The sequence below is a fragment of the Lygodium microphyllum genome, chromosome 28 (genome assembly GCF_053477565.2).
Source record: "Lygodium microphyllum isolate KBCC chromosome 28, Lygodium_microphyllum_v1.1.10, whole genome shotgun sequence".
NCBI lineage: Eukaryota > Viridiplantae > Streptophyta > Polypodiopsida > Schizaeales > Lygodiaceae > Lygodium > Lygodium microphyllum.
This window is the reverse complement of record NC_141162.1, coordinates 101,002,354-101,074,442: the sequence shown is the minus strand read 5'-3', so window position 1 is coordinate 101,074,442 and position 72,089 is coordinate 101,002,354. Positions and strand designations below refer to the sequence as shown.

Sequence of the window (72,089 nt, the reverse complement as noted above, 5' to 3'; positions counted from 1 at the left end):
TTCAATCTTTCCTCCTCTGATGACATCACTTTCATGTAATTTTATGACAAACAATAGTGTACCATTACATTCCTCAGTAGACATATTATAGTACATTACCATCACAGTTAGTACCTTGTATGGATCTAGATAATAATTGTTTCATCTCATATGCATTTTTAGTCCCAACCTTTAGTGTTACATGCCTTGAACATGCATGGAATCTCCTATCAGCTCCAAAACCTTTTCATTAAGTTACCGTCAAGCCTGTATTAACTTTGAAGGTCTAGGAAGATGCATGATTCTATTTCTATTCAGCACACGACCATACACAACCTTCACATCCTTGAATATTTTTTAGTAAGTCGATGTACTAATATTAGCCCTATCACAAATGGATTATATATCCACAATTGTTTCATACATCTTTCAATGTGGAGTCATTCACCTTATTCTTCATAGCCTTGAACTTTGGATTGCTCAAAGCGTTTTCCAATGCACTTCCCTTTAGCAATCTTCTAATAGATGTTCCAATCTCACCCTTACCTAGGTTTTCATTCTGAGCTTACTTGCATGCTTTAATATGGTGCTTCCACTTACCGATATTCACAATTAACTCATTAATTGGCCTTTTCTTTCATTTGCACTCTTGCACTAGCTTGCTATTGATCTTAAGTTTGTTCAATTGTGTCTTTGCCTCCTCATATGAGATACCAATGTCATGCATATTGTCCTACATTGTGACAATCTTCTTATTTTGTTTAATTATAGTCTCATTTAGTTGTGCCACTTGCCATATGAGCTATTATATATAAAGTTAATGTGCAACAATCACATCATGAGGTTGCTTGGCAAGTTGTAAATACTTTGAATGCCTAATCATTACGCCACTTACCGTAACCAAGCAAACAACCCATTATTACCCTCATACGTAGTTCAGAAAATTGTACTTCTTAAGAGAGTTGAAGGTTTATTGGTTAGGGGAACAATTAGTGGGTAGATTCCCCCATCAACCCACAAGTCCACACACTTCAATCCCATATACCTATAACTTTGTAGAACCTAAGGGTTATCACTTGTGCATTGGGTCCTTTTAAAAATGGGGCATATTCAATCTCTACCTCAATATGTAGTTTCTTCTTTCCTTTATTCATTTTACTTATTGCTTGTGCCCCAATTGCAGGTATATGAATTGATTACACATAAATGCTATAATGAGCATATGAGGTTTAGTGTTAAGAGAGTTATACTAGAGAGAAGACAAATAACACACTTATATGTTAATAGGAATAGGGAAATTATGTTTACAATAATAAACTAGAGAGGTACAAGTAGAGACTGTGAGATAGACACATAATGACGTTAATGGAAATAGTTCGTTTGATGTCTTTATGGAGATAGGTTGGAGGGAATGCATAAATATATTAATAGAAATGGAAAGCCAAGCTTGGTTGTCCCAGGAGATAGAATAGAGATACATAGAGAGACACACAAAGATATCAAGGGGAAGGAGGCTTAGTGCAGTGAGGAAGGATGAATAGACAAACATAGATAGATTTCATACAATGGTTATGGATGAGTGATTGTGAGCAAGAGAGGTGTAAGTAGTTCTCTATGTTAATGAAGGTTACATAATTAGAGAGAAGAGGTCATTGTGGAGCCATGACAAAGTAAAGAAATGGGAGAAAATGGATCGAAGAATAAGGGTATCTAAGAGTTCTCATATTTCTAAAATTTCAAATTTACCTCCAAAAAATAAAAAAATTGACCAACATGTTTGTTTCTGGACCAAAAGCTAGAATATTAAAAATCCCCAAATTATCTTAAAAGAAACTTTCAAATTTTAATATTTTTTTCATTTTTGATTGAAATATCAATTACTTTATATCTACTAATCATGAAAACCAAGCACCACACTCTCGTGACTAACTCCTTTTTTATATAAAATTTGATTGAAAAAGGGTTCTTGAATGAGGAGAGAAAAGGAATTTGATAAAATCCCTTGTGGATAATATAAAAAATTTAAAACAAGATTGTAAAAGTGGAGAAAGAATAGGATTATTGTACTATTCTTCTCTCCTCTTTTCCTTGTTTTAAGGAGGAGATGGGGAAAACTAAAATGCCCGTTTTCTCTAATGCTTTAGCTTTTAGATTCACTTACATAGCAGTGCATTCTTACCCTTGGGCAAAGGGACTAGCTCTTAGTTAGCTTTTTTTAAAATAAAGAATCAATCTCTGAGTATATAGCCCTTTGCTACTTATGACAAATATTCCTAATCATAGCCAATGATTCTTTTTTCAAAGACCTCTCCTTGAAAATTAGATCATTATTTGGCAAAAATATCCTAAACTTGAGAGGTACCTTATCACATATTATTATATACTTTTATATGGATATATGTGGATATTCGCACCAAAACTTTCAATATTAGGATATCATTACGATTGGGAGCTCGAAAATGACTCAGGCTTTTTGCTTGCTTCATCTACAAATCTGTGTATTGTTAGCCTAAAAAGTAAAAACTTACCTAAAAGAAAAACAATGGTGATAGTATCAGCATTAAAAGAATACTAATTGTAAACCCTAACCATGACATAATCTAGAGGCACAATGTATCTATTTGGTAGCAAGAACCCTAATGGATTTGTGTAAAATTGGCTCAATAGGAGCCGCAAGTTGTCCCAGCTATCTAACCTATAAGACATGAGGCTATCCACCATCCACTGGCACTCCCACCTCAATATGTGTTGGATGTACAAGACCTACATCATGTTGAACATGTCATACATTATACTCATGTATTTCTTAGACTTAAGATCAAGCTTACTCCGCTTGTCTGTAGGTATATGCATAAATGCCTCATAGTCAAAGATACACAAATGATTCTATCTAGGTCTCTTGCCATGCCATAACTCTTCTAGTATCTTACTACCCAATGGTTTACTAGGAGACATGTTGATCAAATGCATGGTTATCTTCACACCTTCAACCCAAAATCCATTAGTGAGACTAGCATTATAGAAGATACTACATACCATTTTTAAATAATCCTACTTATCTTCTCAGCCACATCATTTTAATCAAGATTTTTAGGACCTACAAGCTCTCTTTTGATACCACAACTTGCACAAAAGTTTGTAAAGGTGTGAGAAGTATATTCACTACCATTATTTGTTTTTAGCACTTAATATTTTTTTTCTAACTAATTCTCTACAAATGACAAGAACTTTTGAAGTGCATCTAGCACGCCACTCTTCTTACAAAAGGGATAAGCTCAAACATCCTTCGTGATATCATCTATAAATGTGATAAAATATGAGACTCCACCCAATGACACTATAGGCATAAGCCTACACAAATCACTAGTATTATTATGAACTAAATCCAAGCATTATAATCTACTAGCACCATTACTTCTCTTATGTGACGATAAACTTTGTTTGTCAAAAAGACAATGCTCACAAAAACCAAGATCAAAAAAGTGTAAAATACAAAAGATAATTCAAACAGCATAAAGCTTTCATTTGAGTAACTAACATGTGCTCCAAATGGCAATGCTATAAAGAAATTAAAGGAATTAATTGTTCAATGGGAGCTAAAACATGGTCCAAAACATGGATACAAAGAATCAGATCTATGCCCTTTGGCAATACGAGAGATTCTTTGCAAATTTTCCATGCATGATCTCCAAAGATCACCCTATAATCACATTATCAAATTGTCTTATACTAATCAATATCTTAGTCGAGTCCCAAACATGCCGTATATTCCATAAGACCGAGATGAATATATCCTCATTTTCCAACATCATAAGTAATGAACCACTCTCTATGCAGAATGACATGGAATGATGGTCTAGAATCCAATAGCTAATTCTATGACATTGCATTATCCATGGCAACTAAGAATGCACCACCAAAAGATAATACATACAAAAAGTCTCCATCATCATCTTTGCCTTATACTTCTCTTCCTTCATACCATCATATCTTCATTTTTCTTTTTCCAATTTTATTTATTGTTCCACTTATAGCAATCTTCTTTATATGTTTCTTCTTATTACAAAAGAAGTATTAACACTTAGGTAATGTAACTACCAAGAATGGCCTTCACTACAATCATAAAAGATAATATTTTGCAATGTCAATTGGCTAAAAGTAGCATCAAACTCATTAAGTTGACTAGATATCAAAACCCCCTCCTCCATACATAGATCAATGAGCTTTTTCAACCCAATAAACCAATGAGGTTTCACCCTTCCATATAGATCATCCAACTTTTCCCCATACATCATATGTACTTGTTGTTGGGGTTAAAGGTGCCTCTACCTAGCTGCCCATGTATTACTACACCGATAGTACCCATGCCTCCACACCCCAGGCCATGGGCATTCATCACTGTCACTTCATTCTTTATTCTTTCAATAACATTTGAATAAAGGGAAGGCTAATCACACATTGTGACTGTTGGAGTTTTCACATTGTGTGTGTCTCTCTCTCTTGCTCTTGCTCCTTCCACCATAGCTCTTGCTCCCACTCATGCTTCCACTTCAGGGCTCATCTCCCTTCAACTGGTATCAAAGCCTTCTTCTTTGCGAGCTCTCTTGGCACACTCTCAGCTTCCATTCAAGTACTTACAACAGTCATCTCTTTGTTGGCAGTCATAGCCACACCATTCGAGCTTCCTATAGATTGCATTCTTCTTCGGCACTCTTTGAGACTTCTCAGCAAGTTGGAGCAGTCCCCCCATACCCCCACCGTACTGGTGAAGCATCACATTGTGTGAAACAAGCCCTTTTTTAGTAACAGCTCACATTTTTCATCTCCTATAGCATATCTTCTTCATTGGGCAGCTATACAAGCACTTATACATTTGGTTTTGATTTCTTGGCATTGATCCTTCCACTCTTGGTATTTGATTTGAGTGCTAAGCTTTAGTTTTGGATTGTTATAATAGACCACAAACTATCATAAAATAGGGTAGCACTTATCTTTGATGTCTACACTCATTTCCATTGGTTGGATGATGCCCGGTTGATGCTTATATATTCGGGGATGCTATGTCATTGCTGGAGTTGATTTTGGAATGATTTAACCACTTCATTTACTCTGTTTTGATTGAGGTTTACTGGTTGGAAATATAGGGCAATACTCTATTTGATGCTTCTATAGTCATCTTTGTTGGTCTTATGATGCTCGGTTATGCTCGGGTGATGTCTACATGTATGGGAATGCTATGCCCATGTTATTGATTAGATTTTGAGCAGATTTTGGTACTAAAATTGGTTGGTGTAACAATGTATTCACTATTGTATTGACATTGGTCTACAGTGGCATACTTTGTGAGAGTCATTATGTCTATGGTCTATGCTTGATCCTTTGGTACATGCTTTGACGCATATGTAAAAAATGCATGCTTCTTACATCGTATATGTTTGATTTCCACTTGGAGCTTCAATTGGGCTTTCATTGGCATACTTTGGAGCTCTTGAATGCTTATTTGGGTTGTTAGAGATTTGACATTGACTGTTACACGATATACTAGATGTTGTAGGTGTTTCTTGACCAATCCCTTGCTTTAGATGCTCCGTTCATATATAGTCTTGGCTCCATGGTATGTATTTACATGCTATCTTTGAACTTGGTTGCTTGATTGACATCGATCTTTCTACCGGTGGGAGCTTCATGCTATCTCTGAATATTGCAGAGCTTGTGAGTTATGCAATTGAGGTTCTTGAGTAGATGAGACTGAGATCTCTTACATGTCTATGCTCTTGATAGATACTTGTCTGCATTGGATACTTTTGGGCTAATTTGATCCATCTTCTCTTTGAGCATACACTAGGTCCTATCATTAGGCATACACTTAGCTTGGCTTACTCTCTGAGTTCTTTATGCTAGGTCTTGTATCCTTCTACTAACATTGATTTATCTAACACATTTGGGTGTTTGGCTCATGGTTCTTGGCTACTACATTGTTTATTACATACCCGCTTCATGCAGGATCTGACCTAGCAGCCATACAGGACTTTAGATCAGTGTTAGCTTATTTCTTTGTGATTTATTACAGCAAGCTACTTTATGCAAACTGTGATGTATTTACTGAGCTTAATCATGTAATTTTGATGTACTTTTGGTACTATTTGGTGGATATTTGGTCATTTTAGCAGTTTCTCTTATTTTCATGCTTGTTTTGGCAATGGTTTTGGCATGTTTACTCCTACTTATAGCAAGTTGTTTTTTGCATAGTCTGTCTCTGTTGTTTGACTCATTATGGCTGGTCATCTCAAAGATACGACTTTTTTTAACATTGCCAAGTTAGATTGCCAAGTTAGATGGCACCAACTATGGCTACTGAAAATATCAAATATGGCAGATTTTGGTGCAAAATTTTCATATTAAGCCAATAAGAAACAAAGGTATTAAACCGAGAACATGGATGATGATGAGTGGCTGATTTAGATGCACTATGCAAGTCCACTATCATTTTGTCACTCTCTAAAGAGGTCCATAATAATCTTGTTGAAGATGAAGATTAGAGTGCATGGAATCTATGGGAAAAGATTCAAGAGCTTTATGCAAAGCAAAGCCCTCCTTCTCAAATGTATTGGGTTAAACAATTGATGGATCTCCGCATGAAGGAGGGGACCCCATTGTTTGCTCACTTTAGCCAATTTCATTCTATCGTGAAGAATCTGCTTCAACAAGGTATTGAGTTTCAGGATAATCTGTATCCTTTGTTCTGCTTGGCACTTTACCTAAGTCTTGGGATGTATTTCGCACTGCAATCTATACCCACAAACTTGATGGATTAACATTGAAAGATGTAGAGAGTGTTCTTTTTACTAAATAAATTAATAGAAAAAACAATTATGCTTCCCGTAGCTCACATGCCTTATCCATTAGAAGTGGCAGAAGTGGAAAGAAAGATAATGATTGTCATGGGAAGGACTCTCAGAAGTCCCAATCTAAGTCACGTGGATGCAGCAAGTCCCATGGATATAAGTTTGATCTTACATATCATTATTGTGAGAAAGTAGGACACATACGACCACAATGCCATAAGATGCACAATGACAAGCGCAAAGAAAAGGGGAAAGAAAAAGTGTAGGAGAAATCCAATGATCGTAGCATTATACTTGCAAAGTCCAGCATAAAGATTGAGGAGATAAATGTCATGCATCGCCTAAGGAATTTGATGGTGACTACATCTTAGCAACCTCTTCATGTGATACCTCTCAACCGACGGAGGCTCAATCTATGCATGCACAATGTTGGCTCTTGGAATCAAGTGCGTCTTTTCATGTGGCCCCTACCATGAGTAGTTTCATACCTACTATTGTAGTGTATCTTTTACTGTGCACTTAGGTGATGATCGATCTCTTGCTATTGTTGGCATTGGTGATGTCACTCTGCAGTTTCCCTCTAGTAGCACTTTTGTTCTACATAATGTACATCATGTACCTGCACTAAACTAAAAGCATTATGTGTGTTGGGCAGCTTGATGATGTAGGCTATCATATATACTTTGGTGATTCTACATGGAAGATAAATTGTGGCAAGCTTGTTCTTGTAAGAGGTGCCAAGTTTGGCAGCCTCTACCCCTTGGTTGTATCTGATACTGTTAACCATGTTCTGTCACTGGGTTCTATCCCACATGTTTCTCTCTAGCATGCTCACCTGGGGCATACGTCGCAGGGTTCTATCCCACATGTTTCTCTCTAGCATGCTCACCTGGGGCATATGTCGCTTAAGGGAATGAAAATGCTTGATGCTTTCCAGTATCTTCCACCTTTTGACTACTTGCATTTTGATGATCATTGTTTATATGGCTGGCAAACTAGGAATTAGCATAAAAATTCTAGTATTTCACATACGGGTGAGCCTTTGGCTCTTGTGCATTCAGATGTATGTGGACCCATGCCATGTCAGTCATTAGGGAGTGTGAAGTACTTTTTCACATTTATTGACGATTATTCACGTAAGGTTTGGGCTTATCCCATAAAGCAAAAATCTGATATCTTGGCCGTCTCTTTCAACATTGACTTGCTCTTTCCGAGAATCAGTCTAGGCATAGGTTGAAATGCCTAAGGACCGATAACGGGGGTGAGTATGTGTCACGTGCCTTTGAGTAGTTTTGTGATGAGCGGGGTATTAAACATCAATTAACCACCTTTTACACCCCTCCCCAAAATGGTATATTGAGCATATGAATAGGACAATCTAGGAGAGGGACCGCAATATGCTTAGCCAAGCATGCTTACCACAACTTTTTTCAACTAAGGCAGTCTCTAATGTTGTGCATCTCATTAACAAGTCACCTTGTAGTGGTATTGACTTCTAGGTTGTAGAGGAGGTATGGATAGGAAAGCCTTCCTCATATGCTCATTTGTGTGTCTTTGCACGTGAGGCCTTCTGCCATGTGCCCAAATACAAATGCAATAAGATGAATCCTAAAAGTGCGAAATGGAATTGCAGAAAGGAAAAACAGGCATATTGCAGAGGTATCTCGTGCCATGCTCAATGAAAAAGACCTGCCAAATTTTTACTGGGCTGAAGCAGTTGCTACAGCAGTCTATATAATGAATAGGACTCCCACTGCAGCAATACATGGGATGACTCCAGAGGAGAGATATACTGGTAGGAAACCAGATATTTCTCATTTGAAAATTTTTTGTTGCATTGCCTATGTACATGTGCCAGATGAGTTGAGATCCAAGTTGGATCCAAAAGCTGAGAAGTGCATCTTTATTGGTTACTCTCTACAGCAGAAAGGGTATAGATGCTATAACCCTTCTACTCGTAAGTTTACAGTGAGCAGAGATGTTGTTTTTGATGAGACGAGCAGCTGGTATAAACCAGTAAATGTGATTGATGATGTAGATGCACAAAGTGGTAATACTGTATAGAATTCACAACAGCAGTCACAAAATATTAGTGGACTTGGAGCGTCCTCTAGCAGTGGTTCACATTCTTCGCCATGGACAGGCAGATTGAGATCAGGAGAATCTTCTCAAAGCAATGTAGATAGTGGTATGCAGGTATCACGAAAAGGAAAAGAGAAGGTAGATCAGCCAATGTTTGATGTGAATGCAGGTCACTCTTATGTGGATGGTGAATCCAGTGGCTCAGAACAGAGCATTGATGATGAGTTGGGTATTCCTTCTATTGTTACACCTGGAGTAAGGAAGACCAGGGATGTTTTGAGAGCACCTGGGAGGAGTGAACCTACTTTGCACAGGTCTACCAGAGTTAGGTATCCTATGAATAGGCTGAAATATGATGGATTTACAGCCATTCTGTAACGTGTCCACTAGAACCATTCAGGACACGTCTTAGCAGTCCATCGGAAAGGATGTCTAGAAAACTCCGCCCGGCACTCCCATGGAATGTTACGGGTTTTGCAATCTAGGTCTTCCCGAGTCTGCCACGTAGCGGAAGTATCCTGGCCGTTCCCACTTAGGATCGACCTGAATTTGGGTTTCCCTGTTTGGTCATTAGCTAGCAACAACTAGCGTCAGACCCGAGCGAACTACTTTACGCAGAAGCGCCCGGTCTGAAGCGGATTCACGCTGCACTTGGTTCAAGGAGAATGGGAAACGAGAGGGATGCAAGGTTCGACCTCTCTGCCATAAGGCATAGTCCCATTCCGTTCCCCTAAAACAGCGTAAATCGGGTAGGATGTAATACTAGGTCATCGTCCTCGTTATTCGCTTTGATGCTGAAGATCAACCTACTGTTCGTCGAAGACGTTGAGAAAAGTTCCCGGCTAACCGGGACCACCCATCCATAGGACAGACCCATGGTCCATCCTCCGCACTTTCCTCAGTTGTTTTAGTTATGTAATTACCTACCACATTAGTTTGACATATAACAAACAGCTTCCTTGATTAACCCTGTTAAGCACTGGTTCCTTCACGTAATCTTATCACAGGACATAAAGAAAACAATGCCAAACAACTTCTTTGTTATCATTTTATCCTTTTATCTTTGAAATACAAGGAGTTCCCGCCTGTAGGCGTATTCATAGTCCGCCCGAAGGCTATCCAGTAATCCACCAGGGATCACTAATCCAAGTTTCCGCCCGTAGACTAGTATGCGGGCCTCGAGATCCAATCCCGAGTCACATTAGTCTCTTGTGCAGGGCCCGGAAGGCGAGGGATTTACAGCCAGAGCCCCCCCTGGCACCCAAGCGTCCTCCTGCTCCAAGTAGAACTCAACGGAGAGACCTCTCACGGCGGGTTCGGTCCACGTTCCCGGCGCGGTTAACAACCCCCTTGGTTAGGGTCAGGCAGGCAGTCGGGGGTAACTGAAGCTGCCTCTCCCTTCAGGCTTCAACCTGAAGTATTTAGATATCTTTTCATCCTTTAGTTCATTGAGCAAACAATGCAAACAGTCCTTTCTAAACTGTTACAAGCACAATCAATTCCAATGGTCGTTTAGCTAGCAAACTGTTAAGGAGTGACTCCTTTTCTCCGAATGCAACCCGCATTCGATCCGGAATCAATTGCAACTTGGCAAGATTCCTATCATTCTTGGGTTAGGGTCATACCCTACCAATACTTTAGGTTTTGTTGCGATAGGTTCTAGCGACCATGTCGTTTTAGTTTATTGTCTGGTTATTTGCTTCAAGGCAAATACCTAACTTTCCTTTTCCTTGGCAATTATTCCCCAAGAAAAATGAGTAACAGGATGATTACTCATCCTCTTGTAAGTTAAATTCTTTCAATAACTTGCCAACCTCATTTCGAGAGATGACAAAACTCTCTTGTGGACAAATCTCAAGTCTATACGATGTTGCAACCTTTTTGCACACGTGTTGCATCATTCCACGGGATCATTCCACCCATTGAAGGGCGTCCTCCGGCCACGGAATTACCTCTACCCGAGTAGCAGGATTTAGGGTATCCTCCAACCCATTCCTAATTATGTTGGCCCATGGCCTTAGAAGTTCGCAACTCCGTTGGCGTTTCATCATTTGAACGAATGATCCTTAATCCTTAGATCATCTCATGCAGGAACATCCAATTGACTCAACATTTAGTGAATGTGTGTAAGATCTTTGGGTTTGCGGGTTTTGACTTGGCAACAAGTGTAAAGCTAGGTCGAATTCTTACCGCACAAAACCCTAGTTAGCACTTGGGCTACCTATCATATCGACTGAACCATGCCCAAATGAATCCCTTGTGGTCTGGGTGACTTAGACAACACAATATACTTGTCTTGCGACACGGATGAACCTTTCCCAAAGGTAATAAACTAGGTCAATAGTTACAACTACTCCAATACGTGTAAACATGCGATTCATTGTTTCTACGCATCACATGGTTCACCATAACCCTATCCTTCCTTGGCAAAGCAAAAATGCCTGATAATCCGGACACTAACTTTCCTAGGTCCTACTAGGACTTACCTCAAATAATCATGCCTCTTGCAAGTCCATAGATCAATTTCGTGCCTTCTATTCCTTTTCGAATAACGTCTTATGGGTGTTAACTTTCCCTCATGAATCATTACAGGGAGGATTTATCTAAAAAGGTGACATGCCATTAATCTTTCCATGCCTAGTAAAAAAAAAGTGTACCTCAATAATTTCAACCTTGAAATGAGGCAATAGTTGTCCTAGGCTCGTCACTTTTGAATACACAAAAAGGAAACTTGCTGATAAGGTCCTACAAATGCATAGACACCTTATGCTCTTTTCACCCATTCCTTTGAACGTACCAATGATCAATTTTCATATCTTAAGCTATTTCTAATAAATGTTCAAATAGCCAATTCATTTTCCAACTGCATTTAACTTGACTAGTTGAATTCGAACATGCATGAGTGCTTCCTAATCCGTGAAGTTATCGTGAATAATTCAATACTTTTGTGTGGAATCCAAATAGATAAAAACCTGGACTTGCGGACTCCGAGAAATATCCACGTATGCTCGGGGTGAACCTCCCGCATCGCACCTTGTGATCTTTCTAGAGGCCATCGCGAATTCGATCTCCAGTTAGCCTTCGTGGATTTCAACTTTTTGCCTTGGCTTGCAGTTTTTATGACCTTGGTCCGTCTCCCTTGTATGCGCAATTTCCTTTGAGATATGGCTTCCTTGACCGAAGTTCCGACTTGCGGAATTTGCCTTGGGAAGGCCTTAGGGTTCTTATGAGGTCCCTTTGACAATGGAGATTTGAGAGCTTTAATCCACCTTGAAATTCCGGGTTTAGGAAGGATTTTGTGGGCCTTACGATGATGTTCGCGGAAAAGGGCTCTTGCGAATGGGCCTTGCAAGAATGGAGGCTTTAGAGTTCTTCTTCTCCTTCCCTAAAATCCAAGGACCGGCCTTGTAAGTGATTAGTGGGAGGGCCTTTATGGGCTTCCTCTCTTATTCTTCAAAATCCCGGCCCAGGGATGACTGGGTGGAAGGGATTTTGTAGCCCCTCTTCTTTAAGTCTCGCGATAGACTTGTTGGTGATAGGTGAGAAGGCTCGTCGCCTCCTTCTCTTCAAAGTCCCGGGGTTGTGGATGGACTTGTGGGGGAAAGGTAGTGGGAAGGGGCTTTTGTCACCTCCTTTTCTTCAAATCCCGGGATAAAAATGGACTTATAAAGGCTCCACGGGAAGGGGGCTTAGACAGGCCCCCTTAGAAGCTTCCTAGAGAAGCTTCTTAGGAAACTTCTCCAACACGTGGCCACGTTGGCAGAGGGGGGGAAGTAGTGATTCGGCGTGGCGGCGGACTGGGCAGTCAGGCGGCAGCTATGGCAGACGGCGGCTGGCGGCTCCCTTCACGTGGCGACGGACCTAGTCTCCTCCAGCTCCTCCCACCCTCTCGTCCAGCACCCTCCTTCCCACGGCGCGTCCTCTCCTTCCACAACGACGGCAGCACTCTGCTTCCCCCTTCTTCGGCAGCCTCCCCACAGTCCTTCCGTCACCGTCGCCTCCTCACGGCCCTCCATCACCGTCGCCCTCACTTCACGGCAGCCTTCCCACAGTCCTTCTTTTTCCTTCCCTCCCTCCCCAAGAGGGGGGTTCTTATAGCCCAAGGGGGGGTGAGGGGTCCTCCCCACGTGTCAGTTGCATGGCCTCTCCCCCACGTCCTCATGCTTCCCTAGCCCATCCCTTTCCCCCAGCCACACATCGGCTGGGGAGAATAATAAAAAAAATTTGCTATAATTTCACCTTTATCCCCTTATCCTCCTCCCAAGAGGCTGTTTTCCCACGGCTATGCCGGTTTGAATCCCCGACCCTATTTTCGCAAGGTGGAGTGTCTCCATTTCCCGCGTATGGCTGCTGGCACTGGTGATAATCTTTGCACGAGTTTACGATGAGAGCGGGAAGTTAATATTTACGGTAGGCAGTACGCGGAAATATTACACATTCACTATGCATATATGGTCAAAGTGATACAGGAACTAGAACCCACTTCTTTTGAGCAAGCCATGGGAAAATAAAAATGGGAGAAAGCCATGGATGAAGAAATGGATGCCTTGGAAGCAAATGCTACATGGGAATTGGTACCTTTGCCTAAAGGTAAGAATGCAATTGGCTGTAAGTGGGTTTATAAGGTGAAGCACAATGCAGATGGTTCTGTGAATAGATACAAGGCAAGATTAGTAGTCAAGGGGTATGCACAAACATATGGCATTGACTATGAAGAAACGTTCAGTCCGGTTGCAAGGATGGCAACCGTAAGAGCAGTCATTGCTATGGCTGCATCAAAGGGATGGTATTTACATCAGATGGATGTAAAGAATGCCTTCTTGCATGGTGATTTGCAAGAAGAGGTCTATATGGAGCAGCCACCAGGTTATGTGCATGCTGTTCATCCTAAGTTTGTTTGCAGGTTGAAGAAAGCATTGTATGGCTTGAAGCAAGCACCTAGAACATGGTCTGACAAGATAGGACAATATCTTGTCACTATTGGCTTTCAGATTTCCAAGGCAGGCTTCTCACTTTATGTGAGAAAAACAAAGAAAGGTATTATGCTACTTGTCATTTATGTTGATGATTTGATTATGACAGGTGACAGTGATGAAGATATCCTTCATGTGAAAATGCTATTGAAGTAGAAGTTTGAGATGAAGGATTTGGGAGAGCTACGTTATTTCTTGGGCATTGAGGTGATTAGATCACCAAGTGGGATACAGCTCTTGCAGAGGCAATATGGATTGGACATGCTGTCCAAATATGGGATGACAGGCTGTAAGCCTATTTCAGTTCCTTTGGAGCAAAATGTGAAGCTGAGCACAGATGTAGGTGAGCTTCTAGAAGACCCTACTATGTACAGACGCATAGTAGGAAGCTTGATTTATATGACTATTACTAGGCCAGATTTGAGCTATGTTGTTGGATTGGTAAGTCAGTTTATGCAGGCTCCAAGGAAACCGCATTTGGATGCGGCTAGACGCATACTCAGGTATGTGAAGTTCACATTGCAGTATGGACTATTTTATGAGACTGGGGTTCAGATACAGCTGCATGGATACACTGATGCTGATTGGGCTGGTAGTATTTTTGATAGACGATCTACCAGTGGATATGTGTTCTCTTTGGGAGTGTTGCAGTCACTTGGAGCAACAAGAAACAGCCTACAGTTGCCTTGTCGAACACAGAGGCTGAGTACAGGGGTGCAGCAATGGCTGCATGTGAGGTAGCTTGGTTGCATAAGCTACTTTATGATATGCATCAGCCTACAGATGGGCCAGTTGTGATTTATTGTGACAACATGAGTAGTATACACTTGGCAAATAACCCAGTCTATCATGCTAGAACAAAGCACATTGAGGTGCATTATCACTATGTGCGGGAGAGGGTTTTACTAGGTCTTATTGATCTAGTTTATGTCAACACAGAGGATCAGGTAGCTGACATATTCACGAAGGCATTGGGCACAGAGAAGCTGTGCAAGTTCAGAGACCTGCTTGGTGTGCAGGAATTGGGATTGAGCTCGAGGGGGAGTGTTGAGATATCGAGCTCCACTCGTGATACGCCAGGGTGACCGTTGTGTATTTATGTCACCGACTTGTCAGTTGTTGCAGATGCGGTTGGTACACCGCCCATGAATAATAGCTAGATGACAGCTATCCTTATCTACTCTAGTTCGTGGCTCAGTTAGTATGCCACCTTAGTTAGTTGAGTTTGTTTTGAGACCCATATATAGGGTTCTTCTATTTCTATGTATGTGAGTTCTTTTTGGCTTACACAACTAAGAAGAGGAAAACTGTTTTCAGCCTCCATCTCTGTGTGTATTCCCCCATTGTGCAAGCAAGAAAGCTTCAAGTGAGACTCCTTCCTTCTCTCCCACAATCTTGACAATGTGGTGAAGGTGTCATCCAACTCCTTGATGCATGTCACTACGTCATTTCCCGAGGTCTGAGCGAGATCCTTGGCCACTGAAAGGAAAGATCGTCTTTCGTACGAAGGCTTAAGACCTGTTGGTGGTGATGGTGCAATTGGGCTGGACAGTGGTGACTCCATTGCTGGCATTACAAATGGGACTTTGCACTCTGGAGTTCTTTGAGATGCTGCAGTGGGCTTCAATGGCATAGGAGGTGTGCTGCATTCTATTCGAGCCGGCATGGGGGTGCGCAACTCCTCTGACCTGGATGATGCTGGGGCATCCAGCTTGGGACGATAAATATGTTGGGAGTCATTAATCACCACTAGTGCTGGTTCAGCTTTCTTTGCAGTTTGTGTATTGTATGTGCCAGCCTGTCTAGCTGGAGTGGGGTTGCTCAGAGTTGAGCTTCTTGAATGTCCACACTTAGGCATCCATATCCAGTTTGCCCTCATAGTATCCTTGTGCTCACAAGAGATCTTTGGGGATCCATCGTGGCGTGGTAGTGCGCCTATGTCGATAGCATTTTAGCTGCCTCTTAGGCTACGACTGATAGTTTTTGCGTTTAGAAGCACGTTTTTGCGGTTTACAAGGAGGTGGCCCTCGTCGTTTTGGCACCCATATGAGCATGGACTCTTTGGCCTTGTGAATGGCCTGGGTGGGCTTGATTCTAGCAGTTTGAGTGTGGGGTGAGATATCCCTACCCTTCTCCTTAGGCTTGGTCATGGGTGTGGCCATGGGGGTCTCTATCGGCGGCTTTGCAGTTGTAGGAGGCGTAAGATAACCCTTGTTGAAAGTAGTCACTATGCGCACATTGCCTACAGCAAGATGGATGCGATCTAAGTTGTAGTCCACATTGCAGTTCGTATGCTTTTTAAAAGTGCGACCTAGTAGTGACTTATCGCCGGCCCCTTTACTGTTTGGTAACACATAAAAGAAGATTGGGATACTTTTAGACTCGATGGAGACAGCCACTTTGCATTTTCCTAAGAGTGAGTAAGTGTTGCCCCCAAATGGGCTGAGTTTAGCATTTGTGGGTTGTAATTTAGGCTGACTGATGCGTGTCCAATGGTCATACATCAAGATATTACAATCGGCACCTTCGACAATCAAGGCATTAAAAGAATATGTCCATTCTGCAATGACCGTGATTCGTAGGTAGGCAGGTGCTATTGCTTCTTCATCTTGATCTATTAGTTCAGTAATTGTGGCCATGCAGACGTTGACAGGGGCTTCAAGCATAGGGGGCTCGTGCAATGGATGGGAAGGAGGATAGTACTTTTTCATGCGATTGCCATTGAAGAAGCCTATTCCTTCCCCTTCGAGCGTCTCCAACTCAACATTGCTCGTTCTACTAATTGCACGTACCTGGAAAGGTCCCAGTCCTCGAAATTTCATTTTCTGTTTGTGACCTTTCACAGAGTATAGTAGAACGAGGTCCCCTTGATCAAAGTTGCACTGGTTGACATGCTTGTCAAACCACATCTTTCGTCGTGCCTTCTCACAAATAAGAGCGTGGGTGGCTAAGAGTTGAGTCTCTGTGAGGCGCTCTAACTCCACTAAGTGGTCGGTCCAAGCTTCTCTTCCCTCCCAATGCTCCTGAGATGCTATCCTTAAGCTAGGGACAAAGAACTCTAAGGGTAGAATGGCCTTCATTCCATAAGTCAACCTAAAGAGTGTCTATCCTACAGCCGTCTTATAAGCTATACGATAGGTCCACAAGGCCACCATCAATTATTATCCCAATCTCTTCATGATGTGGATACTATTTTAGTAAGCACGTTGACTAGGATTTTATTCATGGACTCTGCTTGGCCATTTGCTTGAGAGTAGTAGGGCGAGGACCTTCTATGAAGGATTAGGAAAGTTGAGAGCAGGTGGGATATCACTTCATTAATGAAGTGCGTGCCTTGATCACTCACTAGTTTGATTGGACAACCAAACCATGAAAAGACCTGCTCCCACAGGAACTTCGCTGTGGTTCGAGCATCGTTCTTTCTAGTGGCTCTTGCCTTTACCCACTTCGTCAGGCAATCAGTTGCCACAATGATGTAGCGTGCGTGGGAGTACTGTGTAGCAGGACTGATAGGCCCAATGAAGTCAATGCCCCATTTTTCGAGGGTTGTCGAGCTATTATGGGGGTCAACTCCATCTTATCCTTGCGCATGGGCACCTTAGTCCTCTAGCACTCATCGTAGTGTTTGACAAACTTAGCAGCATCACGGAATAGGGTGGGCCACCATAGTTGGGATTGTAACACCTTACGGGCGGTTGTATCCCCACTAAAGTGTCCTCCAACTATCCCGCCATGCACTTCTCTCAATACATCGTGCATCTCGTGCTCACACACACATCTACGCAACAAATTGTCTTGTCCTAACCTATAGAGTTGGCCGGTGATCAGTTGGTATGGCTGGATTTTTAAGATAAGTCTCCTTAGCCTGGCTTTCTCAATAGGTCTCTCAGGCAGGCCGTTCTCTAGCAATTGAACTACATTATCAGCCCAATATGGCGTCAAATCAGCCCTAAACAAGTCTCCTTTGCTAGACAGGCCAAAGAGATGAGAGTCCGATAAGTCGTCAAGCATGCCTTGCCCAGCAGCTTCTCCTGTGGGTATGCGGGACATGTGATCAGCCATGTAGTGCTGCTTTCCCTTATGTACAACCACAGAAAAATCAAACTCCAACAAGAGAAGTAACCATCTGATGGTCAACGAAAAAGACGAAGGGTGTGGCCAATAGATAATGCCTAAATTTCTTCACAACAAACACCATGGCTAACCCTTCCCTTTCTATAGTGGAATAGTTCATCTCCGTTTCAGTGAGCTGCCTGTTGGCAAAGCTCACGGGGTAATCAAGGTTATGTTCATCAGGCTGGCATAGAACAGCTCCAATAGCAAACTCAGAGGCATCTATGTATACATGGAATGTTATACTCCAGTCTGGAGCTCGTAAGATTGGTGCAATGGTGAGAGCCTTCTTCAACTGTTCATATGCATGTTGGTATTCCTCAGTCCATTCGAATATGATCAACAGCTTGCACAATGGTCTAGCAATCAGCGCATAATTCAGTACAAAGCATCGGTAGTATCCTGTATGGCCTAAGAAACACGGAACACCCTTGTAGTTAATGGGTGGTGGTAGGTCGACAATAACCCTGACTTTTGAGAAGTCGATGGCAATGCCATTCCTTGACACTGCATGCCCTATGATACATCCGTGCTTCACCCAGAACTGGCACTTTAAGGGGTTCAACGAGAGGTTGTATAACCGACATCATTCAAAGACAGCTTTCAACTTTTCTAAGTGTTTGGTCCAACTAGAGTGTATGCATAAGTCGTCTATGAACACCTCTAACTCGCGTCTAAGCATATCCTTGAAGATGGTGCACATTAATCGTTGAAAGGTTGCAGGCACATTCATTAGCCCAAAGGGTATAACGATGTAATCCAGGAAGCTGTAGGCTTCTTTGCCTGCCACCCTCTCCAGCATGTGCTCGGTATACGATAAGGGATAGTTGTCCCTCTTTGTAGCGGCATTAACTTTCTTGTAATTCACGCACACTCGAATTTTATCATTCTTTTTCATAACGATCACTATGGGCGATACCCAATCCGTGTGCTCAATCTCGTATATAAATCCCGCCTCCATGACCTTATCGATTTCTTCCTTCACTGCATGGGCGTGTTTGGGATTCACCTACTCGTAATCCACAGCCTATACAGCTCTTCTTCGTCTAAGAATGGTAGGTCAACGGTTGCCAAGACATGCATCCAATCCCGCTCGTCCTCAAGGCAAGGGATGTACTTGGTTAATGACCCATAGGGTTTGCTTGCCTATGCCTCACCTTTTAGCATGATTGAGATAGCATCGAGGTCGGCTGGGGTAGTCTTCCAGGTGTCCATCTCAACCCTCACCACTTCTGTTCTATTCCCCAAGAAGATGAGATTGTTCCCCCAATCTTCAATAACTCGCACGTTCCTCATCCAGGATCGGCCTAGTAGTATGCTGTAGTCCACTCACTTCATGACAATGAAGTTCACGGAAAATTGCACTCATGCAATCTTTACTGGCCAGTTCTTTAGGACCCCGAATGGTCTGACCTTCATTTTGTTGTCCAAGGTAACATTGAACCTAGCCACTTCCACAGGTGGGTTTCCCCAAGCCTGTAGAACTGCATGGCTCAAGACACTGACCCCGACGCTTGTGTCTACGATTCCTTTTCGTATTGCGTCCCCCGAGGATAAGATAGGTAAAACTGCATGCATCTCTGTGCCTTCCCAGAAAGTGTTGACGTACAGTGACCTTGGAGCTGAGTGTAGCATTAGGCTTGGAATCTGCATGACTGCGTCCTGCTCTTGCAAGTCAGCGGCAGTAATCTCCCCTTTCCCCTCCACCCAGTGCCTTAATTCTTGCCATAAGGGAGGGTGCTGCCGAAGCAAATCTCCTAGGCTCATGGTTACTGGGGTGGTTACTAAAGTGGTGAGGAGGTTGCTGGGTGGTTGGCTTCCTCCTTGGTCAACATTCTTTGGCCATATGTCTTGGTTAGCTTGTTGACAAGCTTCTTCTTGGTCTTGCCTCTGTGGCATCTTACGTGGTGTGGGTGCGTTCCCCGATTGAGGTCACGATGGTGAAACGGGTGTACTCACACTAGAGAGGTCTTCCATTCGGTCTTCCAGTATGGGTTCTACATCTTTAAGGTGTTCCTAGGCGTCCTTGACCCACTCCTTCACTTTGGCTATAGCCTCGAGTTGCCGTCTGGGTGGGGGTATTCCCCTACCTTGGCACTCCCTAGTTCCACTGTCTTGGGAGCTGAGGTCTCTGCCTCTGCATCAGTGACCCTCCTTCCTGTCACTAGAGTTGTAGCTTCCTCAGTCTTAAGGGTGATCTTTGTGTCCGTTCTCTTTCTCCTTCTCCTCCGGCTTTTCTTTCCCAACGAGGCTGCATCCAAGTTACTTGGCCCAGGCAATGAGATGCCTATTTGTTTTGTCTGTGCTCCCGTCATGACATGCAATGGGATGGGCGTATCCTCACTACCAAAGGTCTCCACACCGAACAGCCCCAAGGGTACGGAGGGCACGTTGGCAGAACTAGTTGATGGCTTCAGTCTAGGATAGTCAGGAAATAAGTGTGTGATTCCACACTCAGTGCATCGAAGGTCAGCTTTGTCCTTGTTTGCATGTTCCCTTTCCGGGAAGCGTAATGAAGTATGGCCTATATGACCACAAGTCCAACATGAGATTGGATATTGGCTTGGTCCTCCAAAGCCTTTGCCCCTTCCTCTACCTAGCGCTATTACCAGCACTGGTCGATAGTCCATCAGGACTAGATTGCCTTCCTCATCATAGGAGATGTATGGGTTCACATAGGTTTCCTCTTCACTAGGTTCTTCCACATAGTGAACAGGAGCGTCACTTGGTGGTTGGGTTACATAGGGCCCTGGTGGTCTGGGTATGCCTGTTGGGTTCATCTCTAGCCTAGGAATGGCTGGTCTTACGTCATTTGGTGCTGGAAGCGCCAGCTGGGCTCCCTTGCCAAAGAGGTTAGGTGGCCTGTTGCCTAAGTATGGAGGGTTGTATTGATGCGCATATGGGAATCTCCTTGGCAATCTGCAATGCAATGCATCATGAATGAACCTACCGCAGTTCGAGCATGGCCTAGATCTAGGATGTTGACACTCGGCTGGGAGGTGGTTTCCACCACAGTGTATACACTACACATGTGACTGCACATGCTTCCTCATCTGTTCTTGCAATAGTGCAAGCTCCATTCTTACCTCAGCCAGCTCCTGGCCTTGCTCAACATCTTTCCCCTTATCCTGTATGCTGGAGTTCTCTCTCTCTCCCAAAGCTATTGTCCGCTCTAGAGCTCTTTGGCTTGTACTATCCCGACTAGCGTTCCTCATGCTTCGCTCCCTAAGCTGATCGTCCACCCTTATTGCCTCTTCAAAAACTCTAGCTAACACGTCTCTGTATAGAGTGGAGTTACTAGCCAAGGCCTTGTAGAGCTCCTCACTTCGAATTACATTTATAAACATGGTAGACACAGCCTTCTCGTTAGGTCGCTCATTGGCCGGGATCCTCTTGAAGAGGCCACGCACATGAGTAATGTAGTCTCTTCCGTCTTCCTTTTCCCTCTGACTGACATTCATCAACCGGACGATGAGATTGTTAGAGTACCCTGCCTCAGAGAATCTCTTGATAAAATGGTCTTTAAGACGGGCAAAGTTCGTGCACTCAGCTGCATCTAGACTAGTGTACCAAATTCTCCCCTTATCACCTAAACACAGCCCGAAAGCTTGAGAGTGTTGTGCAAGGTCCGTGAGACCGTTTGCTTCACAAACTTGTTCAAATTGCTCCACAAAGCTATATGGGTCATTGCTAGGTTCATACTTGTCTAGCTGCTTTGCTACAACAGGGATCCTAGATTGCCCCTTGCGTGATCCCTAATCCCGAGAGTAATGCTGTGGCTAAGGCTGTTGCACTCTACTTAGTGGACGTATTGTCCATGATTCGCCTGGCTACAAGTTCACTCAATGATAAGTCAGCCTCTACTTCTCGCTCTCTCTCTGCATCTGGTCCTGCTTTGGCTGCACCAGCCAGGGCGGGCCTTGTACATGTCTACATCTTGTTGGAGTTTCCTAGCCTTTTGCTCGTGGTTATAGGAAATTATGCTCTCTAGTGCCTTTCTAATCGCCTTTCTTTCCTCTTTTAGGTTTGCTACCACTTCTCTACTGGCCTGCCCTGAACTACCGTCCTAGTCAACAAGTCATACTCATTGACTAGCTCCTGCACTATGACTGGGAATTCTCCCAAGTCCAGTCGGTCCTCTCCTTGTCCGCCTCGTGATCCTGACATTGCTCCCACTTCCAACTCCACAAGGTCGTCGATCAATTTGAGTAGCTCCAGAAGCGTCCGATCCTCTATGTTGTCGCCTTCTGGACCTTCGTGTCCTCTTTAAGGTCCTACTGATGGGGCTCTCAAGCACCCAATTATGTTTTGGGATCTTCTCCTAATAGTGGGTTCCTTGATGTTGTTATATCTCCTGATGAGTTCCTTGTTATTGAAAGCAGTTGTCAATCTTATTCACAAATTGTGCTTCGTGCTTTCTAGTGCTCAGTGCGAAAACAAGCTTCTCCTTTTCTTGTAGTGCACCTTTGGTGATAAAATCAAAAAGTGAGGTGCGGACCACGAAATGCTCAATGCAAACTCCACTCTTCCCCTCACATTCGCAACCTGATGTGGCTCTAAGCATAGGTTTTGGGTGATCTAAGGTTTTACTGAAAATCCCTACTGTATTCTCTATTCTGCTTCAGGGTTGGTTGATTGGTTGGTTGCCGAATGTCAAGTCAAATTCTAAACTTGGTCTACTTAGTGTCTAGCTGTTCACGGTGAATCTTCAGTTATCATGTTTGGCCTCTGGCTTCTAAGGGCCAAACTGGGTTCCCTAAGGGATCAGAGATGTGACCAAGGTGGCCAGGACTGTGGGGCAGGTTTAAAAACCTTCTATTTAAAGTTCTAGTGAATTGGTCCAATTCCCAGAATCGGACAAGTTGGTCCGATTCTGGGAATCAGACGGGTTGGTCCGATCATGGGAATCAGACGAGCTGGTCCGAGTTTCACACTAGGAATAGTGGTAAAATTCTACTTTGGTCCGATTTTCCTAGTCGGACAGGGGAGGTCCGACTACTACAATGGGTTGAGTGGTCCAATTCCAGGACTAGGACACGTGATCTGATTTTGACACTAGATCCGATTATAGCAGTTGGACGGATTGGTCCAATTTTCAGGTTGGTCCGATTCTGGGACTCGGATCGAAAAAGTGGTCCGATTTTCAGAGTCGGATGGTCTGACTCCAGAAATCGAGCAGTCCTATTTTGGGACTCAAACGGCGTGGTTCGACGGCGCGGATGACGGCTCGCGGGTTGCGCGAGATGCCTCAAGGTCAATGCCTACTCCATGGAATTATGCCATGCCTTCCAAATAGGTGCAAAGCAATAGAGGAAACTGCCAGGCATACCTTGAAGCAATGAGATGCTTGAATTGATCGGCACTTCAATGATCTCCCCGCAGCTCTCTCTTTCTCTCGCTCTCTCCTTGGCTCTTAAGCTCACTCTCTTCTCAAAAGGCAAGATGTCAAATGTGGTCCTTCATGGTTCCCTGAGCCTCTTATTGCCCCATCCTAGCCTGCTGTAACCTTAAAAATTAATCCATCATACTCTTCCATCCAGAAACTTGACTTTGTGCCCCTATTTCCCTGTTTCCAGCAACAGCAGAACCCTTCTATTTTCCTTCTTTTTTCTGTCCTAAACTTAACCTAATGCAACAGAAATTGAAAACAAAGATGGAGATGGATGGTCCTACTCTAATATTCAACAACAAATCAAAATACTTACTTGCTCCAAGGATTAAAACCTCCTAAATCTCCTAACTATCTCGAGCACCGGTTCGGGCTACAAACCCTACTTCTATGCTCAATTCGATGTGCGTGGCGCTCAAGGCTCGATTCCGTCGATCCTGGCAATGGAACCAAAATGGAGAGGAGCTACGGAGCTCTACCCCGAGACCTATGGACCACTTATTGACCAAGCGTTTCAAGCCGAGCAGCCATGGCTACCTCTCACATAGCCGACACATAATACCTACCTTACGGGTGTAGTGAGCTTACCTTGATGCTCGATGGAGTTCCCTCCTCTCTCTTGCTTCGGTAGCTCCACGATCCTTGTGGCAAGCTTAAGAAACCTCAAGACCTCTCCGTCAAGCTCCATCCTCCATAGCCGCACGAGAAAAGAGAAGAGAAGAGAAGAAGAGAAGATGAAGAGAGAAGATGGGGAGCTTCTTCTCCATGATCCCTCACTCTCATACACTCACTCCCTCATTCCCTCAATCCCTCACTCAAGCACAAGCAAGAAGGTAAGAAACAAGAGAAGAAGAAGAAGAAGCTTTGGTCACACACAAGAATGAGCTTCTCATTCACTTTTGAACTTTATATACATGCCCTACTTTTTGGGCAGTCATCCCCACTTTTTACATGGCCGGCCATTAGCCTAGGCCCTCTTTTCCTATTTTCCACCATATTAACTTATCCCATTCCCAAATAATGCATACAATTTGCACAGGAGTGAGCCCGACACTCTTTTTACAAGGATTCAGGAGTGCCTTCATATTTAATGGCGTGCTTTTACTCTTTTCTTTTCTGAGGCAATACTGAAGCCTTCTGGAGAGGTCGTCATTTAAATTTTCAGGTTCTGACCTCCATCCAGGGCGCCTTTTCCTTCCTTTGTCCTGTGCCCTTTTGGTTATCTCCTTCTTCCATTTTTTCTGCACCTTTGCTCCATTTTTTGATCCTCTGTGCTACGGTAAACAGTCCTTGACCTCAAATGTCTCTCCGTGACATCTAGGACTCTATCAGGCCGTAGCTCAAGGACTCCTTGGCTAGGCATTACAATTTGCTGGTCATCAAGTACATGATTCGGATTAGGTAGATATTTTTTCAATAAGCTAATGTGGAATACATTATGAATCTTTAGGGTTGCTAGCAGCTGTAGTCTGTAAGCATTAGGCCCTAGGCACTTAATGATCTTATAAGGTCCACAATACCTCGGGCTTAGCTTCTTGTACTCTCCCAAGGATAGTGAACTCTTTTTAGGGAGTACGCGGATGAATACCATATCACCTTCAATGAAGGACCTGTCTTGCCGTTTCAAGTCAGCGTAAGCCTTCTGTCTATCCTTGGCAGCTTGGATGTCTTGTCTTATTGACTTGATTTGATCATCCATGTCTTCCAGCATCTACCTTAAAGCTTCTACCCTCAAAGTTGGATCCGAGAAGCTCAAAGGGGTACAAAAATCATGCCCATACAATGCTTGAAAAGGGGTCATCTGAATACTCTGTTGGTAAGAAGCATTGTAGGTAAACTCAACCAGTGGAAAATATTGAATCCACTTTTTGGGTTCTCAACAGCAGTATGCCCCAAGCATATCTTCAATGACTTGATTGACTCATTTTGTTTGACTATCAGTTTGGGGATGGTAAGCTGTACTGAAACAAAGTTGACTCCCAATAGCCTCAAAGATAACCCTCCAGAAGTGTGATGTGAAGAGAGAGTCACGATCACTAATGATTCTTCTGGGTAACCCATGCAATTTGAATATTTCCTTGATGAATAATCTTGCCATGTCTGAAGCTTTATAGTTTGTCTTGACAAGGATGAGATGTGCAACCTTGGTGAGCATATCTACTATAACCATAATTGAATTGTATCCTCCCTGAACTTGGGGAAGGCCAACAATGAAGTCCATACTAATGAATTCCCATTTCATTTGGGAAATGTGAAGTGGTTGCAATTTCCCCGGCATTTTGACATATTCTACCTTAATGTGTTGACAAGACAAACATTCCATGACATATTTGAGAATGTCACCCTTGAGCCTATCCCAATAATAGCTCTTCCTGACTGCATTAAGGGTCTTGGCATAGCCAGGGTGTCCTGAGAAAGGGGAGTCATGGGCTTCCCAAAGTATCTTTTGCTTGAGAGTTTGGCTTGCATGGATGCATAATCTTGTCCTAAAGTAGACAAGTCCACTACTGACAGAGAATTCCTGATACTTTGTCTTTAGCTTTGAGTCTTTATCCATGATGGGGATTTCTCCTAGCATTTTCTGATAGAGTGGGTCATGATATGCTTCTTCTTTTGCTAGCTCAAGAATCGGGTTGTTTGGCATTGATACCTTTGTGGCTAGAGATCTTGCTGTTGATGGATCTTGCAAAATAAGAGAGTTTAGAAATGCCTTGCGCGACTAAGTGCATCGGCAACTACATTCTCTCTTCCAGGTCTATATTTGATTTCAAAATCATACTCTTCCAGCACTTCGATCCATCGATGTTGCCGCATATTGAGCTCGTTCTGGGTGAAGATCCATTTAAGACTCTTATGGTCAGTCACTAAGGAAAATTTGTTGCCTAGCAAGTAATGCTGCCAAAGTTTGAGGGCATGAATGACAGCCAACAGCTTCAGATCGTGGGTAGCATAATTCCTTTCATGGCTCTTCAATTTCCTTGAAGAATATACCATGGGATGACCTTCTTGCATAAGTACACACCCTAAAGTAAGTGCGCTAGCATCAATTACCACTTCAAACTCCTTACTAAGATCAGGAAGTTTTAGGATGGGTGCTGATACTAAGCTTTGCTTTAGTTTGTCAAAGCTGGTCTGTTCGGAAGATGACCATACAATTGCTACTTGCTTCTTTAGTAGATCAGTCGAGGTGCTGTAATCAAAGCATAATCTTTGATGAAAATCCCATACCATCCTGTCAATCCAAGAAAGCTACGTATTTCTTTGACAGAAGTTGGTGTTGGCTATTCCAGAATGTCTATGACCTTAGCTAGATCTACTGAAATTCCTTCCGGCTGATACAATGAATCCCATATATTCAATCTATCACTTGAAAAATGCACACTTCTTTTTCTTGGCATAAAGCTTGTGTATTCTCATTGTTTCAAGAACAATGCGAAGCTAGGGTTCATGATCTTTTTCATGTTTAGAGTAGACTAGGGTATCGTCAAAGAAGATGAGTATGAAGTCATCAAGATAGGGCCTAAAGATATCCTGCATCGACTTGTTGAAGGTAACAGGAGCATTCATCAGCCCGAATGACATCACTAGGAATTCAAAGTGTCCATACCTTGTGCTGAATGCAGTCTTCGAGATATCTTCTTCCTTGATCCTTATCTGATAATATCCAGATCTGAGATCTATCTTAGAGAAGATATTTGCTCCTTGAAGACGGTCAAGTAATTCATCTATTCTTGGAATGGGATATTTATTTTTGATGGTTGATTGATTCAACCCTTTGTAGTCAATGCATAGACGAAGCGTTCCATCTTTCTTCTTTTGGAACAGCACTGGGGCTCCTCATGGTGAACTGCTAGGACAGATGTAGCCTTGGTCTAACAATTGCTTGAGTTGCTCTTTTAGTTCGATAGCTTCTGGAATTGACATCTTATACGGCCTCTTTGCGACTGGTGTGGCTCTTGGCGCCAGTTTGATTTCACGGTCGACTTCCCTTTGAGGAGGAAGTTCTGTCAGATATTCAGAAAATATGTCTGTGTATTCCTTGAACCATGAAAGCTCTTCCCCAGATTCCTGATTCTGATCTAGCTTATTCAGTATAATGAGATAGACAGATAGGCCCTTTCTAACACCTTTTATTATCCATGTTGCTTTTGCCAATTGTATTTTTGGCTTACCAGCCTCTCCTTGAGTTGTGACTAGTTCCCGTTCAGAATTTCGGAAGGAGACTTGGCCCTTTCCACAGTGGATGTGGGCATCATTGGGTATTAGCCAATCCATTCCAAGTAAACATTCGTGGACACCTAGGTTCATTACCCTGAATCTCACCAAAGTTGGCTTCCCACCCAGTAGGAATTTCACCTTAGCAGTTTGCCTAGTACAAGAGAGCTCACGACCATTTGCTGACTCCACAAGTAAAGTAGGTGCATCTATTGTGGCTATCCCTAATCTTTTTACACAGATCGGAGAAATGTAAGAATGCGTACTGCCACAATCAATTAGGGTTTTGAAGCTTTTACCTTCATAATCTGATGGAGTTCGAATCACCAAGAATTGGCGATTCGGACCCTTCTTGTGAAGAGCGGCGTGAACCGTTGCCCTCTCAATATCAGCATCCATGGATGGGTCTTCTTCATTGTCCAGCTCTTTGTTGGCAACACTGGAGGTTCTCCCTCTGGCCATAACGGTGGTTCCTTGGCCATGGGTGGCTCCTTGGAATTGCCCTTGGCGATGTCCTCTGCTAAGCTTGGGACACTGCCTCTTGAAGTGTCTGGGCTCGTTGCAATGGAAGCAACGTGGGTTGCGGTCATTACTTTGTGTAGGAACAAAGTTGTTGACAGCATTGGCCCTAGCTTTCTTTCTTTGGCCCTGATTCTGACCCTGCGCCCTCTTAGTCTGAGCCTTAGACATACCCTTATTCTGATCTGTGTAAGGCCAAGTTCTGTTATTCCTTGGTTTGGTCTGCACCTCCTGTATTATTGGAGCAGCTAGAATGAGTGTGTCTTGTAGGTCCGTTGGGCGCATGGATTCCAATCGGGTATTTATGGGTGGATTCAACCCAGCATAGAATTTGACACATGTTGTGTCATATCCATTGGAGGCGCGTACTTTAGAAGTGAGACGGACTTTGAATAATATGCATCAAGGGATAATCCTAGCTGCTTTAAGTCATAGAATTCATTCATCTTTTGTGTGCGGTAGGCAGGTGGTAGATACCTCCCTCGCACAGCTTCCTTAAGCTTCTCCCAAGTGATTGTCCCCTCCGTCTGCACCACTGTTTCCACCAAAGCCTCGCCTCGCCTGTAAGCTTAAGTTTGGCGAGCATGGCTTGGTTAGCAGGTGTAGTTCCTACTGCCTCAAAATAGTCCTCCATGGACTTGATCCAGATCTCAACGTTAGCTTGAACAGTCCTTCCCTTGCCATCAAACTCGAGTGGCTTAATTTGTTTGAAAATGAACTTCTTCTCTTGGATGACAGCTGTACTTAGTGCAGGAGTCGAACTTGGAACCTGCGCTTGGGGTTGCGTCTGGATAATAAGATTCTTTATGTTAACATCTTATCAATCATTCCCCATATCACATTAATATGACTTGCACAACTTTTAGCCAAGTGACTTAATCACTTAAGACCTTTGCTAACATTTACGATCAAGATAGACAATAGTAAAAAAAAGAGTCTTATTAATTCATGAGGGCATAGTCCTTTGTGTACATCTTATTTTGGAAACGTAGGACATCTGATTGATACATTAGTTTGGGGAAAATAGGATTGTGCTACAATCGGCTACACGGATGGAATAATAATATGGAGTGGGGTCATGGATTTTCAAGAAACTATAAGTCATAGAAAGCTTGGGGTATCCCTTCCTTTAATACCCGTTTTTCTCATAGCGCCTAAACACTTTGATCCTGTTGGCAGAGATCACCCGGGTCACTTCTTCATAGACATACTTGTTCTGGTTGACTTGTCGACCGCCAACATGCAAAGTTGCGTTTGCATGAGCTTCGACAAAGATGAATAGCTTCACGATCTTTAAATCCTCCATCCACTCGATTCTCTTCAAGTTGGTCTGAAGGTATGCGAGTCAATGGGTTGCTATGTAATATATTCCTGATTCTCCCATCCATCTCCGTTCCGCATATAGGGTTGAAGGATTATAGATGCGGTCCAGATTATTCATCATGCCTAGCCTCTGATGATAATCCGAAGCACACATTGCAGTCATGAACATGACCTGGAACACCAAGAACTTGCTCCATGCTTCGTGACTCTGCAACCCAACATCTATAAGTGAGTAAAGAAATGTTTTCAATAGAAAACACTGCTCTATTTCACTCACCTTCCCCTGACTGTCCCCTTATTCCCTTTTATTTTCCTCCATTAAGTTCCCTTGTAATCTTTGAATCTTGTTGGTTCACTTTGATACCAACTATAACGTTGTCAAGATTGTGGGAGAGAAGGAAGGAGTCTCACTTGTAGCTTTCTTGCTTGCACAATGGGGGAATACACACAAGGGTGGAGGCTGAAAACAGTTTTCCTCTTCTTAGTTGTGTAAGCCAAAAGAACTCAAGTACAAGGAAATAGAAGAACCCTATATATGGGTCTCAAACCAAACTCAACTAACTAAGGTGGCATACTAACTGAGCCACGAACTAGAGTAGATAAGGATAGCTATCATGTAGCTATTATTCATGGGCGGTGTACCAACCGCGTTTGCAACTGACAAGTCGGTGACATAAATACATAACGGTCACCCTGGCGTATCACGAGTGGAGCTCGATATCTCAACACTCCCCCTCGAGCTCAATCCCAATTCCTGCACACCAAGCAGGTCTCTGAACTTGCGCAGCTTCTCTGCGCCCAATGCCTTCATGAATATGTCAGCTACCTGATCCTCTGTGCTGACATAAACTAGATCAATAAGACCTAGTAAAACCCTCTCTCGCACATAGTGATAATGCACCTCAATGTGCTTTGTTCTAGCATGATAGACTGGGTTATTTGCCAAGTGTATACTACTCATGTTGTCACAATAAATGACAACTGGTCCATCTGTAGATTGATGCATATCATAAAGTAGCTTATGCAACCAAGCTACCTCACATGCAGCCATTGCTGCACCCCTGTACTCAGCCTCTGTGCTCGATAAGGCAACTCTAGACTGTTTCTTGCTGCTCCAAGTGACTGCAGCACTCCCAAAAGAGAACACATATCCACTGGTAGATCGTCTATCAGAAATACTACCAGCCCAATCAGCATCAGTGTATCCATGCAACTGTATCTGAACCCCAGTCTCATAAAATAGTCCATACTGCAATGTGGACTTCACATACCTGAGTATGCGTCTAGCCGCATCCAAATGTGGTTTCCTTGGAGCCTGCATAAACTGACTTACCAATCCAACAGCATAGCTCAAATCTGGCCTGGTAATAGTCATATAAATCAAACTTCCTACTATGCGTCTGTACATAGTAGGGTCTTTTAGAAGCTCACCTGCATCTGTGCTTAGCTTCACATTTTGCTCCAAAGGAACTGAAATAGGCTTACAACCTGTCATCCCATATTTGGACAGCATGTCCAATCCATACTGCCTCTGCAAGAGCTGTATCCCACTTGGTGATCTAATCACCTCAATGCTCAAGAAATAACGCAGCTCTCCCAAATCCTTCATCTCAAACTTCTGCTTCAATAGCATTTTCACATGAAGAATATCTTCATCACTGTCACCTGTCATAATCAAATCATCAACATAAATGACAAGTAGCATAATACCTTTCTCTGTTTTTCTCACATAAAGTGAGAAATCTGCCTTGGAAATCTGAAAGCCAATAGTGACAAGATACTGTCCTATCTTGTCAGACCATGCTCTAGGTGCTTGCTTCAAGCCATACAAGGCTTTCTTCAACCTGCAAACAAACTCAGGATGAACAGCATGCACATAACCTGGTGGCTGCTCCATATAGACCTCTTCTTGCAAATCACCATGCAAGAAGGCATTCTTTACATCCATCTGATGTAAAGACCATCCCTTTGATGCAGCCATAGCAATGACCGCTCTTACGGTTGCCATCCTTGCAACCGGACTGAATGTTTCTTCATAGTCAATACCATATGTTTGTGCATACCCCTTGACTACTAATCTTGCCTTGCATCTGCTCACAGAACCATCTGCATTGTGCTTCACCTTATAAACCCACTTACAGCCAATTGCATTTTTACCTTTAGGCAAAGGTACCAATTCCCATGTAGCATTAGCTTCCAAGGCATCCATTTCTTCATCCATGGCTTTCTCCCATTTTTCTTTTCCCATGGCTTCCTCAAAAGAAGTGGGTTCTGGTTCCTGTATCACTTTGACCATATATGCATAGTGAATGGCTGTAAATCCATCATATTTCAGCCTATCCACAGGATACCTAGCTCTCATAGACCTGCGCAAAGTAGGTTCACTCCCAGGTGCTCTCAAAACATCCCTGGTCTTCCTTACTCCAGGTGTAACAATAGAAGGAATACCCAACTCATCATCAATGCTCTGTTCTGAGCCACTGGATTCACCATCCACATAAGAGTGACCTACATTCACATCAAACATGGGCTGATCAACCTTCTCTTTTCCTTTTCGTGATACATGCATACCACTATCTGCATTACTTTGAGAAGATTCTCCTGATCTCAATCTGCCTGTCCATGGCGAAGAATGTGAACCACTGCTAGAGGACGCTCCAGGTCCACTAATATTTTGTGACTGCTGCTGTGAATTCTGTGCAGCATTACCATTTTGTGCATCTACATCATCAATCACATTTACTGGTTTATACCAGCTACTCATCTCATCAAAAACAACATCTCTGCTCACTGTAAACTTACGAGTAGAAGGGTTATAGCATCTATACCCTTTTTGCTGCAGAGAGTAACCAATAAAGATGCACTTCTCAGCTTTTGGATCCAACTTGGATCCAACTTGGATCTCAACTCATCTGGCACATGTACATAGGCAATGCAACAAAAAATTTTCAAATGAGAAATATCTGGTTTCCTACCAGTATACCTCTCCTTTGGAGTCATTCCATGTATTGCTGCAGTGGGAGTCCTGTTCATTATGTAGACTGCTGTAGCAACTGCTTCAGCCCAATAAAAATCTGGCAAGTCTTTTTCATTGAGCATGGCACGAGATACCTCTCCAATATGCCTGTTTCTCCTTTTTGCAATTCCATTTTGTTGTGGGGTATGACTGCATGAATATTGCTGCTTTATGCCATGCTCTTGCAGGAACCTTGCAAACTCATTTGAGAGGTACTCTCCCCCTCCATCTGACCTTAGGCATTTTATCAGCAGGCCTGTTTCTTTTTCAACCATCGCTTTAAGAGTTTTGAAATGCCCAAAAACTTCACTTTTTTTTTTCATAAAATACATCCAAACTTTTCTGCTATAGTCATCAATAAAACTGACAAAATAACGACAGCCTCCAAGAGATGCAGCTTTAGTTGTCCACACATCAGAGTGGATTAATTCCAATGGCTTTTTACTCTCTTGAACATGTCTAGGAAATGGTTTCCTTGCCTGTTTTCCAAATTGACAGGCTTCACATACCTTATGCATTTCTGCAACCTTGAATTTCGGCAAACCTGCAACAATATTTTGGGCCTGCATTGATTTAAGTCGCTGTACATTAACATGACCAATGCGTTTATGCCAGATATCAATATCTGCAACTACACCGGTCCCATGTGCAAACATTGCTGCACTCAATTCAGACATGTCTGCATCCAATGTAGACATTCTGCCCTTCTTCTTTCCTTTTGCTATCAAGCGACCTTTATTTTTCATATCCTCAACAAAGCATCCATGAGGATTAAATCTGACCTGCAAGCCCTGTTCAACCATTTGACCAACAGAAACCAGATTCTTGGTGATATTCGGGACATGAAATACATCGGACATGTATTTCTTTTTCCCATCCTGCATAGACAAGGGAATTTTTCCAATCTGCACAATAGGATGTGCAGTATCATCACCAGTCTCCACAAATCCTGGTTTTTCCATTTTCCTTGCATCCTCCATCCATTCTGCATGACCTGTCATGTGGTTTGATGTACCTGAGTCAACATACCATACATCATTGCTTTCTTCTGCACTTGTCACAGAATTGTTCATGTGCTGCACCATAAACAAGTGCTCGTTTCTGTCATCACCCTGTCTACTAGAAGATGCATAATTCCCTTGTTGCAGTTTTCCATTCATGATGTCATTCTGCTTTTTATAGCAGTCTTTAGCCATATGACCCATTTTACCACAGTAGTAGCATTCAATATTATTGTTTGCATTTTGGCCTCTTTGCCATCCACCACGACCTCTTTGGCTCCCCCTGCCTCTAGAGTTACCACGTCCTCCTCCATAGGACTGGTTTTCTTGAGTTTGCTGCATATTCTGATTTCTGCCACGGCCTCCAAATCGGCCTCCTCTACCTCTGCCTCTACCTCTTCCAGCATTTGAGTAGAAGACAGCTTCTTTTGAAGTTCCTCCTGAAGAAGATGCACCACCATTTCTCTGTTCCTCAGAAATTAGAAGAGCAATCAACTCCTCAAAATCAGGAAATCTTTCACGAATTGAAATGGATGTCCGAAACTGTGCATAATCCTTTCCTAGACCATTCAAGGTCACAGAAACTAAATCATCATCTTCCACTGGCGACCCAATGGAAGCAAGTGCATCTGCAATCTTCTTCACCTTCATGTGGTAGTCATTGATGCTCATATTTTCTCTTTGCACATTGTGCAACTCTTGCTTGAGCTGCATTTTCCTGGCTTGCGTATTTGTGCTATACATCTTTGACAAAGTATCCCATGCCTCCTTTGGCGTACTTGCATCCTGAATATGCACAATCATAGAGTCTGAAATGCTGATAGACAGCCAGTACATAACTTTCCTGGCTCTCTCATGCCATGCTTTGAATGCCTGCATTTGCTGTTGATTGGGAACATCAGGAAGAACTGGTTCTTCTTCATTTCCTGCAATAAATTCCCAATATCCTTTTCCCATAAGGAAATTCGTCATTCTAAACTTCCATGCCTGGAAGTTGTTCTTGTCAAGCTTTTCAGTGACAATCTGTGAAAGAGAATCAGACGCCATTACAGAATACTACAAGAAATTCTGTCACTGCAAAAAAACACAGCTTCACCCTCACAAGGGCAAATCTGCAAAACTGGCGAAAGTGGTATTTGACCACAGAGTCACTTCCTAGTGACGATTTTGCATAAACAAGAACCAAGGATGATTCTGAAACTCCCAATGTCTCTGCGCACAAGCATACAATGCAATTTCTACAGTAACTTTTCACCGACCTGTAGAATAGTGGCTGCACAACATAAAACTGAGCCTTTTCCTGAGTGCGTGCAGAAAACTTCCGTCTGCAAAACAGGCCCCGAAATGGCCTCAAATAAAAAAAACAAGGTCGCCAAGGGCTAAAGCCCTCACCCGCAGCATATACTACCCTCTTGCTTCACCGCGAAGGGCGTCTCAACCTGAGACAATGCACTCCTGCAATTTCCGGCTGTGCTACCTGCAGAGATCTGCTCCCAAAACAGAAAATGAAAGCAACACTGCTCCTCTTACCAGAACACCGCGAGCTTGGCTTGCTTTCTTGAGCTCCTTACCACGAACAAGGCTCTGATACCATGTCAAGATTGTGGGAGAGAAGGAAGGAGTCTCACTTGTAGCTTTCTTGCTTGCACAATGGGGGAATACACACAAGGGTGGAGGCTGAAAACAGTTTTCCTCTTCTTAGTTGTGTAAGCCAAAAGAACTCAAGTACAAGGAAATAGAAGAACCCTAAATATGGGTCTCAAACCAAACTCAACTAACTAAGGTGGCATACTAACTGAGCCACGAACTAGAGTAGATAAGGATAGCTATCATGTAGCTATTATTCATGGGCGGTGTACCAACCGCGTCTGCAACTAACAAGTCGGTGACATAAATACACAACGGTCACCCTGGCGTATCACAAGTGGAGCTCGATATCTCAACAAACGTGTCCGCTCATATGCTCGTGAGACACGTCTTAGCAGCCCATCGGGAAGAGGGTCTAGAAATCTCCGCTTGGCACTTGCAAGGAATGTCACAGGGTTTACGATCTAGGTCTTTCCAAGTCTGCCCCGAGCGGAAGTGTCCAGCCGTTCCCACTTGGGATCGACCTGAAGTCATGGTTCCTTTCCAATCAACAAGGTCTCTTGGAAGTAACTAGCGTCGAGCTCCAGATGAACCACTTTGAGTAGGAACAACAAAGTCAAAGCGAATTCATGCTGCACTTGGTTCATGGAGAATGAGAAACGAGAGGGATGCGAAACTCAACCTCCCTGCCATAAGGCATAGTCCCATTCCTTTCCCCTAAAACAACATAAATCGGGATTCTAACCCTACTGATATTAGGTCTTCATAGACTTGTTATCTCATCATTTGAGAAAAGTTCCCAACTAACCGGGACCACCCTTTCGTAGGACGGACCTAAGTCACGTCCACCACACTTTTCTCAATTTGCTTTAGTTAACTAATTATCTATCACATTACGTTTGACATGCAAAATCAGCTTCCTTAATTAATCAAATTAATCATGGGTTCCTTCACGTAACTTAGGCACTGACACAAAAACAATGTCAAGCAAGTTCCTTTTTCTCAAATATCTGTTCTTTATTTATCATAATTCTGGAGTACATCCAATATCATGCCCGAAGGCTATCCTAGCAATCTACAGGATTGCTGCTTCAAGTTCCGCCCGTTGACTAGTACACGGGCCTCAAGATCCCATCTCGAGTCACGTCGGCCTCTTGTGCAGGATCCGGAGGCAAGGGATTTACAGCTAGAGCCTCCCCTGGCACCCAAGGGTCCTCCCGCTCCAAGCAACACCCTTGGAGAGACCTCTCGCTACGGGTTAGATCCATATACTCGACGCGGCTAACAACCTTCTTGGATAGGGCCAGGCAAACAGTCGAAGGTAACTATTCTTGCCTCTCCCTCCAGGCTTTTAACCTGAAGCATTAAATATTTTTTCCTGAATTAGTTCCTTGAGCAAAGAGATCAAATAATATACCTAAGTACAAGCACGAACATTTCAGAGGTCGTTTGTATAACCAATTGCTAAGGTGTGATTCCTTTTTTTCGGATGCTCCCAGTATCCGATCATGGATCTTTTTCCTGGATGCTCCCAACATCCGATCCTGGATTGTTCGCGACTTGGCGAGATTCCAATAATCTCAAACAAGATTATGCAAGCAAATGTTCTTGGTAAGTTAACGTATTTTGACTTGCCTTTCCCTTGGGTTTTACCTTATGGTATCTTAACCCTAACTCAGGCATTAGCCGGTCAATCAAGGCAACAGACATGCCTTATTCGCAACCCAACCAAGGGTCTTTCATTCTTCCAGTTCTAACCAAGTTCAGTTTAATACACTTGGCAATGCAAGATTCCTCATCTAGGCCTTCAAGATACAATCTAGATGCATGCGCCCCTTCCATCTCACTTAGGGTGATACTATGCAGAGTTTTCTAAACAACCTTACCCATCATGCACATGGTGCGTTTAGTATATTTGCACATCCTAAACGACCATTAACTCTATTCATACCTGGCAACAAATACTTATTCTTAATGCACCGGATCACATGTGACTTGCATATATGAAAGTCTAGGTTTCTTCCCAACGGTGCAAATGCATCTTGCAAACGGAAACTATCATCTCATGTGTTTCTTTTAGTCATGATCGCGAAGCATGAATCCTAAATGGCTATTTGTGCATTGAACTGGTTTAACATGTATTATTTTATGTGTAATAATGCAAAAACCTTATCATTTTATATGTGTAAAGGCTATCATTTCATGCATATTAACCGATGCGAACTCCACACTCTACCATTTCACGCATATAAACTTATGTGAACTCCATGTTCTACCATTTCACGCATGCAACCTAGCGCTTAGAATAAACAAAAATCCTAAACTCATTCTTGTACCATGCATGCAGCTAACCCTTTCATTTTTTTCAACGAGAAATAATACATGATTAATTATAAAGCTTTAGGAACCTGGGTTTGATTCATGATCGTAGGGGCATTCGTTACATTGGTCACTCCACTTGCCTCTCCCGCATTACCGGTACCAACGGCAGCTTTGACACCTATGCTTCCTGCGACTTTCTTCTTGGGAGCCATTTGCCACACGGAGATTGGACAGTCCGGACCTTAACGGCTTTCAGGACGATAGGTTCGGGTAGGAAAGATCGTTAGATGGGGGTTCTTCGCCGAGGGGGTGGTTTGAGTGTGGCTCCTCGAAGTTACTTACCAACTCTCACTCCCTCTCTTTCTTTCTCTCTCTCTCTCTCTCTTCTTCTTCTTTTTCTCTTCTTCTCTCTCTCTCTCTCCTCTTCCTCTTCTACTTCTTTCTCTCTTCTTCTCCCTCTCTCACTTCTTCCCTTCTTATTCTTTTCTCTTCTTCTCTTTTCCTTCTCTTCTTCTTCTACTTCCCCTCTTCTTCTCTCCCTCTCCTCTTCCTCTTCTACCTCTTCTTCTTCTCCTTCTCTCTTCTCACCTTCTCCTTCTCTCTTCTCTCTCTCTTCTTCTCTCCCTCTCCTCTTCCTCTCCTCTCCTTCTCCTCTTTCCCTTCTCTCTCTCCTTCTCTTCTTCTCTTTCTCTTCTCTCTCTCCTTCTCTTCTTCTCTTCCTCTCCTCTTCCTCTCTCTCTCTCTCTCATTCGCTTCTTCTTTTCCTCTCCTCTCTTCTACCTCTTTTTCTCCTCACGGGCCCGCAGCTGACTGGCGATCAGGTGGGGGGGGGGGGGGGTGGCGGCTTGAGTCTAAGCCCCAAGGGGCGCTGTTGTAGTAGGTTGGAGGGGGGGAGGGAACTCAATCGGAAGGCCCAAGGGGTGCACAGCTTCCGCACGAGCGAGGAGGGGGGAAGAGTCGACTGACGGAGCCCAGGGGCTGCTGTTGCTGCTGGAGGAAGGAGGTGACGATGCAGGGGAAGGGGGGCGCTCTCTCTGTGTAGACGAGGGAGGGGAGGAGCCTCCCCTTTTATAGGAGGGGGAGGAGGTGGGTGGCATGGCCACCCCTCCCACCTGGGGGTTGCATGTCCCCCATTACCAACCCCATCACTCCCTCTCTCTCTCCCCGACGTGCTGTCGACGGGAGAGAGAGGGGAATTTTTTTTTGCATTAATAATAACTTTTTTTTCCCATTAAAAAGGGGGGAAGTTCCTATGTGAGGGGAAAAAGAAAAGCACGACATATTACAACATGAAGCAACATTTTTCACTAACTGCTCAAACAATACATGTAATCTGCAACTTGTTAAGCAACTCCTTTCAACCATGTTGACCGTGTGTCACGAGAGGCTTATTCTTCACTGAAAAGAAGTTAGCCAACTTAAGTCACACAAACATGGAGGGAGAAGAGTGATTTTTACATAGTAGTAGAGAGAGAGAGAGAGAGAGAGAGAGAGATCTACCGTAGTAAGGCACCCAAGCAAGACTAGGCCTAGTTAAATCTAAGAAGTGCCAAAAAGAGCGAAAAAGAAGAATAAGGGCGCAGAGAGAGAGAGAGAGAGAGAGAGATGGCGCACCAGCGTCGTCACCAGCAGGATGGGAAGCCTAGATTCAAACCCATCAAGCCACCCCCGAAACCACGCAATCCCTCTTCTTCATTCACCATCACTCCATCCTTCGTGATGTTTCTTGGCTGCCTTCTCGCCATGTGTGCGGCGTTAGCAGCCTCCTTCTACTACAAGCAGTCCTCTGATGGTTCCCAAGAATGGTCTGTCTACCGGAAAGGCCTTGTCAGCTCCGATCTCTCCTACAAAACAGTTCTCTCGGTACTTCTCTTACCTTCCTTCCTTCTGTTCGGAGTAAACAAATTGTTTTCTTTATGTTTTTCCTTTTGCTTTTTATAATCTTGGAGGGATTCTTGAATGAATTTTGTGTCATTTTCAAATTTTATAATGAATTGGAGGGTTTTTTTTTTTTTGGTATCAGATAACGCTTATAATTAAAACTTTAAGGAAAATTTTGCACTTCGTTTCGCAAAATTAGAATATTGTTTTGGGCAAAAATTCGCAGTTCGTACTAACAAGACTGTCCAGACAGCCTTTTTAAGGGAAAATTCAGGAATACTCAGTAACATACAAATGCAAGAACGAAGATCATCAAGCTCCGAAAACAACTCAGGGACAAATACAATTGATATTCTTTGATGCTATCTTACCTATTCCAGATTTTTGGGTCCTAAATTTTTCTCCTTTTGATTTCAGAGAGGCCCCTCCTCCATATGGAGAAGATTCCATAAGTCAGGGTGCCCTGCAAGTACTACAAAACCTGCAAAGCGGCCTGCCATTAGGCATGAAAGAACTCAATGGTGTCTGCATAAGAAACATTTGATCAGGTAATGAATAAGCCACATCAATGACCCAATTAGATGCCTATACCTAGTGACATCAAATCACTTCATGTGTAATATACTATGAGAACTTGGATCCTAGGTCCATGGGGCGTGAAATCTGCCCGCAAGTAGTCATGCAAAAGGCTGTCAACAACTTGGCCACGTATCTCTCCTATGAAATGAAAATGCCAATCTGTGTATGGAACACCTCTAGCTCAAGGAAAGAATGAAGGAGACCAATATTTGTCATGTCAAACTTTGTGCTTACTATCTCTCTATTGTGTCGAATGTGGTCACTATGACTCCTAGTGATGATCAAGTTATCTACATGAAGAGTAACATATTTCATCAACCCATTAGGCACTATAAGATAGAGGTTGGGGTTATAATTTGACTCTTAGAACCCATGGTTAACAGAGGGTCTATTTCCTAATACCAAGCTCAAGGTGCTTGCTTCAAGCCATAAAGAGCCTTTGCCAACTGGCAAACTTAATTCCATGATCTTGGGACACAAAAGCTAGTGGTTTTTCAACATTAGTTTTTTCTTGAAGATCACCATTGAGGAAAGCTGGCTTTACATCCATGTGAAAGATTGACCATTGATGAGGGGCAGCCAAGGCCAAGATCATCCTGATGAATGATATATGAGTTATTGGGAAAAAGGTGTATGTATAGTTTGATACGCACGGTAATTGGGAAATGTGTTTCGATGGCATTGAAGTGTGAAATGCTTGAAATGTTTCATTGAAGTGTGAAATGCTTGAAATGTTTCATTGAAATGTGAAATGCCCCGAGTGAAAAGGTTGACTAAAACAACAATTTTACATAGAAAAAAATTATTTATTTTTGTCTTTTAAGAGTTTTTGGACACTCAACATATAGGATAAACATCATTTGTTGAATTGAAAGTATTCACATGGTATAAATATGTAAGTTGCAACTCATTGTATATAAAGAAAACTATCTCATATATATTGTTCAACTCTTTTGCTTGTGACTTGTCCAAAGGTGAAACGTTTTAGGATAAAACACATTGTTTCAAGGGTGAGATGTTTTGCGATTACACTGTCTAAGCTAGGTTGGTTTGCAAAAGCCTTGATAACAAGTATGGCTTTGCACTTGTCCAAGATAACCAACATTATTAGCTATCCATGTTGCGTGCCTTGTCCAAGATCAGGCATTGCATTTGTCCCAACATTTTGTGAATTTGCAATTGAGAGGCATCATTTCTACTTGATTCCATCTCACTATTTGAAGACATTCTTGCTGTAATGTGCAACTGAATATAAATTTTAGCACTAAAGCAAAGCTTCTGAGCTTCAATTAAGTACCTCAGGCTCACCAATTCAAGGGAATTGATGGTATCTCAGTGATGGAACCATGAAGCCAACCTTTCTCTTCGGATAGGGTGGTAAAACTTGATTAAGCACTTAATTACATCGATTAATACTGAGCATAAATTGAAATGCACACATTATCTTAACAATCTTGGACAATAGACACCTAGTTGGCCCCAAAATTGGCGTCCCTTTTGGTATTTCTTCAACTTTGATTGCTAATGGACAGTGTACAATGTGAGATTCCACAATCTCCTTTGCTGATCCAAAAGCCCTTTATTGTACATACAATCGACAAGCAATTTGGGCCAATTTGCACCTTGATTTTCACCCAGGACTTGCATAAATGGAACTACCAATTGGCCAAATGTTGCCCCAATTTACAATGGATGGGCTAGCATTTGAAGTCCTTGTCAATTCCACGAATGTTAGGTCTTGATGTTAGTGTATGATGCTTTCTCCTGTTGGCACGGGTCCCAAGGTGGCTATTAAATCCTAATTTTTGTAGAAATTTAGGGCTTACAACAAAAACCCTCCTTCTGTGTACACATTTGTCTTCTTCACTTCAACACATTTAGGGCTATCCATATTTCTATGTTCTACTGTCTCTTTTCTCTCAGTCTTCTCTTGTGTTCATTTTCTTTCAGTCCAATCATATGCTACTGCATCGGCTGCACTTTGAAATGAGGAATCTAGTGTTTTATGCTCATACTAAGCACATTGTGGTGCGTTATGGTTATGTCGGAGAGAAGCTCCATGTAGGGGAGATTGACTTGGTTTTGTTTCTACACAAGATAGCAATCATCCATTCCTATCTATACTAACTATTATAGTGCATGTGAGGAACCTAGTGTTTCATGCTTGCACTAAGCACATTTTATGGAGAGCAGCTCCATCTATGGGAGATTTACTTGGTTTTGTTTTTACAGAAGACAATTTGGTGGATGTATTTATTAAAGCTCTCTTGAGAGAAAAGTTTGAAGATTTTTGCAAGGCTTTAGGCTTACTATCTTGGATGTCTTGGGGCAGTGCAAGAACAGTCCATGCATTCCTGTACCGACTATCTGCACCCACTTGTGACATTAAAAAGCATTTTGCTGACTGGTTCTAAGATTCATCTCAATGCTGATTGATTGGCAGGGGTTCAAACCTTGTCGCGTGCACAATATACTGTTCTATGAATGAGGGTTCTATCTTTGTGTGTTGGGTGCAAATAGGAGTGTTAAGTGGGGGAGATCCCTTGCTCAGATGTGTGCGCTGTCCTGAAAATACACTGCCAATAAAACTTAGAGAGGTTGTGTAACGGTCCCTTCTTTTCTCACTCTCATCTGTTTGAGGCAGTGTGTAACCAGCCTAAGTGACCTGTACATGGTGTTCACATCAAACATGCTCTGAATCTCCAACACACAACACAACACTTTATATGAAGTTCGGCACAATTATAGATGAGTCTGCATGCAATGGTTTGACGAATGTGCATGTTAAAGAGAGAGACTTTGCAGCTTAGGCGTAAAGTTCTTTGCAAAACAAGAATATATTATCGCAGGGCGGTTATTATTTTTAAACCTCCAATTTATCTCAACTTTAGTGCTTGCGTGTTGCTTCTAGAAACAATGACTTGAATTAAATCCAGCATTTAGTTTCTTGATTGTTGTCGGCTGTTTCATATTCTAAATCGATCTATGCTTTCCCTTTTATGGTTTGCTATAATACTGAAGGAAATCATGATTGTGATCATACACATCCTTCCTGTTTTACTTGTTTGTGCAACTGTGATCAGGAATCTGGCAGCTCACGCATCGTTAAAAATAAGAGGCATTTCAATGCTTCAGTGCTTGCCTATGTTACTCCATGGTATTTCTTCTTGGCCCTTTATGCTGCTATATTGTGTGTTATAACCAAATGATGCTCCAAAAGCTTGCATTCTGCAGGAATTCAAGAGGGTATGAAATGGCCAAACAATTTCGTTACAAGTTTACTCATATCTCACCTGTTTGGTACCAGTTAAAATGGTATGTGCAGAAAGGACCTTTTGTCCATCTCTGTGTAGCTTTTTTTCCCTGTGGATGTTAACTTTCTGCCTATGATGGTCTTCTTGTTTCACAGTGGGGATTCTTTACAACTGCAGGGGAGGCATAATGTTGATCAGAATTGGATAAACAGCGTTCGAATCAAAGGACGGCCACAGGTTACTTTCGTTTACTTCATGCAATGTCTTCTTGTTAGTGCTATGCAGTTGCAATGAATTAAGCCTTAAGAAATTGTGGTGTTCTTGTCTTCTCTGTCAAGTTCTCTTGCATGCTACACATAGTCTGGTTATTTCTTGTCATAGAGGAGGCTTTTCTGTATGCTCTTTTGAAATAGTTGAGGACCTGCTGCACAGATATTTCCTCGTGTCACATTAGAAGGATGGCCAATGGATAGCATGCTTGTACAACAGGATGAAAAAAAGCGTGCCTTAAACATAATAGCAGAGGAGTGCAAGTATGGATACCACATTGCATGCTTGGTTTTATGATCTTTTGGGAACATTTAAACTTCTTAGAGGAGGAAGGCAAAAAAGTTTTAAACGATGCCATAAGTGTACATACAAAAACCTCTGGTGGTAAGAAGTTTGTAAGATTTGTGATTCAGCAAGTGATTGATGCCTATTTTTAATTACTCTTTGATCTGCAGGTCCATGCAATATGATGGGGTTGTTTTAGAGGCATGGAATGCATGGGCTGCTACTGGCATTCTTGGAAATCCTATCCTTCGTCAAAGGGTTTGTCTCAAGTGACAAGCTTCTTCCATTTCTTGATATTCCGCATTTTTTTCTTGACTTGCTTGGTTTTCTGTTTATTCAATGTGTGCTGCTGCTGTCATTCTTTGTTAGGAAGGAAACCTTCCAAGTATTTATGTGATCACTAACAGACTGAAGCTTTAAGAATAAGGAAAGGATAGTCTAAAGCACATACTTTGGGATGCGAATGGCTGTTGCTATGAGTGAGTTGAATTTTATCACATTCATTTTTCACGCACAATGGCTTCATTAGGCAAGGTTACACATAATGCGGAAAGTCCCTCACTTGGACCAGTTAGTCTTTTTGAATGGGACTTCGTTGTTGGAACTTTGAAGTTTCTGTTGCCTTTGAGGTTTGAGTATGTCTGGCAAATGGTCTATTATCTTCACCCAAGGCCTCATTATTGGCACACCATACTTGGGTAGCTGTCCCATTCAAAGAAGTTCCTGTAGGTAATTGTCTTTGATAACCACCCATTAATCTCATATCAGACTTTCCAGTAGATGTCTATGTAGACTAGTGTCACATTACTGTTTCCTTTTGGCTATGTAACAAAGTTCTGATGCTTTACCAGTGGAAAACATCAGATTTCTTCTCTGTCAGGGTCTTATTTTGATTATCCTGTTTGGTATTCAAAAGCAGGTCTACATGCAAGCTGAAATGGCATGTTTTATGTACCATGTGCATGAATCATATTTAAAGAACTCATGGGTCTTATTTAGGATGAGGCTAATCTGTACATTTGATTTCTTTGCATTTGAACTCTTTGCAGGCGCTTCATTTTGTGCGCGATTTGGGATTAGCTCTTCATAGAGTTACACTGCCAAGGCCTCAGTTGAATCTACAGCTTATATTTGTCATTCCTCCACCATCTACTAGAGAGGATGCCAATCAGTTTACTGCTGCTGATGCTGCCATGCTAGGCACTTCTGTGGATGGGTACTCCTTGATGACCTATGACTTTTCAAATCCATACCGCCCTGGGCCGAATGCACCTTTGCCATGGGTACATGGGTGTTTGCGTCTGTTGCTTGGAAATGTATCTGCACAAACAGCTTCACGCAAAGTTCCTATGGAAACAGAGGGTAAACTGGCACCAAGACTGCTTACGGGACTCAATTTCTATGGGAATGATTTTGTCTATCCCAATGGTATGTATTATATAACAGATCTGCACCAAAAATACAAGTTCTGCATATTCTTCTTACTTGAAAAGTTACTGTTGAACATTGAAACAGGTGGTTGTGGCCTGCGATCTCTTTTTGAGACTCACAATTAGCTCTGTTACATTAGGTGGCGGGCCAATTATTGCTCATGAATATCTCACACTTTTGAGGAAGCACAAGCCGACAATTATGTGGGATGATGAAGCAAAGGAGCACTTTTTTGAATATTTTGCCGGCAAGAAGCAGCATATAGTCTACTTCCCTTCATTGAAATCATTGGCTTTAAGATTGGAAGAGGCAAATATTTGGGGCACTGGCATCTCAATCTGGGAAATAGGTCAAGGTCTGGAGTATTTCTTTGATCTGCTATAATAAGGAAGAGTATAATGCCTGTTTGGTGCAGTGTCTTTGAATGGATTATAGAGTCACTGCTTTAACACAGAAGCTATAATACCTGTTTGGTGCAATGTCTTTGAATGTATCAATGCTTGGGGGGACAGGAGAAGTGATCTTCTTTTAGGTGCTGCAATGAGCCAGACTTTGTGGCAGGAAGTTGGTGCAAGGTATAACTTTGATATAAAATGCCTGGTTGTGGCTTATAGGAGTTGAAGGGGCGGTGGATGAGGCAGTTCATGTTTGGAAGGAACATTTAAGACTTCATTTCGGCTGCTTACATACAAGGTGGATGAGTGCCAAAGCTGGTAACAAAGGAACATGTGGTGGAATTAGAGTTAGCATGAAAATGTTGGTACGGACATGTTTTCATCCAGTCTGTAATAGCCACCTGTAGCTCAAAGGATGTGCCCATCTGTGACATGTGGAAGCTGCACTGTTGACCCACCCAATAGGGAAGACTTACCAACCACATCACCTTTTGTAGTTAAAAGGATTTTGAAAGATTGATTATTTAAGTGTGAATATTATGTGTGTAACCATAAGATGGACGATTATATATTTTGATGGATGGTTGTCTGCCAAGTTTGTATGGGACCTTATTATTGCAATTCTTTGGAGCAGTGGGGAATGACAGAGAGAGATACAATGTGGCACAGTTTGAGTAGTTAACATAAATCTGATGCAAATGGGTCTGTATACCAAGTTTGAAAGTATGGTTGGGGAAGTGCCAAAATTTTTGCACTACATTTTTATCATTGTCTAAGATATGTTGGGGTCTTACATCTACAAGTTGAGATAGGGCAGCAGCAGAAAATGACCGATTTTCTTCGGTTTTTCGTGAAGAAAGTTGAATTTTCTCTCTCCTCAACTTTCTCTCTCATTTCCTAGCTTTTCTATGGTCTTGCTTCGAAGATTACAGCATTGAGATCGCCAGAGGCTGAGAAATTTCAGATTTCTTTGTTGCTGCTTGTGAAGTGATAGAATGGGCAAGCCAAAGAGTCTATGCAATTTGTACATAGAGAACAGTGCAAGCAATGGTTTAAGTCATAGGACTATGGAGAAAGAACATATTAGGATTTAGGACGGCAAATAAACCAGTTACTTTAGTACATGTACATGCCTTTGGAGTATGGTTACTTGTTTTTAAGTATTAGTGTAATATGTGAGAGATGTACATAGCAAAGCAAACAATACTTTGAGCTTAATTATGCCGAATACCAGAGAAATGTACATAATGAAGCTAACAATGCTTTATGAGCTTAATTATGTAATAAGTGAGAGAAATGTACACATTGAAGCTAATAATGCTTAATGAGCTTAATTGCTTCAAGGTGACTTTTGGATCTTGAGGCAACGCATGTCATGTAAATTTTTACCTTATCAAAGTATGCAGATAAGAGTTTTATATCTTATGAAAAATCTAAGTTTATGCTACAGATACTATGTTGGTAACTCATAGTTTGAAGTTTTTGGCTTACTTTACAAGGTCTCATTAATGAGGTAGCTAAATTATTTTACTTATTACTAATCGCTAGAAAATTTTAAAATAATAAAAAGTTATGATTGATTAATTTGCTTACACCACACATTTTCTCTCTCTCTCTCTCTCTCTCTCTCTCTCTCTCTCTCTCTCTCACACAACTTTATAGGATTTTTGTAAAATTATCTATTATAGCATTTATCTTTAAGGTTAGGTTTTATGTACACATTGTCTTGCTATGTAAATATGTGACTTGATTGAGTTGTCTTTATATGAAAGGGTGAGAAGTTAGATAGGAGAGCATAATTAAAAGCAAGTTTAAGAGCTGTGGAGGTTTGAACAAAAGAGATCAAGAGTGGTTCATGGGAGCTTTTAATAGTCACGATATGTGAATTGTGTTTTTAAAATTATTTTATTGTAGTGAAAAATAAAGAATAAAGATAATAATGATGGGTAGTTGTCACTTGTGTAAATGTGTGTGGGCATTGAGTATAAGGTAAATAGATGTGGTTAGGTAGAGGTAGCCTTTGATTCCTAATATTTGTTCACTTCAATGTAAGTGTATTTGAAGTGAGAAAAAATGTACAATATGTATATATAAGTTTTATTGGATGAGGAAAGACAATATATCATGCTATGATCAACTTTTTAAGAAAGATATAATATTTCACTAGACTTTTAGCATACAGATTAGTAGGATTTTTGTTTATAAATATCTTGATAAGGTTTATATATTTGTTTTCAATCATCTCTTTGATTAAGTGATAATGTATCTCAATGTGCTTGGTTTTTATATGTAAGATTAGATTGTATTCATGCAATTCGAATACAAGGTAGGTGTAATAGAAGTAATACTAAGCTTTGTAATCGGACGGGTTTTAATAATAATATAGTGTATTTTTGCATCTTCGATATATAAGAAACAACATATCTAGCAAAGATATAACTAGAGGTGGATTTTTTACTATTTATGTCTTACGTAAGTTGAGTCAATGTTATCCATGACTCTAGTATGATATCATTTCTTAGTTATCTACTTAAGTTGAGACTTTTTCTCGATTTGCACACTAGGTGTTCTCTTCGCTATTTCATAAAGTCCTTATGATATTGTATATAAATATCCTCATGTAAGTTTCTACGTAGAAAAGCCATATTAATATCCATCTAATGCAAGATCTAATTATGTATTTAAGGCTTAAATTAAGTAAAGGATAGTCATTTTGACCATGGGAAAGAATAACTTATCAAAGTCAACTCCCTTTTTTATTTAAAACCCTTTGCAATTAAATGGACCTTACATATAGGCTTAAGATGACTAGGAATACTATCTAGCTTATAAGTCCACTTACATAGCAATGTATGTTTTTCACTACGTAGGGTGACTAAATTCCACATATAATTGTTTGGTAATGAGTTTAACTTAGATTGCATAGTTTTCTACTAAGTACAATTGTCATTTTTGTGCACAATCTCCTCAAAAGTAAGGGGCTTAGCAAAATCTATCACCATGACATAATCCATAGAAGGCATATAATGATTAAGATGATATAAGGTTTTAGTAGAGCATCATAAAATTGGATGTGGGTCTTGTATATTACATTCTCTTTGTCCAATATTAATATGATCGCATAATAGGTGGATCTCAAGTCATGGAGTATAAACAACAATTGTAGGTTATCTAATACGGACTAGCTTTACAATAAGATTACCTTGTGCACCTCAATTACATGTGTAGGTTTCTCATGTATCTTATTCTTATGGAACACATCAACATAAATAATGTGGATTCCAAAGATGATAGCCCATCTTACCTACATTATCATATCCAAGAAAAATACATTGGCAGATTTTGAATCTAACTTGTTGCACTTATCTTTGAAAATATGGCAAAGTGACTCACATTCAAAGACTCTTTTAAGTGTGCATATAAAGGAGGTTTACTAGACTATATCTTATATGCAACTCTACTACCAAGAGCAATGTATGGGAATTTGTTAATCACTGTAGTAGTGATTGCCTTAGTACAAAATGTATGGGCTAGCACGATTGAGCATATTGTGGACTCTCTTGAATGCTTGTTCATGCACTTTGGCAATACCATTTTGAGGTGGATATAGGGAGTGGTTAATTAATACTTGATGCCTCCATCATCACAGAATTGCTCAAAAGCACGGAACACATACTCATCCCCATTATTTGATCTTAGGCATTTCAGCATATGCCAAATTGATATTCAACCAAAGCAACAAAAGCATTGAAAAGTAACTAAAATATCTAATTTTTACTTGCGCCTAGACTTTATGTGAAAAATCATCAATGGACGAAACAAAATATTTAGCATCATCCAAACGCTAATAGAATACAGAACCACAAATATCAGAATGAACAAGAGCCAATGACTTTTTCATGCGTGTAGAGTCAGAGCATTATGAGTTTGCTTGCCATATAAGTAATGAGCACAAGAATTAGAACAAGGATAGTCAAGGGGCATGAGATATTGCAAAATGAGTTAAAACTTTCATTTCTTTTAGTTATATCTACTCAAGGTGATGATGTCATAGAGATACACGAGAAAGATGAGTGATTGCCAATACATATTTGTAGAATTGGAAACAAGCAAGGGATAAAGGCTACAAAATTTGATATCTTTTGTAAACATGAGATTGCCACGAGTAATCTTCCAAGAAGAATCACCAAAAGAGACATGATAATGAGCAACATCCAAATGTCCAATAGAAATGAGGCATTTTGTCAAAGTTGAGACATGATGTACATCATGCAAGACAAAAGAAGTACATATAGAAAACTGTATACAAATATCATAGATGCCAATGAGGTCACATGTATGATCATATCCTAGTCATACAAAACCTAAAATAGTGTAGTAGGTATAAAATCCACTGTGATGCAAGGTCACTAAAAGAAAGTCTATGAATTAAGTAACCAACACTAGAAGAATGAGAACTGTGACCATTAGTCAACTATGTGGTAGTAAGTAAAAAAGTAGTCAATTATGTAGTCATCTCACTCGTACTCTAATGTATTGATCTCTTTAATCTTGAAAGTGGATTTGATGATGCTCTGATCATTCAATGATTTATCATTATCCAACATCATGTGTCCTTGCTATATGCAATGATGGCATATAAGTGAAGACTTAGGATCGTGTGATTTACTATGAGCCTATCCATGAGATCTATAATTAAAATTACTTTGATGTGGATCTCTACCACAACGGTCATTATTGTCTCTAACAACATGGTGGCCTTAAACTGTGAGAGCATAAGAGGCTCGGAATGCATCAATGTAAAGCCACTCTCAGGAGCATTACTGCCTATGGAAACACGAAATATATCCCATGACTTAGGAAGAGTGACAAGCAAGGATATAGATCTAATATTGTCATCAAATACAATCTTCTACGATATAAGCTAGCTGCACATGGAATGGAACTCATTCAAATGAGTAGACATAGGAGTTCCTTTCTTCATATGAAGGTCTACAAGCTTCTTAAGCCAATACACTTATGAAGTTGGGCTCTACTTATCATTAAGATCACATATCTTTTCCTATAACTGCCATGCACCACTAGTAGGCTCAATGACATTTAGACAAAGACAAAATCATATGGACTTGCATAGCTCATCAAATTCCTCCCAATCATTTATATCAAAGTCTTTTGGTTTTATTTATTGGCACTTCATTGGCTTCGCCTATTTCTTTTGGACTAAGACTTGCCAAATTTGTCCTCTAGTAGTTAAATTTTTTACCATCCAACTTGTCAATGTTAAAGATACTACTATCACCTAGAAGCACTAGAGGTAGTAAAAAAACAAGTGTTTTCCCTCCATAAAATATCTCTCAAAGATGAACTACAATAGTAATGTCCATAAAACTATAGTAAATGAGAACTCAACTGTAAGCAAACACCCAAAAAAAATTTCTCCCACTACTAGGAAAGTCCATATAACAACCGGACTTACAATGCAACTAGTAGTGACCAATGAAGAGCATACAACTCCAAGTACCAAATATTGTTAGAGAATCAGAAAAATATAAGATATATCGATGTATCTTGAACCAAGTTGCTCTCCATCGCTGATCTCTAATTGCAAAATGGCTATTTGGTGGAGAATCTACAAAATCAATATTTCTCTCTCCTCCCTCCTCTCTCCTCTTGATGCCTATTCACACGCGTGATTCTATGGGAGAAGGCGAAGGAGTTGGATGTAAGATGCTGATAAAATAATGCAATCAGAGCAAAGGAGATCATAGATCGAAGTTGGAGAGAGCCTCAATGGCAAAAAATGAGTGTCGACGGCCTCCCAACCATTAAATACATGTCTCCAAAATCGGGTTTCTATGCATAAGCAATCATTTTATTTGTTTTATGAGATATGCTTGATGAAATTATTTGTAAATGGATGCCATTTATTGATAATGCTAAAATTTATTGAAAATCTTAAATAAAACCAAAAAAATCAGTCATGTAACAATTTATATAAAACCACGAAAAACTCGCAATTATGCGATTTTCAAGAAAATGATAAGTTTTGGGGGTTTTGTTGTGATTTTGGGGTTCATATGGAGTAGAAATGAATAATTAATCAATGCTCAGTGATTGTGATCAGTCCCAACCCATAAATTAGACATATCAAATTTTTTACCTAAATAAATGAAGAAAAATAGTGAAAAAATTAGTTTTTTATGCTAGAAAATTAAGGAAAAATATGCTTTATGTTCGTGAATGTATATCATGAGGGATAAGCCTTAGTTTAGCCTTGTCTTCATGTTAAAGTCTATTTTTACTACCTTTACAAAAAAAAAAACACATGAAAAAACCACTCTTTACACCTTTCAACGATACATAATCTAAACAGTAGGGAAAATAGGGGTTTTGCCGTTGATTAGTTGCTGATAACGTTTGAAATTCTGATCTATTTGTTTGTGCATACCATATAGGACGTTTATAAATTAAGTTTAAAGGGGTCAAGCAACACGATAATGCTTGGTGTTGACCCTTAGCAACATAACATTACGTGTAGACTAAAATCATTGAAAGAAATATTTGTTGCACTTCACAATGCTGATTTATAAAACACAAAATGTTTGAGCACTATGGCATACACAATTGCATTATGCATATCATATGGTGTAATTCATGGATGCATTGCAATTGGTTTCTTATACATATGACCCACATTGAGTTGTGAGATACCTAAGTTGTAGGTTTAGGCAATCGGGCTCCTAGGGAAACTGTTAAGTGACGAAATATCTTACCTCCTGGAATGTTTTAAAATAAGAGTAGAGTTTCATTTGTGCTATTTGTGTTAGTAGTGCATCGAGGGGCCAATCCTCGAGGTGTAGGAGAGCTACAATGGAGCCATGACATTCAATCGAGGGGTGCCTCCTTCTGTTTGTGCTTACGAGGTGTTTTACACCAATGTATGTGTAGGGACTCCCTCTTAGGAGTGTGGGAAAGGCTTGATGGTTGGATTACACTTCAAAACAAACACAAAATTTACGATAGAAGTTAGGGTAGTGTTCCTTAAACGCTCCTGGCCATGAGGCCGAAGGGGTGTGTTCTTTGAGTATAGAGAGGTCCGGTTAGTGCTTAAAGCCAATGTCGGGCCCATTTTAGGTCCCGACAGTATCCAAGAGCAAAGTAAGCTATGTGTGTGTGTGTGTGTGTGTGTGTGTGTGTTATAACATTTGAAAGCACAAAGATATCAAATAATATATCCAAGAGCATACAAATAGCATAAGCATCCAAGCCCCAAATAAGAAATCACTGGACCATACAAACTTTGTAAATATGGTTGCAAGAGAGCTTAGAATCAAAGCTCAAGTCTCAAAGGAGAGCATATCCATACATGAATGTGTCAAGCATACATATGATCAAAGAGAATTTCCAAATGACATGAAAGAAATTTAGATTACATTGACAATCAAAGCATATTCTTATTGTCCATTGTTTATGACAGCAAAGATATACCCAATGATTAAGCAAAATGAGCTCTAATCAATCAGTAGAGCATCCCCATGCATCAATACATCATCCAAGCATTGAAATCCTAGTGAATAAGCATGAATGAAGTATAAACATTCAAATGTTTGTTGTCCCAAATTGTGAACAACAAGTCTATCCACAAACGATAGTTAATGGTAGATGATTTCTTTCCTAAATGATGCTAAAGATGGAGGCAAAAGTGCTAGAAGAAGTACCCAATCATTGAGCAAAGACCAGGATGAAGTGTTATAGAAATTTTTTTAATGTAGGAGTAAGAAAAGTTCTTAAAAATGTGCCAAAAAAATAGACTATTTTTCTTGGGGCCTTCTTTTGCTGCTAATGACTCTCCTAGGTCACTTGAGGTCCTCCAAAATCTGGATGACAAGTTGGGGAAGGTAGGGAGAAGATCGTTACCTCAAATGATTGAAGACATGGTCGCCATGGAAGTTGGGGTTGAAAATCTCTTTCTAGGATGAAGTGGAATGACCAAAGCTTCTCAAATACGTGCTCTGATACCAATTAAAAGGCTGAGTAGGAGTGGCAAAGAAGAGCACAAGTGGAAGAAAGAGTAAGAGCTATGGAGGTTTGAATAAAAGAAAGCAAGATAGTTGTGTGGGAACTTCTAATGGTCACAATGTGTGACCTCCCTCCCCTTTATTATTCTATCATAATAAAAAATAAGGAATAAACATGACAGTGATGGGCAACTGCCACTACTAGTATATAGGTGTGTAGCACTGAGTATAAGGTAAATACATCTAGCCATTAATCCCCAATGTTGCACGTGCTCCTACTATTAGTGTCTTGTCATATGACAATCACCCTTTGTTACTTGTGTCCCTACCTAGTTTGCATGCCTTATATAAATTGTCCAATATCACATGGGTGTTGCTTGGCATGACTTATAGGATGCCCTCTTGTACTCCACACCCTATAGAGTGTATCTTGTCTAGGATCCCAGCCTCCCCCTTTCCAGCTTGCCACTTGGCCCCTTTTGTTTGTGTGCACATGCCATCTCCATCATGCTTGCTTTATCCATAATGCCCATTGCTTCTCTCCTATTTCATCTTTTGAGGAAAAAAAATGTGTTGCTCCCTTCCTTTCTAGAAAGATTACCTAAAGAGCTAGAAAACTACTTGGAAGGTCCTTAAATGATCACACGGAAAGGAAACCCTTGGTTTAATGTTAGAGCAACCTATGGGTGCCCCCCTCATTATGTTAGTTGTCATCGAGGAGTAGTTTTAGTCTATCAAAGCCATGAAGAAGGAATTGGAGGAAATCAAAAAGTTAAGTAAGATCGTGGAACATTTCCCCTCCTAATTAGTGCTCTAGGATTGGCTCTACTCTACCTTGCACATTGGCACCTCTTGAATAATAGAGGTAGTGTTGATGAAGCAAGGTATCTTCATCATCTATCTCACCTATGCTTCTCTCTCAATTAGTGTCAAAGTGGTCTTCATGGGAGCTTTGCAGAATGAGGAGGGTGATGAGTGAAGCTTTGTTGTGAAGGTTGAGGATTCGAGCTACTTCTTCACCATTGATGCTTGTTTCCTGCACCTTTGTAGAGGTACTATTCTCATCATTGTGATCTATATCTAAGTGAAGCAGGATCTTGAGCCATTGAGGCTTGATTTGGAGTGGAAATAGCTCAATTTGACATGATTTGGGTAGCCATTAGTGCTAGGACTGAAAAAAAAAAGGTTGGCTTTGGATGCTTGGAAGAGACATTGCTACATGGTTTACATTCTCTGGCTAAGAAAGGGGTAGCTTATCACTTGGAAGTAGGGGGTATTACTATTGCAAGTAAGGGGTTTAAGTAAGGGCATAAGCTGGGGCCTTAAGCAAAGGGTTTACTTGTTTCTGTCAGAAATAAAGAAGTGAGGAGTTTGGTATTTTAGAGATTCATCACTTGGTATGTGACGCTTATGGGCTCTAGAATGCATGTTCTAGTTGATTGATCTAGTTCAAAAACCTTCTACTTTATGGAGCTATTTTTCTTATACACATTATAAGGTTTAAACTTTATTTGGATGTAAACATTTCACACTCGATAACTCTTGCATCACTTCTAGCTTCAAATTGCACACATATTTTAATTAATATGTTGTCTTAGAGGATTTTCTATGTCGGATTATGCTCATTTTGCAATGATTATATTGGTTGATTGATTTTGATGCATTTGGTTTTTGTTGACTATTTTATGCTTAGAAAATAACTATGATCCTTGGGAAGAATTGTAGGAAATTAATAAGCCGTTGGGAGTGATGACATATTAGTTTTGCATCAGTATTATGTTGGTTTGATATTTGGATAACTATTGCTTGGCTTTGTAGGACACTCAATTTGTCGTCATTTGATTTCTTTTGAGATTGTAGTTGGATATATCTTGCTATCTTTAGTGTATAGGACATCTTATTATCATTATGGCTTCATTATCAGGTTTAGAGAATGCATTGTTTAATATGAAAATCTTGATGGAACAAACTTTTTATGAAATAGTAAATCTATAGTGTAGTAGTCTAGAAGAAGTAGGCGAAGCCAATCAAATGTAATGGGAATAAGCCTAAGGATATGGATTCGGTTATACGGGAGGAATTGGATGAGTTGGCATGCTTCACTATTATATGGAGATCCTCAAAGAATGTGTATTTTAATGTAAATTGGAATGCTCCACTAGTATGTTAATACCACTAAAGTCAGTGTATATTAATGCAAAAGAACATGACAAGTGAAGGGAGGTGAGCCCTAAAGTGGAAGCATGAGCGGGAGCAAGAGCTATGGTGGAAGGAGCAAGAGCAAGAGAGAGAGACACATACAATGTGGGAACTCCAACAATCACAATGTGTGATCAACCTTTCCTTTATTCAAATGCCATTGAAAGAATAAAGAATGAAGTGACAATGATGGGCACCCATGGTCTGTATTGTGCAAGCGTGGATATTGTCAGTGTAGTAACACATGGGCGGCTAAACAGAGTAGCCTTTACCGCCAACAACCTCCCACTTAAAGGCAAAATTGCCTTAGTGAGGAGTGAAAAGAAAAAAGAAAAGACAGTACAACATATACATAGATACAACATGACAAGGAAATATGTCATCTCATCTAATATCCATCAACCTCCTAAGGAAGGGAAAGTGCTCTATAGAGAGGCTTTTCTTGAGCAAGTCTGCAGGATTTTGGTCATTTGAGATCTTGACAAGGTCAATAGACCTGCCCTCAATGACCTCACGAATGAAGTGATACCTCACCTCAATGTATTTTTTCTTTGCATGGAAGATCAGATTCTTGGCTAATTGGATAGAACTCATAGAATCCAAATGTAGTGTAGGGATAACATTTGCAATACCAAGGTCAGTAAACCAAACGATCCAACCAAATGGCCTCCTTGCAAGCCTTAGTGGTGGCTGCAATATAATCGGCCTCTATGTAGTAGAAAGGGCTATGCATTTCTGCACCTTAGACTTCCATGAAACATCACCTCCAGCAAAAGTGAACACATAGCCAAAAGTGGACTTTCTACTATGTGTATGTCCTGCATAGTTAGAGTTAGCGTATCCCACAACTCATGTATCCTAGCTACTGTTGGGGGTAAAGGTGCCTCCGCCTAGCCACCTGTGTATTACTACATTGACAGTACCCGCCATTGCACACTGCAGGTGGAGGGCATCAGTTCTGTCACTTTATTCTTTATTCTTTTAGTGACAGTTTGAATAAAGGAAGGCCCGGTCACACATTGTGACTGTTGGAGTTCCCATTTGGTCTCTCTCTCTTTCTTGCTCTTGCTCTCCCACCATAGATCTTTCAAGCAAGCTTAGATCCTTCTCACCTTTCAACTAGTATCAGAGCATGGATTCATGACTACTCGAGCTTGGTTTGTGGCATCTTCAGCTTCCTATTGAATTCCTACACTCATTGGGTCTCCTTCCCGGAAACTATAGCCAACTCTCTCAAGCTCCCATCACTCTCCGACTTCTCGAGCACCTACCCGGCCCCTTTGGACACCCTCAAGGCATTGCATTAGAGGTTTTTCTTCATTTGTTTCTTTGTTGAGTTCATAGGTCTACAAGTTTGAGAAGTGAAAGAGGGCAGCACCATTGAAGCTCTAATGCTTCATATCTTGACATAGACCTCTTGTGGCTACTTGAGGCTTATTGTGTGTCTTCTTTGGCACCCCATGGAGCTTCCTACCACCCTGATTAGCACAAAAAAATAGCAACAACCCTAGGGAGATCAACAGGATTTGCGCATGATCTACAGGCCCCTTGGACAGCTCATCTCCCGCTTGCTGATGATCATGCCTTGCTCCTAGATCATTGTGGCACCCTTGGAAATGATGCTTGACATGCTTTGAAGCCTCCTGAGCCTTGCACATTGATTTGAGGCCCTGCAACACTATTTTGAACCAGTTTGCAATACCTTATAGACACTAAATGTCAATGCTATAGTAGCAATTGATGCCGATGCTTCTTTGGAGCTTCCTAGCTAAGCGGTTTGATGCATATTGATGACTGATTATTGGGGGATGGAAAGCATATGTATTGCCATGATCTTGGACTGATTTTTATTGGAAGAGAGGGGGAGAGATAGAGTGAATCGGAAGATGAGCCTGAGCTCATTGTTGTTCTTCTTTCATTATTCTCCCATCATACTCATTGAAAGAGACTTACACACATAGGTATGACTAACCATGGTTAAGTCACTAACTACACCGACTTATTGAATGTCACACACATGTACAATTGTATCTAGCTAATGTCACACACATAAAGATAGACTTTCTGAAGAGTAATGGGAGCTTGATATTCTAACACTCCCCCTCAAGCTCAAACCATCTAATAAACTGGACCAAGTAGCTGTCTGAAATATATGAACTTTTCTTTACCAAGAGACTTGGTAAATATATCTGCTACCTAGTCTTTAGTCTTCACATGAATCAAGTCAATCTGCCCTGTAAGAACCATTTCTCTGGTGAAATGGTAGTGAACTTCAATATGTTTGGACCTAGCATGGTAGACACGATTGCTAGCCAACATAACATTGCTGAGGTTATCACAATGCAATCTCACTCTGCTTTCCAGCTATATTTCCTCCCAAGTCTTTCAACAGTTTCATCAACCAAATTGCTTCGCAAGTTGCTAAGGCAGCTCCTCTGTACTCAGCTTTTGTACTCGACAATGCAATAGTAAGTTGTTTCTTACTCTGCCAATTGATCATAGTGCCCAATCCAAATGCATAGCCATTGGTTGACCTCCTGTCATAGGCACAACTAGCCCAATTAGCATTAGTAAACCCTGTCAAGTCAAGGGATTTTCCATATGCATAAAACAACCCATAATCTATAGAACCCTTTATATCTCATTATCCTCGTGACTGCATCAAAATGTGGTTTGCGAGGCTTCTGCATGAACTGACTAATCAGCCCCACTGCATAACATAAGTCAGGATGAGTAATAGTCAAGTTTATCAAGCTACCCACCATCTGTCCATACATCATCACATTCTGTATGTCATTCCCAACATCAATCTGTAGCTTGACATTTTGATTAAGAGGTTGTCTCCATAGGCTTGCATTTAGCCATACCATACTTATGTAACATGTCATGAGCATACTGCTTCTGTAGTAGCCATACACCTTGAGGTGTAGAGACTACCTCAATCCCAAGAAAATGCTTTAGTTCACCAAGGTCTTTGACTTTGAATTTAGCCTGAAAACATGATTTAATTTCAAAAATGCCCTCTTCATCATCTCCAGTGATGATAAGATCATCTATATAAACCACTAGAAACACATATCCATGATCTGTCTTCTTCATGAACAGTTTGTGATCTACATCACCCAATCTAAATCCATGTTGCTGTAAATAATTGTTGATCCAAGCATTCCATACTCTAGGTGCACGTTTCAGCTTACATACATGTGTAGGAAAGCCCGGGTGAACATAGCCTTCAGACTGCTCCATATATACTTCCTCAACCATGAAGAAAGAATTCTTGACGTCCATTTGCCATAATTTCTAGCCTTTGCATGTTGCCAAAGCAATGACAATTCTGACGGTTGTCATTTTAGCCACCGGACTAAAAGTCTCCTCATAGTCAAGGCCATATTGCTGTGCATACGCTTTTGTAACCAGCCTGGCCTTATAGCATTCTAATGAGCCATTTGACTTGCACTTAACATTGTACACCCATTTGCAGCCAATGGGGACTTTGCCTTTAGGCAACTTAACCAATTCCCGTCTCATTTTCAGCCAGGGCTGCATACTGCTCATCGATGGCAGCACACCAGTTATCATCTGTAACTGCATCATAAAACTTTGTAGGTTCTTTGTAACCTGTCACACTAGCCATATATGCATAATGGTGGGTTGAATTACCAATGTATGTAAACTTGTCAATTGGTTTTCTGACTCTCTCAGATCTTCGTAATTGTGGCTCACTCTGAGCTTGCCTCTCATGAGGTGGTACATAACGACTCTGTCTCGCTCCAGGAGTCATAATAGATGGAACGACCAACTCACTATCCAAACTATCGCTGTTAGATGACTCATAACTTGCTGTAAGTGGATCTATCACATCCTCAAGCATATTTTCTTTTCCCTTATCCAATTTCCCCCTCATTGACATATCCGTGTCAGTGGATGTAGGAGTACGACTCCGCAAGCATCCTGACCAAGGACTTACTGTAGGTGACCCATCACCTGTAGGACCACTCATAGATGTACTCACTGTAGGTGTATTTTTAGCATTACAAGTGTTGACTGATCCATCAGTAGTAGCCACTGCAACCGGATTACCATACCACGATGCCAGCTCATAAAAAACAACATCTCTGCTAATCAATGGCTCACGTGTAGACGGTACATAACACTTGTAAGCTTTTTGATCTTGTGCATAACCAAGGAACATACTCTTGACAACTTTAGGATCCAATTTCTTCCTCTTTTCATCAAGAACATGCACATATGCAATTCTGCCAAATACCTTCAAGTGTGAAAAGTCATGCTTATGACCATACAACCTCTCATATGGAGTTACATCATGAATCCCTGCTGCTATAGGGGCTCTATTCAGCACATAGACAACAGTCACTACTACTTCAGCCCAATAACCATTTGGCAAACTCTTCTCATTTAGCATAGCTCTTGCCGATTCCATCAGTACCCTATTTTTCCTTTTTGCTACACCATTTTGCTGCAATGTATAGCTGCAAGTTAACTGTCGTCGGATCCCATGTTTAGCAAGGTACCTATCAAAGTAATTAGAGACATATTCTCCACCTCCATCTGATCTAAGACATGAAATTTTACAGCTCAACTCATTTTCAGCATGCTTCTTGAAGTCCTTGAATGCATCAAACACATCATCCTTATGTTTCAGTATGTAAAGCCAAGTATACATGTTGAAATCATCAATGAAGGATACATAGTAATGAGCACCACCAAACGAAGCATTATGAGGAGACATACCCCATACATCTGAATGTACCAATTGCAAGGGTCGTGAGCTATTCCATACATGTCTCATAATGGAAACCTTGCCTGCTTTCAAAACTAACATGCATCACATACATATCCAAAGTCATGATACTTGAACTTAGGTAGTCCAAGCACAATCTCCTTCTGCTGCATAGATTTTAGCTTTTGTACATTCACATGGCCAATTTGATTATGCCATATCTCAACATCCCGTATAGCACCATCATCATGCGCAAACATGGCTGCTTTCAATTCTGGAATTGACGCATCAAGAGTAAACATTCTGCCATCTCTTTGGCCTCTAGCAATCAATTTGTAGCCATTACCATATTCGTCGACAAAGATCCATCTCTATTTAATCTCACCTGCAGATTCTATTTTGCCATCTGTCCAACTAACAAAAGATTCTTGGTTATTGTAGGTACATGTAGTACATCATGCTGGCTCTTTTTCTTGCCATCAGGCATCAACAAAGGTACAACTCCTTTATGTTGAATAGTATGATGGGTGTTATCCCCAGTACAAACATGTCCATGCGAACCTGCAACCATCTCATCAAACCATTCTCCATGGGGTGTCATATGATTTGAAGCCCCTGAATCAATGTACCATCTCTCATCTCTGTTATGCCTAGATGCATTCTTAGACACATGTTGCATGGCAAACAATCTGTCAACCTGCTCATCATGAGCACCGCTAGAAGATGCATAGTGCCCATGCTGTTTTCCCTTTGCCTTCATATCTCCCTACTTCTTGTAACAATCCTTTGCAATGTGTCCATATCTACCGCAGTAATGACAATCCTTATCTCTGTTTGATTGATCATTTGAATGCCATGAACCAGATTCACCACCTCTACCATGGGGTGATCTCCCCCTACCTCTAAAGCCACCAAATCCACGCTGGCCCTGTGTATTTGTGCCATGCCATGCATTCTGCTGATGCTATCCATAAGTGTTTCGAGTGTCTCCTGGACCTTGAAAAGAGCTATGGCCTCTGCTGCCTCTACCATGCTGGCTAGAGTAAAGAACAGTGCCTTTGCTTTGAGACGTACTAGAACCTATATTCAGCCCAAGCTTAACTTCCTCGTGCAGCAGCAAAGCAATTAGCTCATCCCAATCAGGGGATTTAGCTCTCACAGAAATAGATGTATCAAATGTGTATACTCTTTGCCAAGTCCATTCAATGTCACTGCAATCATATCATCCTACATTGAAGATCCAATGGTGGCAAGCTGATCCGCTATGTTCTTGATCTTTGTAGTGCAGGCCTGAATGCTTCTGCCATTCCTAGAAATGTTACTGAACTATTGCTTTAGCTGAATCTTTCTTGCATGTGTTACATTTCCATAATTCTTCATGAGTATGTCCCATGCATCCTTTAGAGATTTGGATCCAGTAATATGTATAACCATAGCATCTGATATACATAAGGAAAACCAATGTAACACATTGCATGTTCTCTGAGTCCATAGCTTATAAGCCCTTTTTTGATCATTTGTCGGATCTTTTTAATGTATTTCAGATTTAGCCTCATCACCTGTACATAAGTCCCAATAACCTGTAAGTGATATTGTCAGTGCCTTGAGCATTTGCCATAGTTTCAGCTTAGGCATTCAGTGATGTATACAACCTGTAAGTATCTGACTCCTTTTTCTACAGTTCAAGACCAATTTCCTGCTATTCAGGATAGTTTCCTGCAATTCAAGATAGTTTTCTAGACAACCTGCTTACTATAAATTGTAATCCAGCAATGAAAAAGCATAGTTAACTGAGCATAAACCAAGCTCAAATAAGCTCAAAACATTCTATGGTAGTGGCAAAACATCCCAGCAACAAACTATGTTTATACAAGTATCAATGTTTGTAATGCATGCAAGTAGCAGTACAAAATATAGCCAGCCCACTGCTATAACCAACAATATTTTCTTTGTTAAAACAAGAGTATTTAGACCTCAAAACAGCCTCAAATCTCATTCAGTTGCCACTCTATGCAGGAGTTGATACATGTCCAACCGGTCAGAATATATTGCATGTATGTCAAGTGAAGATGATAGGTATCCTTCCTACAAACAAATAACTAGTCAATACCCTAGTATAACCAGCAACAAATCAGTCCAAAATTTGGACTTTCAGCACTCACAATATCCCAAAAAGCATCTACTACTCAAGTGGTATGATCCAAGCATTTGTCAGTAGGAAATAAGCATCACAAATACTTCAACCCTGTAGGTATATTGTTTCCAAATTCAGGACAACAACTGGTTCACTATTTCCAGCCTGCAAATAAGCTCCAAAACTGAACATTTAACACTCTAATATCATGCTCAAATGCATTATAATAAGGGCATATACATTATTAAGATGAAAGCCACCAGTGCCTTGGAATCACTTGTTGTTTACTGCAGTAAACAACCAGTTTGCATATATCTGTGCTGAATATCTCAAAATCTATGAGGAATTTGAAAAACCTTTCTTTTGCAAAGTTGTAGACCACGTCGAATCTGTCAAAAATCATGAGTTGTTTCTCCAAAAGATATTTATGTAGCAAGATATAGCTTCTGTAAAAAAATGGGATGCAGGCATAGTCTCCTTTGATGACGTTTTCTTCATATTTGATGGCTTGATGTCAAATGGCCATTGCCAAGCCTCCAGGCTTCAGGCATTCAAGCTCTGATATCATGTTGGAAGAGAGGGGAGAGACAGAGTGGAGCGGATGAGCCTCAACTCATTATTTTTATTCTTTCATTATCCTTCCATCATACTCACACTGAAAGAGACTTACACACATATGTATGACTAACCAAGACTAACTATGGTTACTAACTATGGTTAAGTCACTGACTACATCGACTTATTGAATGTCATACACATGTACAGTTGTATCCAGCTAATGTCGGTCACACACATAAAGATAGACTGACTGAAGAGTAATGGGAGCTTGATATTCTAACAACTTTTGGGCTGAAAAGTCTCACTTTTGAATAGTAAATCATTGCTGTACAACAGTGGGCTGAACCTTATTACTTCATGTTTGCCTATGCCTCTTGGAATCGAGACATGCTTTGGAGATGTACTTTGATGTATTAATCATCGGGGATCAACTTTGAGCTTGATTTGCTCTTGGATCATTGGATCAACTTTGAGCTGGATTTTCTCGCTCCCAATAGCATTTGGATCTCCATATTTGATGTACTTATGGCATGTACTTTACTTATGTCTGATCAGACTTGACATGCTTGGCTTATGCCACCTATACATGCATGTTACATTTTCTGGAGTTGGATGCTACTGAGCCTTCCTTTGGCTTTGTCTGGAGCTTACTTTGGCTATTTCTTGGCTTGCCTGAGTTACAGTTTGGATGTACTTGATGCCTATGGATGCTACGGAGCCTACATGCTCGGGATCTCTCATTGATGCTTGATCTTAGACACATATCACTGGTGCATTCTTACATGCTTTGTTTGAGCTTTCTTGCCTAGCATTTACAGCTTTTGTGCTAGTGGGAGTGTCTTGATACGCTCAATAGACATAGAGCAGGTGGGTTTATGCTACTTAAGCATTCAGACACTTGAGAATGGGATCTTCACTTGGATGTTGCATGGTTGATATGCCGTGGTCCTCACATATGTACTTGGACTGATTTGGGATTTGCACTCCCTAAGTATACACCTATTTGTGCCAGGTCTTGCCAGTGTTGTGTACACTTTGCCCTATTACACAGGGGGTGTGCTGGCTTACTGATGGTGACATGGTTGGATGTTTGTATGACTATCACATGCTGATTTATGCCCACTTGATGCTGGTTATGCTTTGAAAATTAGTGGTTAACTTGGTGCATTCATTTTACCTACAATTTGCTCTCATTGTACCTAGCAGTAATTTATTCCTATAAGCATTTATGTATGGACTGACATGGAATCTTCATGCTAGATCATCCTAATTTTATGTTCTTTTGATGGTACTTGGTGGGCAATATCATTAGCTATCAGTTCGTGGTCGTTTTGCCTTGGTTTTGGTGGTATTTTGGTTGTTTGTAATAGAAATCAACAAGCAATTTTGAACTATCTGCAGCATTGTTTCAGCTTGCGACATGGTATCTTCTTCCACTGATGGTGCTATCTTCAATATCACTAAGCTTGATAGTACGAATTATGCCTATTGGAAGAGCCAAGTTTGGTAGGTATTAGTGCAGAAATCATAGATGAAACCACTAAGGTTGCAATGGAGAGTAGCCTGAAACTATGATTGATGATGAATGGATAGAGCTTGATGAGTTATGCAAGTCCACCCTCATCTTGTCTCTCACTGAGCAGGTGCACTACAATGTGGTTGAGGAAGCACAGAGTGCTTGGCAGCTTTGGGATAAGATCAAGAACCTCTATGACAAGAAAAGTTCAACAAGTTAGATGCATTGGGTGGCTGAAGCAACTTATGGATCTGTGCATGAAGGAGAACATGATGATATCTTTGAGCCAATTCCATGCTATGCTCAAGAACTTGACTTTGCATGGCATTACCTTCAATGATGAGGTTACTCCATTGTTTTTGCTTGGGACTCTAAGTGAGTAATGGGATGTATTCCGCACTACCTTATGTGCTCCTGCTACTATTTTGAACTTGCCTAATGTTGAGAGTGCTCTTCTGCCAGGAAGAGGTCAACCGTAAGAACTTGGATACCTCTCGCGTGTCACATGTTTTGGCTGTTAGAGGCAGAAATGGTAATGGAAAGAATGACCATGGTAGAGACTCGCAGGAGTCTAGGTCTAAGTTGCACAGTAACTCACGTAGCAAGCCTCATGGGAGAAATGCTAATGTGACATGTCATCGTTGCGGCAAGAAGGGTCATATACGCCCATAGTGTCATGAGTTGTGCAATGAGAAGCGCAAAGAGAAGGGGAAAGACAAAGTACAGGAAAAGTACTCATGGTACCTACGAAATCCAGTGTGAAAGTCGAGGAGATAAATGCCATGTAGACTGATGACTCCGATGGGGAGTACATACTTGCAACTAGTTCCTATGATGCTATGCCGTTGATCGAGGTTCACTCTATATATGCATCGTGTTGGCTTTTGGATCCTGGTGCTTTATTTCATGTTACACCATGTCGTTTGAGTGGTTCCATTCCTACCGCACTATCTCTGGTTTAGTTCACTTGGGTGATGATAGGTCACTTGCTATTGTTGGCATTGGGGATGTACGACTATAGTTCTCTACTGGCAGTATTTTTCTGTTACAGGATGTACATCATGTACTTGCGCTTATACGCAATCTTACGTCTGTAGGGCAGCTTGATGATACTAGGTTTCATGTCTCTTTTGGGGATTTTGCTGCTTGGAAGATCACTCGTGGTGGTAGACTTGTGCTTGCTAGAGGTGCCAAGGCTAGCAACCCCTATCCTCTTGTAGTTGATGGATCCTCTGTTGACCATGTTTTGTCAGTGGCTTTCATCCCACATGTATCTCTTTGGCATGCCTGTTTGGGCAATATGTCTTTGAAGGAAATGAAAATGCTTTCTAGTTTATAGTACTTACCTCCCCTTGACTATGCATGTTTTGATTCATGTGAGCATAGTCTTTATGGTGGACAGACTAGGAAGCATAAGAATTCTGGTAGGACACACATGAGTGAGACCGTGGCATTGGTGCATTTGGATGTTTGTGGGCCCATGCCGTTCAATTTATGGGTGGTGCAAAGTATTTTGTGACATTTATTGATAATTTTTCATGTAAATTATGGGATTATCCCATCAAGCTTAAGTGAGATGTTTTGGTTTTGCCTCAGAGATGGCTTGCATTGGTTGAGAACTAGACTGGGCATAGACTGAAATGCCTTAGGTCTAACAATGGGGGATAATATGTGTCATGTGCCCTTGAGCAGTTATGCGATGAGAGGGGTATTAAGCGTCAATTGACCGCCCCCTATACCCCACCCCAGAATGGTTTGGCTGAGCAGATGAATAGAACCATCCAAGAGCGTGTACACAATATGCTTACCCATGTAGGCCTACTATAGAGCTTTTGGGCTGAGGCAGTCAGTACAACTGTGCATATCATAAATAGATCACCTTCCACTCGTTTATATTTTTAGGTTGCAGAGGAGGTATGGATTGGGAAACCTCCATCTTATGCGCATCTACATGTCTTTGGATGTGACGCATACTGCCATGTGCCTAAGGACAAGCGTAGTAAGCTGGATCCTAAGAGTGTCAAATGCATTTTCCTTGGCTATGGAGATGTATGCGAGATGGGTTACTGCCTCTGGGACCTGCAAGCGTGGAAAGTCATCCGCGGCCCACCATGATGTAGTCTTCCATGAAGACAATATGCATAGGCAACCTAAGAAGGTAGTAGAGATATACATGATTATATTCTAGGAGGAGCCACATGCTCCAATACAACCTACATAGCTAGATGGTCACAACCTGCAACAATAGTTGGTACACATGGCTAGGGTGTTGGACATGCAATAAAGCATGGGGTCTACTAGAGATAGACGTCCACCTGATAGATTTGAGCCCTCGATGCATTATGTCTTGGTTACAGATGCATAAGAGCCTCTCACCTATGATGATGCTATGCACAGGGGTGAGAGCCACTCCTAGGAGAGGGCTATGCAGTCTAAGATAGACTCCTTGTATAAGCATATGACTTGGGATTTGGTTTCCTTATCTGCTAGCAAGAAGGATTTGCCATGCAAGTGGGTGTACAAGTTGAAAAGTACCACTAGACACCCCAAGCCAGCTTATAAGGCAATACTTGTTGTTAAGGGTTTTAAATAGGAGCATGGAGTTGACTTTGATGAAGTCTTTTCTCCTGTGATCAAGATTACCACCCTATGCTTAGTTTTGGCCGTAGTCGCACAACTTGACTTGGACATGTATTAAATGGATGTCAAGATTGCACTCTTGCATGGGGATTTGCATGATGAGATTTACATGGAGCAACCTAAGGGCTTTGTAGAACCTGGCAGGGAGCACCTAGTGTGCAAGTTGAAGAAAAGTCTTTATGGATTGAAGCAGGCACCTAGGGAGTGGTATCATAAGTTTGATGTCTTTATGCAGTCACATGGCTACGACAGGAGTGCTATGGATCTGTGTCTTTACACGAAGAAATCCTGTGATGGCTCATGACTTATTTTGATACTTTATGTGGATGATATACTAATAGTAGGAAAGCTCATGATGAGCTGGATGCTCTTAAATCTTAGATGAAGAAGAGCTTTGACATGAAGTATTTGGGATAGGCCTCTCACATTCTTGGTATGCACATTAAGTGCGATAGGCATGAAGGACTACTCTACCTCTCACAGAGGGGGTACATTCATAAAGTCCTTGAGCATTTTTGCAAGTAGGACGTGAAGCCTATTGGCTGTCCATTACCTTCTTATGTGAAGGTCTAATAGGTCGATTGTCCACAGACAGATCAGCAAAAGGGTTGAGATGGCCAAGATCCCTTATGCATCAATCGTGGGTAGTTTGATGTACACTATATGGCTACACCTGGCAGGAAACATTGAGATGCCGTGAAGAGTATCATGAGGTACTTGAAGGGCACAATAGATATGTGTATTTGCTATGGCAGCCATGATACAATTGTGGGGTACATAGACTTCGATTATGTAGGACATGTAGATAGTAGGAAGTCCACTTCTAGCTATGTATTCACCTATGCTGTAGGTGTTATCTCTTGGATGTCCAAGGTTTAGAAGTGTATGGCTCTCTCTACCATGGAGACCGAGTATGTTGCATCCACTGAGGCTTGCAAGGAGGCCATATGGTTGGGCGGTTTGGTTCATGACCTTGGGATTGATGCTATACCTACGTTGCATTCGAATTCTATGAGTACTATTCAGCTAGCCAAGAATCAGGTCTTCCATGGGAAGACGAAACACATTGAGGTGAAGTATCACTTCATATGTGGGGTCATGGAGGACAAGTTTGTCAACCTTGTCAAGATCTCCACTGATGAAAATCCTATAGATCTGCTTACGAAAAGCCTCACTACTGAGCGCTTTGCCTTCCTCATGTAATAGGCCACCATCCTGCCGACGTAATGATGTTGCCCCCCCTCCCCCCCCTTTTTATCCGCTGATGTCGCTGTCAACTTTCCCCTTTCTTTTTTAACTCAAAAAATAAATTAAAAACAAATTATTATTTTTTCTAATTATGCCTCTCCTCCCCCTTGTCGACACCGTTAGATGGCAGAGGAAGGGGGAGTTGAACTAGGAGAAGATAGAGGAAAGGAAAATGATGACGAGTGGAGGAGGAGAACACGACAGATAAACTGGAGTTAAACGAAATGCCGATGTAGGACAAGATAATGACAACTAAACCTTCTGTAATGATGCATGGCAACGAGTACGAGGACCATAGAGAGGAGTTAAGACCTCCTTACTACGACTCCTTCTCCCCCCCTAGTTATTACCACCTTGAACTAAACCTTTTGTAATGCTTCCTACCAACAAAACATTCAAATGGCACCTTTTCAAGCATTGTATGGGATGACTACCGTACTCCATTGAACTTCTCAAATCCTACCTTGAGGGTAGAAGCTTCCAGGAAAATGCTTGAGGAGATGGATGAGTAGGTCAAAGCCATCAGACAAGACATTAGAGCTGCCAAGGATAGACATAAAACTTATGCAAATCTAAATAGACAAGAGCGACTCTTCAAAGAATGGGATATGGTGTTTATTCGGGTACGACCCAAGAAGAGCTCCTTATCACTGGGAGAATTAGAGAAACTAAGTCCAAGGTATTACGCACCCTATAGGATCCTCAAGTGTCTAGGGCCCAATGCCTACAAAGTCCAACTCTCTGAGAACATAAAGGTTCACAATGTATTCCATGTTAGCCTACTAAAGAAATATGCATCCAATCCTAGCCATGTACTCAATGATCAACAAGTTGTAATGCCAAGCCAAGGAGTCCTTGAGCTCTGGCCACATAGAATCCTAGACATTTAGGAAAAGAGATTGAGGAGTAGAACCCTCAAAGAGTACCTCATCCAGTGGAAGGACTATCCAAAAGAAGATGCCACATGGATTGATGAGAGTATTCTCAACCAACAATACCCCCAATTCCTTTCGAGATGAGGACATCTCGATTCTTTAAGGGGGGGAAGGATGTAATAGGCTGCCGTCTTGCCGCCGTAATGATGTCGCCCCCTCTTTTTATCCCGCCGCTATTGCCATCAAATTTTTCCTTTCTTTTTAAACTCCAAAAAAAAAGAATTATTATTTTTGCTAATTATGCCTCTCCTCCCCCCCTGTCGACACTGTCGGATGGCGGAGGAAGGGGGAGTTGAACTAGGAGAACACAGAGGAAAGGGAAATGATGATGGGCATTGAATGGGAGTGGAGGAGGAGATCACGACAGATAAACTGGAGTTAAATGGAGTGTGGACGTAGGACAAGATAACGGCAACTAAACCTTTTGTAATGTTGCATGGTGACAAGCATGAGGACCATAGAGAGGAGTTAAGACCTCCTTACCACGATGCCTTCCCCCCCCCCCCCCCCCCCCCCCAAATGGGTAGGCAAAAACCATCTTCTTTTCCCTTACTATTGTCACCCTTTCCCTTAATTTCCCCCCTTTTTTTATTGCAACAAGTAGAAACATTACTCTTCTTTTGCCCTTGCTCCCAATTTGAGAAAGAGAGAAGGAGAGGGAGAGGCATCGAGGGAGAGGAAGAGAGAAGAGAGAGAGAGAGAGAGAGAGAGAGAGAGAGAGAGAGAGAGAGAGAGAGAGAGAGAGAGAGAGAGAGAGAGAGGAGGCCAAGGATGACTCCTCTTGAGGGCAAAGGCTCGGGTACCCTCTCTTCCCATCGTGAGTCCCGTAACCACTCCATCGATTGCCTTTAAAGTGGACAAGAGATTGCGAAATTCAAGACAAAGCATAGGGGACTATGGTACTAAGGAGTTTGTCGAGAGAGGTGAAGGTCGCTTTCCAGCTCCGAAATGGCCCAAAAGCGTAAGCTCTCCCAAGTAACCGAAAAATATGCGACTACAGGAGAAGGATTAGGCAAAGACACCACTATCAACACGAATGGTTTATCAGGTGAAAATGCTAACTTGACTCTCCAAAACCAGGTACCGCTATCGTGTCTAGAAAATTGAAATCAAATATTTAAGCATAGGCATCATTAGGAAAAAAATCATACCTTGCATCGGGTAATTTGCATATTTTGAAAGGTAGCCGAAAAGGGTTTAATAATCATGAGTTGTTGAAAATAGATTGAGTATCTACAGTTATAGTGGAAATAAGTCAAGTATTAGGATCTAACTTCCACAGATGCATCATAGATTATCGGGTACATAAATATTCCGTATAGGTCAATTTTACTCCATAGACCAGCATAGAGAATTAACTTGCATTTACAATGAATGCATGTACACTCGCATTTGAGTAATTAGGTCATGCCTTTTGAGTTGCATAAATGTACTAGAAGGGATTTCTATGAATAGGGACCTCATATCGCATCAACAACTCAAGGAAGACTTGCATTGGGAATTGCATGGCATCATGAATAGCCTCAATTGCACCACATAATGGGATATGCATATGAAAAGGTAGATTAAGATGCGCATGTGAAATGTTGAGCTTATTTGAAAGGTCTGGTTTGGTAAATGAAGTCCTAGCCGATAAGTGAAGCCAAGATTTAGCTTCGACCCAGCTCTAGGATCTTAGTTGCAAATAAATCGATTTGTCCTTATGACCATATTTTGACTCGGAGTCAACACGCTCTTTGGTCTCTACCCCAATAGTCAACCGCGATGAACCCAAAACACGCTTACGTATATCATTTTTAGAATATGAAACATTCCAAAGCTAACACAAGGAAGCTTGAATGTAGTACCCATAAGGAAAATGACTATTCGCCAAGCTACTTTCGATGCTCGTAACTGTTTTAGAATGGTAAATAGACTTGGTTTACGCTTGACTTGCAAGAGGAATAAATACAAGTTCCTGTTATCTTGAAGGGAGGAGATCCTAGGGTGAACTTAGAACCCGATAGAGTTCTAAGATGGAAAATATGATTACCAATTGACCAAACAAAATCCTAGACTAAGATCTTAAGATAGGGGACCAAAGGATAGTAACCCAAGGGAGCCGTCATCAGAAACTATAGTGTAATTGCTCTACCCTAATACATAATAGTGAGATCAAGAAGAGGGTATTCTCTATCCCTCAAAAAATAGTGAAAAATGATGCCTAGGCAGGAAAGATCAAGAAGGGCAATGTCAGCGTCAAAGATAAGGACTCCACCTTAGTAGATGTCCTAAGCACTCTCCTTCATTAATTGTTTGTGCTTGTAAATCTAGACTCAATGTCTGTGAAAGGAATGCATGATTCAAGCTCACAAAAGAAAACTTGACTAATGATTCAGGTTGAATTCAAGGAGGGCACGCCAAGCCACCCCCAGGTGGCTGCCAACCCTAGCCAAGGGGGTTCTAAATAACTGTGATGGGAATGTGGACCCAACCCACCATGAGAGGTCTCTCCGTGGGTTAGTCTCAATGTAGGAGGATGCTTGGATGCTAGGGGGGCTTTGGCTGTAGATTCCCTATCTCCGGGTCCTACTCAAACGATCTACGTGACTCGAGATGGGTTCTCAAGGCCCTCTTACTAGTCCAAGGGCGAAAACTTAGA

At 41.5% G+C, this 72,089-nt stretch overlaps 1 protein-coding gene across 2 annotated transcripts; it reads left to right on the top strand.

Annotated features, from left to right (window-relative positions):
- The first annotated feature begins 38,901 nt into the window (after positions 1-38,901).
- On the top strand, positions 38,902-46,105 carry LOC148011802 (Glycosyl hydrolase superfamily protein). 2 transcript variants are annotated; one of them, XM_087670078.1, is made up of 8 exons: positions 38,902-39,227; positions 42,908-42,981; positions 43,059-43,139; positions 43,234-43,315; positions 43,511-43,611; positions 43,804-43,891; positions 44,683-45,061; positions 45,149-45,286. In XM_087670078.1, exons 1-8 carry the CDS (start codon positions 38,970-38,972, stop codon positions 45,187-45,189), a joined length of 1,104 nt encoding a protein of 367 aa, XP_087526204.1. In that variant the 5' UTR covers positions 38,902-38,969; the 3' UTR covers positions 45,190-45,286. The 2 variants fall into 2 exon arrangements, with proteins under 2 accessions (XP_087526204.1, XP_087526203.1); XM_087670077.1 differs by having other exon boundaries at positions 38,908-39,227; positions 45,204-46,105.
- The last annotated feature ends 25,984 nt before the right edge of the window (positions 46,106-72,089 follow it).

Coding starts and splice junctions, on each gene's coding strand:
- LOC148011802 (XM_087670077.1), top strand. CDS start 38,970: ATGGCGCACCAGCGTCGTCACCAGCAGGATGGGAAGCCTAGATTCAAA. Junction 39,228..42,907: donor CCTACAAAACAGTTCTCTCG/GTACTTCTCTTA, acceptor AACTGTGATCAG/GAATCTGGCAGCTCACGCAT. Junction 42,982..43,058: donor CTTGCCTATGTTACTCCATG/GTATTTCTTCTT, acceptor TGCATTCTGCAG/GAATTCAAGAGGGTATGAAA.